Source organism: Gossypium raimondii, chromosome 7 (genome assembly GCF_025698545.1).
Source record: "Gossypium raimondii isolate GPD5lz chromosome 7, ASM2569854v1, whole genome shotgun sequence".
Taxonomy (NCBI): Eukaryota; Viridiplantae; Streptophyta; class Magnoliopsida; order Malvales; family Malvaceae; genus Gossypium; species Gossypium raimondii.
The window spans coordinates 48,276,002-48,336,949 of NC_068571.1; the positions used below are offsets into that span (position 1 = coordinate 48,276,002).

General features: G+C 31.2%; 5 protein-coding genes across 9 annotated transcripts; 4 read left to right on the forward strand and 1 right to left on the reverse strand.

The window, feature by feature from the left end:
- Nucleotides 1-18,568: 18,568 nt before the first annotated feature.
- LOC105785750 (uncharacterized) lies at nt 18,569-25,063 on the reverse strand. 3 transcript variants are annotated; one of them, XM_052633748.1, is made up of 14 exons: nt 24,929-25,063; nt 24,668-24,763; nt 24,457-24,523; nt 24,255-24,365; nt 23,747-23,942; nt 23,163-23,248; nt 22,767-22,962; nt 22,004-22,115; nt 21,169-21,296; nt 20,787-20,993; nt 20,580-20,689; nt 20,082-20,211; nt 19,744-19,917; nt 18,569-19,105 (listed from the first exon to the last, which is right to left on the reverse strand). In XM_052633748.1, the coding sequence occupies exons 2-14, from the start codon at nt 24,756-24,758 to the stop codon at nt 18,884-18,886; spliced, it is 1,830 nt and encodes a 609-aa protein (XP_052489708.1). In that variant the 5' UTR covers nt 24,759-24,763; nt 24,929-25,063; the 3' UTR covers nt 18,569-18,883. The 3 variants fall into 3 exon arrangements, with proteins under 3 accessions (XP_052489708.1, XP_052489707.1, XP_012467378.1); XM_052633747.1 differs by having other exon boundaries at nt 24,873-25,021; XM_012611924.2 differs by having other exon boundaries at nt 19,744-19,893; nt 24,873-25,020.
- Nucleotides 25,064-28,112: 3,049 nt separating this feature from the next.
- LOC105785744 (magnesium protoporphyrin IX methyltransferase, chloroplastic) lies at nt 28,113-29,755 on the forward strand. Its single transcript, XM_012611892.2, has 2 exons — nt 28,113-28,814; nt 29,139-29,755. Exons 1-2 carry the CDS (start codon nt 28,233-28,235, stop codon nt 29,538-29,540), a joined length of 984 nt encoding a protein of 327 aa, XP_012467346.1. The 5' UTR covers nt 28,113-28,232; the 3' UTR covers nt 29,541-29,755.
- A 2,337-nt stretch (nt 29,756-32,092) lies between these two features.
- Nucleotides 32,093-35,417, forward strand: LOC105785736 (protein MHF1 homolog). The gene is made up of 4 exons (XM_012611882.2): nt 32,093-32,347; nt 32,469-32,540; nt 33,147-33,227; nt 35,105-35,417. Exons 1-4 carry the CDS (start codon nt 32,224-32,226, stop codon nt 35,251-35,253), a joined length of 426 nt encoding a protein of 141 aa, XP_012467336.1. The 5' UTR covers nt 32,093-32,223; the 3' UTR covers nt 35,254-35,417.
- A 5,951-nt stretch (nt 35,418-41,368) lies between these two features.
- LOC105785668 (protein MEI2-like 1) lies at nt 41,369-49,690 on the forward strand. 3 transcript variants are annotated; one of them, XM_012611791.2, is made up of 15 exons: nt 41,369-41,919; nt 42,700-42,876; nt 43,094-43,139; nt 43,810-44,097; nt 44,593-45,017; nt 45,141-45,299; nt 45,459-45,575; nt 45,664-45,812; nt 46,088-46,170; nt 46,269-46,664; nt 46,913-47,561; nt 48,037-48,121; nt 48,251-48,319; nt 48,448-48,627; nt 48,986-49,690. In XM_012611791.2, exons 2-15 carry the CDS (start codon nt 42,787-42,789, stop codon nt 49,148-49,150), a joined length of 2,901 nt encoding a protein of 966 aa, XP_012467245.2. In that variant the 5' UTR covers nt 41,369-41,919; nt 42,700-42,786; the 3' UTR covers nt 49,151-49,690. The 3 variants fall into 3 exon arrangements, with proteins under 3 accessions (XP_012467245.2, XP_012467255.2, XP_012467248.2); XM_012611801.2 differs by having other exon boundaries at nt 41,370-41,919; nt 46,278-46,664; XM_012611794.2 differs by lacking the exon at nt 41,369-41,919 and adding an exon at nt 41,939-42,371.
- A 695-nt stretch (nt 49,691-50,385) lies between these two features.
- Nucleotides 50,386-56,645, forward strand: LOC105785686 (uncharacterized). The gene is made up of 7 exons (XM_012611811.2): nt 50,386-50,875; nt 52,201-52,585; nt 52,671-52,827; nt 53,006-53,050; nt 54,056-54,221; nt 54,770-55,137; nt 55,891-56,645. Exons 1-7 carry the CDS (start codon nt 50,711-50,713, stop codon nt 56,204-56,206), a joined length of 1,602 nt encoding a protein of 533 aa, XP_012467265.1. The 5' UTR covers nt 50,386-50,710; the 3' UTR covers nt 56,207-56,645.
- The last annotated feature ends 4,303 nt before the right edge of the window (nt 56,646-60,948 follow it).

Here is a 60,948-nt window from a genome sequence, read left to right on the forward strand (position 1 = left end):
CGTTTTGTATCCACTACAAATAGAAGCTTGACACGTATCATTCACATGGAAATGATATGGAATTGATGAGTGACGTGGACAATATCTCACATTATTAAAAATAATTAAAATTTATTTAAAATGTTAAAACTCCTCAAATTATATTTTAAAAACTAAAATGTATGTACTCAAAAAATTAATGCTTTTATGTACTTTGTTTAAAATTTGTACGCTTTTAAGAAAAAAAAGTCTACATGATTAAGCCATTAATGACAAAAAAATCAAACCTTTCTATTAAAAGAAACCATCATCGATTAATATAATTATTAACGGACGCTAATGTGATTTACATAAATATTGAGAAGTTGAAACATGGCGTGTTACATTAATATTTAAATTCGAAAAAAGTAATTAGAGCATCTAAAATACATGAATGTGCAACAATTTTATTTACGCATAAAGATAAAATTAGCCCCTAATGTTTATTCATTTTATTATTTTGGTCCTTATTTTTTGGGGGGATTATTTTGGCTCTCACCCTTTAAAATTTAGTCAAATAGTTTGGTTTTGACGGAAAAATTGGCTGAGCTGTTAAACTTTTAATAGCATTGACGTGGCAATTTATGTATACTTCATTGTTAATATGGATAAAATTTTTAAGAGTTTTTTATGATTTTCTTTTAATTTTGTTGATTTTTAAATATTTTTATTAATTTTTATGATTATACATTGTTTGTTATGCTAGTGATCTCGTCAATGCCAATACGCAAATTGACCATTTAGTAATTTACAAATTTTATAAAATATAAAATAGGCCAAAATGATATTTTTCTCTTTTTAGGGGGCTTAACTGTATTTGTACCTACAACTTTGCCCTCAACCGTGGGATTCAGCTCCCGTTGAACCGTTACGGACTTGAAACGATATTACATTTCAGTTTCGGTTTTTATTTTTTTATATTTATTTATTTATCAGCGGTCTTTTTTCTTTTTCTTTTTTTAATTTTTAAATTGCATATTTTTTTCATGGGTGGTGCCGGATTTGAGATGAGAATTGTATACAGCTTAAAGTTTATAAGAAATTGACAGTCAGCAATGGAATTATGCCACGTGGCAGTCATGACAGTTTCTGGGGTCACGTGGGTCTGTCCAATAATAAATCTACACTAGTAATTTTAAATATTAACCATTTATTAATATTTTTCCCAAAATCGTAGATAATTGATGATAGAAATATAAAAATGAACGATTGAGTTAAGCATATTTGGCCTTTATTACTTAGCCCACGTCATTTGTCATATACACACCTTATGATTCGAGTAATGTCACATTAACCACTACTTAATTAAAACTCTTAAGGAAATTAACTGGTCAATCAAGGGTTGCCATGTGTCTCGTGTAATCTATTCATAGACACAAGCAATAGCCCTTCTAACTCTCACCTTGCCCTTGCCATCTCACCACAGCCTTTAAGGGTGAATTGTCCGCCAATCTCCATCGCCATCTCTTCCACATCACATCGATTCTTTGTGTTATCACTTTTATTTTTCAATTTTCACAATATGTATTTACAATTCAAATGTCAATCATTTTTTTGGCTAAGATGTGCCATATTTTTTCTTAGGCATGCGGAAATATAATTAATATTTGTAGAATCAAACCAGTGAATTAATTAAACTAATCATCCGATTAAAAATCATTAAAACCCATTCAACTAGTCCGCACTGATTCGCAAGTCAAATGGTTTGGTCTCTTGTTCTATCCCGATCAGTTCTAGATTCAACTAGTTAAAAAAAGAAGGGGATGGTGCTTGGAAATTTCATACAATTTAACCCTTGTGCTTAAAAGAAATAGTTAATTTTCTTGATGAGGTGTGGGGCTTAAGCCAAAACTAGGTGTAGTATGAAGTAGGAAAGATCTGAATTTTCTATTTTGTTGGTATTTTAACAAAGGTGGATTGACATAAAGCGTTGGTCGGTAAAAGCATGCATTTTATTTATTATTAACATTAATATATAGTTTAATATTTGGAGTCAAAACGACAAAGCCCCGTTTACATGGACTTCTAATATTAAAGGTGAAACGGCATATTCTTGGACTTCCTATATGCTTTGTTATTATTATTTCCTAACCGACTAAGCTAACTTACATAATTAAAGGATGGTCAAATTATGATTTCCGTCCCTGTTTTATACTCAATTTGAGGATTTAGCCTTTTATAATTTAAATTGGCATCTTGTTTTAGACTAAGATAACATTAACAGTGGTAAGGTGACCATCCCAAAAAATAATAATATATCAAAATTATGAAGTGTAGAAACTAAATCTTCAAATTAAACACAAATACCAAAATTACAATTTAACCCAGTCATACAATAAAAAAATCTCACATTTTTCACGTGTTAATGGCTTTATGTGAAGTTTGTTAAGGATATTTCACCCATGAAAATTGACGATGTTTCAAAAAGAAAAAAAGGATGTCAAGAAAATAAAGAACACCACATAAAATAATTGGCCATGCTTCCATGTATTGTACACAATACGTAGGACCACAACTTTTACCAATTGTGCCCAATACACACCATTATTTATTTAGTTATTAGAAGATAAGTTTAAAAACTCTTCTCTTCTTTCTAATAAATAAATAAAACAGATATATATATATTAAAAAAATCCACCCGACCATGTCCACTGATTCTAATTACTAACTAAATTAGGAATAAGTTTTCGTTTTGATCACTTGACTAAAAAAATTATAATTTGGTCACTGAATTGTTCAAGAGTTTTCATTGAAGTCATTGAACTATTCGAAATTTTTTATTTAAGTCACTGTGCTGTTAAGTTTCTTTTTTTAATTTTGCCAGTGAGCTCGAAGCGATGATTTGACGATCATACGGTGGATTAGTACCATTCAACGAGTAGAATAACATATCTTGGATCCAAGTTGATTTAACGACCAATGATAGAGATCAGAGAAAAAAGTTGTTTGAATTTTTGCTCGCAGATTCATGACATCAAAAGTTGTTTCATGAAAAATTTTAAATTGCAAAAGAGAACGAGAAAGAGAGCTTTTGATTGGTGTAGACAGTGCGAACAGAGAAAGTCAGATAATATCGATTTTAACAATCTAGTAACTTGAATAAAAACTTTTGAATAGTTCAATAACCAAATTGTAACTTTTTTTAGTTAAGTAACCAAAGCAAAAACTTTCCCATAATTTAGTGGCTAATGGTGTAGTTTATCCTTCTAAATTTTATGATTAAAATTTTCATCCTCAAATATTATTCATCCTAAATTTCTAAAACTCTAATTTGTCAATAAAGGGATAAAAGAACACCCTTTTTCTTAAATATGCCATAGGTCACTATACTATTCACAAATTTAAAATTTAATCTGTCTAATTTTGAAAAATGTGTGTAAGAAAAAAAATAAAGAAAGCGAATTAAAATAAGACTTATATATATATATATATATATATATATATTTTGAACAAGTTTTCTATGCTTTCTAAATTTTTCAAAAAAAAAATATGTTGTTTAATATATTTATTTAGATGCATATTTTATAGAAAAATTACTAAAATAATGGTTATACTATTTATTTTTAATATTGCGAAAAATCCATTTACGTCATAGATGTGACACTTAACTTAATTATCTAAATTATAAACAATTTTTTATTTAAAATGTTATACTATGTACTTCTTAATCATCCTAATATTGCAAACAACCATAAACTCCGAAAGAATTAGTACATGAAATCCTAAAACTTTATGTTTTGTATAAATATTTTAGAAAATTGCTATCGAGGTTTGGCTTAATGCTAAAGTTGATGTTTTGGGAATTTTGTGATTACTTGTTCGAATTTTACCCTATGTAAATTATGTTCAATTCTCAATTTAAATTTTTGGTTTAAGTAGTATCATGTGTGGACTTTATCCACATCTATTATTCTAATTATCGTTATGATTGTGCTTTGTGTTGTTAATTATGATGGTGGTTATTTAGCTATGTTAATTGTAATATTTGTACTGAATTTTATAAGCATTCAATTTATATTGTAAAATTATTTGATATATTAGTAAAAATTAAACACGAAATATAATTATTTTGTTTGATAACAGTAATATCGATTTTTAATAAATAATTATTTTATAATTTTAATCTTATTAATATGATATTATTTAATTTATTTTGAATAGATTTGTATAAAAAAATTAAAGATAAAATTAGAATATTTTAATTTTTAATAAAGTGAGGATATGATTAATTTCAAAAATAGGTTTTGGAAAAAAAAAACTTGTTGGGGTAAGGTGTGCTCAATGACCTGAGTGGCACTCGGTAGTGTCCACTACAATCTACCACTGAGACGATGTAGCAACTTGTCATATTTGAGTTGGCAATTTAATGAAGCATAATATTTGGACTAGTTTTGTTGTGTTGATATTTTGAAGATATTGTAGTCCATCTATAGAAACCAATCTGTGGCCCTTGAAGAGTAGATTGGATTTAATTGAATCAAGACAACCTTTGTATTGTGGAGAATTGGTCGAGATTAAGATGTTGTTTACTAGAAAATCATATATTCATCAGATTATGCTTTTATTGGTATATTTCGTAATTGCTATTTTCAAGAAGTTGCTTTGTATTCATTCACTTGGTATGTTAGTAAATCGAAACTGATGTATGTATGTACGTATGTATGTATGCTTGTGAGGCTTGTCTAGGCTTAGCATAAGAGCTTATTGAGAGTACTTTTTGTTTTGTTTATCAAGGAACTGTATGAAAGAGTGCAATTAAATTATAAACCATTAGAGTTTACAGTCTAAATTCTCAAGGGGAGAATTTAGAGGTCAGTGTTATAGTTTTTAGGTACAAATGTTAGATCTCTATACTTAAGAAGTGATAGAGTGATTCATTTGTTATATTGGTGATTAAAGATAGTATAATTACTCGCTGAGCTAGGCTCCGCAAATGTAGGGAAATCGAACTGCGTAAACAAATTTTGGTGTTCTTTGTTATTTTGTTTGCTCAGTTTTCGTAGTGTCAAGCCGTAGTGGCCATTGCAGTCAAGCACTTCCACTCACTGTTGTTGAATTCAGTAATTAACAACCTTAGGTGTTAACAAAACCAACTTAATATTTTTCACATTAAGTGATAAATGACTATCTACTTATCATATTCAACGTTTTTATTGAAAATTTTATATTAAGTAAAAAAGTTATTATGGTTATCAAACACAATTAAAAATTATATGTTGAAAATTTTCATTTCATTAAAATGAAAATTTTCAATAGTTACTTGATATTATTTTAGAGATAAATACCAAAATTATACATGAATTTTGATACAATTTGTAATGTTATACATAAACTTTAATTTGGTATATTTGTATACATCTAACTTTAATTTTGGTTTAATTCTTATATTTCACTAATCTAGTTATCTATGTGGCACAATTTTCCATTAAGTTATGTGTAAATGGTTGGCACAATATTTTATTAGGTTAGAAAACAAACAAACAAACAAACAAATTTAAATTATTTTCACCTAGATTAAAGAAAACAAATTACCTAAGGGAAATAAGAAACCATTTCCCCAAGTGTGGGTATTGTTTTTAATCTAGGTGGAAATAATTTAAATTTGTTTGTTTGTTTGTTAACCTAACCAAATACAATATCGGCAATTTACAAATGAATTAATGAAAATCGTGTCACATAGATAGGGTTAGTGAAATGTGAAAATTGAACTAAAATTAAAGTTTGATTCATACCAATGCATCAAATTAAAACTGATGTATAACATTTCAAATTGTATCAAACTTCATATATAATTTTGGTATTTATCCTCTTATATTTTTATTTAACATATCTTAAGGGTATGCATTACTTTACTCTTTTTTTTTTTGAAAATAACCACTAATGTCCTCATCCATTTACAATGTTATCTTAGTCTTGTTCGGGACAGAGTAGTATTAATGTATAATCGATTTTAGTTACAAAGTAAGAGAACTCTAACATTAACTACAAGACTTTAAAGTTTCTTGCAATAAATTCATGATTTTTTTATAGAACACTTAGAAGCTCTCCCAACTCATTTTTTTATGTTATAATAAATGTTGATAATGACAATAGAATGGTCGCAAAGTAAAAAGAAAAAGAAAATTAAGAACACGCAAATTTTACGTAGAAACCTTTCTGAGAAAAAAACTATGAGTAGAGGAATAGAAATTCATTAATGTTAAAAAACGAATTATATAAGAGCAGTTTCGACTACATCCATTTAAAGATTAGAAAAAACCCTGTTCTAATCAAAGTCAAAAAGTAGAAGTATAGTTCCATACAGCCCTTGGCCTCTCGCCCCCACAGATCCCCATATTTTTCAGCTGTATTTTCTTTTTCAATAAGTGACGGGATTTGGGTCACACAAACCCTAACAATTTAATTAATGATGAATAAGTTAAAAATTAAATTTTTAGATTAACAATTTTATTTATTTTCATAATATTGGCAAGCACCCAAAGTAAGTTACTAGGTATGATAAATAGAGCCGAATAAGCCTATAAGAATATGCCTAACTTAATGCACAATATAGGATTATATTAATAGGCGTAAGAAGAAAGTACAAATTTTAGATATTGCTATTCGATATTGATATTTGTTGTAGGGTTTAAATACATTAGGTTTGCCTAATACTTATAGGTTTAAAATGCACACATATCATATATATAGCCTATAACAAGGTGCCTACTCTAAAATTATGACAAGTGGAGCAATTATATTTTTATATGTAATTTATATATTTTTTATAATTTTATTACCCATTAAATTCCAAAGGTTTATATTTAAAACAAATAGTTAATTAGATAAAATAAGTATTCATTTGATTTAACTTAAATAAATTTTTATTTAATTGTATATTGTCTATAATTAATTTTAATTTTAAATAGATAGACATAAAATTTAAAAATTTTGATAATTTTTTAACTAGACAAATGGAAATTTTAGAGAAGTTAATTTTCCATTTAATTTAAATTAAATATATTTTTATTTTATTAAATTATATACTATATTACATGTGTGTATAAAATTATTTTGAATATCATATATTCTGTGATAATTGGAATATAATTAAGCCCTTTGTGGACAGCTAATTCTTTTGGTCTTTTAAAAATAAAATATATTCTTTATAATGGAGGTCTAATTTAAGGCTAAATTATATATTAAAGATCATTTCATGGTAATTGGGATATAATTATGACTTGTGTTGAAATAAAATATAATTCCATGGAGGCCTACTTTTTGTCTTTAAAAAATAGATAATTTTAAAATTATAAATACATTCTTTGATAAATATAAAATATTCAAATTATAATACATTATGTTAAAGTTGAAATTATAAGGTTGGGTATGATGCATATAAAATTTAAAAAATAGAAGATAATTTTAATATTATAAATACATTCTTTGAGATAAATATAAAACATTTAAATTTATGAGGCTGGGGATAGATTTTTTCAACACAAGAGTCAAAGAGGTTTCATGGGTAGGTGCAACCATATGATGGTGGACATCGAGGAGGGAGCCTGGTTGGGATCGATAGACGATCTCATTGAGAGAGAGGAAAAAGAAAAGAAGAAAGGGCATTAAATATTCAAAGTTTGGTTCAAGTCCTTATTTATTTAGATAATTTCATTTTAGTATTTCTGTTTCGTCACATAGGTTATCCATCTTCAACAAATATATTATACTTTGATTAAAAAACAAATTAATCATAATGCACTTTCATGCCTTTTTGACCATGTAGTTTAGTCGATGGATGAAATCACTTCCACAGAGGTGTGTGGCTATAAATGCATGTGCATTGCATGGAAAGAAAGCTAGTATATAAATATAGAAAGGGTTTTTCTGGGTAAAAGTATCACGGAGGCTCTTGTACTGATAGTCATATTGTATTTTGCCTTTTCTATGCAAACTAGTCCATATACGTTAGATTAAATAGCAAATTGATCTTTTTTGCTAAAAACTTTATCCATTGTGCCGTGGTTGACAAAATAGCTAGATAATGACATATGATGCGCCATGTATACCTTATGTTGATGTGCATGGTCAAAATTTTAAGAGCAGAAATGGACGAAATTTTTAATAAAAATACTAGTTTACTATTTGATCTACTGTGACTAATTTGCTTTTTTTTTTTTAAGTAGAGAAGATAAAATGCAATTTAACTCCTAATACAAATCCCTCCACAATACTTTTACGGTTTTGTTAAATTCAAGATTTAAAGCTTTAAATAGTTATTAGATTTTAATTTTGGATTAAATATACTTGAATTGATTGGGGGGGTTTATATGTTAGGCTTCTTAGACAAATATAATATAAGAAAAATAATTTAAATATAATTTAAAAATTATTATCATTTGATGTATTGATATTGATTTTTTTTTTATTTTACAAGCGAGATTAAAAATTGATATATATGTCTCTCTCGGTAAAGCTCAAATAATTAACGCGACTAATGCGATTTGAACTCAGGTCACACCTAAGACAGTGAATACCCTCATTAAAAAATATGGTACAAAGATAAGGGGCTTGTAGGGGGCAAGCCAACCTCAAATCATTTTAAATTTTTTTATTAATCTATTAATACATGCATATTATTATTTGAATTTATGATAAAATTATGTTTTAGCCCTTTAATTTTTTTTTGTATGTTCTATCATTTGATGTGGTAAATTTAGAAATATTTTTAATTTAGATCTCATGCATTTTATTAACTTAATATATCTTTTGCCTTTAAATTAATTATTCATAAAATAAAATTCATTATAATATCTAACAAAACTTTGCATCTTACTTTTGTTAATGGATATAATATATATATTTTTGATAATATGAGATAATTTTATACCACTCTTGAAAAAAATTAGTTTTATATATTTTAATTAGAATAAAATTTCCAACATTAAAAAATTAACTAAAACTAAAATTTTACTTATGCAATAGTTATTTATTGTTAATTAAGTCAAGTTAGGATGGTACTTATCCAAAACTTTAAAGCTCAAACTAACACTTGGTTTTTTAATATTACCTAATTATTTTTATATTTATAAAATATTTTTGTAATAATTTTTTACCCTTTTTAGGAACAATTGTTTTACCTGAAATCTCCACATATTTTTAAATATATATAAATGAAATAATATAAATTGTTAGGGATAAATCTCAAACCTATATATGGACTTTGGTTTAATATATAAATTGTATACATGAACTTTGATTTTGTATAATCTTTTACATGAAATTTTAGTTTAATCGATTCTCACAAATTATTAACATAATTGTTCATATAGCATCATTTTATTATATATATTGCGTCTGAAATAATTATATTTATCCAATATAAAAATAAATTGATGTATTTATTTTTAAAATATGTATATTTGAACCATAATTGAAATTTTATATGTATAATTGCACATTGAATTAAAATTGACGTATAATTTTATTTATTCCAAATATGTTACAAATCAAAGTTAATTAATAGCTGCCCTGCCCAAGAGTGAAGCAATTAAAAATGGGAAAATAAAATTAACAACATTTTCTCTCGTGGGTTTCTCCGAAGAGATAAAAATAAATGAGTAGAGACAAGTCACCCTACACAAGCTATATAGGAATGGTAGATAGTAGCCTCTAATCTAATCTCCTCTATAGTTTTCAGCTTTTCATATCATACAATGGACACTTTCTAATTACTTTTAATGAAGGATAATTTCCCCATTACCTTTTTAGTGTGCCAATAGGCAATAATAGGGTTTTAAAGAGAATACATATCCCCTCAGGGATGTATTGAGATGGGGCAAACAGGGGCTTGTATATTTTATATCTTAAAATTTATAAATTTACAAATTAAGAATGGTAAAATTAGATTTTGATCCCTTGAAGTATTAAATAATGGTTTTGAAAGAGAAAGAAGAGAGGGTTTTGAAGTTATCCCCAATGGTTAAAACAAATAAGGAGGGGTCACCTCCGATACGAAGGGGACAAAATCTCATGGAACCTTGTCAGTGGAATCAAACTTTGGGAGATATTCCATGGCCAGTTTTCGGTCAAATATACAACTAATCTAGGATATCTTGCTTGGGAAAACTCCAATAATAGTAATTTATTTATTTGGTAGGGTAATGAATCAGCCATCAATCTCTTGACTAGGGTTCAACTGTTCACGCATTTATTTATCTCTCCTCATTTTAATTTTGGTACACTCACTTATTTTGCCCTCCAAATCTATAAAAAAATATTTTACCCCTTCATTTTCTTGGTATCTTTTGGACTCTTAAACTTGCGTTGTTTATCAAATCACCTAAAAATGAATGGAAAATGTAAAGTTTGTTAACTTTGCTGATATGGCATATACGTGAATTGTCACATCAATAATTAATTAATTTTTTTAAATTATTAAAAAGTATAAAACTATAAAAAAATATATTTTTTTTAAAAAGCTAATTAATAGCTAACGTAGCATACACATAAACTGCCACATAGATACTGCATCATCAAAGGTAGCAAACATTAATTTTTCAATCCATTATGGGGTGATTTGACAAACAATGTAAGTTCAAGGGCTTAAAGAGGCGAAAAATTGAATGGAGGGCTAAAATGATTTTTTGTAAAGTTGAAGGGCTAAATAAGTCATTATGCCTATTTTTCACTGAGTTTAGTATCACAAGCCAAATGTGCATTAATTTAGCCAGGTAATGACGGAAATACTCTTATTTTACAAAGTAAACTATACTATGTTCAGGGTATTTTTGTCATCTCAACTAATATTACACCTTTTACTAAATTTAGTGTCACGAGTCAATTATGCACCAATTCAGCTAAGTAATAACAAAAATACATTTATTTTACAAAGTAGATTTTATAATCTTGAGATTTTGTCATCTCCTTTGTTAATATTAAATCTTTTAGTGAATTTGGTGCCACGAGTCAACTATATGCACTAATTTAGTTAAATAATGATGAAAATACCCTTTACAAAGTAAACAATATTATGTTGAAGGTGTTTTTTTTCTCTCATTTTATAGTTTTAAAAAATATATATAAATATATAAAATATAATTTAAACCCAAAACTTGATAATTTTCAATATTCATACTTTATAATTCAACCAAAAACTCATTTAATATTTATTATCAATTTTTATAAACATATTTACAGGGACTAATTTAGAGGGAGACAAGGGCTTCCTCCATCCAAATGGAAAATTATTATGTGATAAAATTGTATTTTGTCTACCCAAAAATAAAGAGAATTTTTTAATTCTCTCAAAAACAATATAATCATAAGTTAATAAAAAACAAAATTACACTTTAATTTCACAAAAAAAATCATAATTCAATTCCGTCCTAAAAGATTTTCTATATTCGCTCTTATAAATTTATTACATAAATTTGTTTTTTTAATCCTACTACAATTTAATATATATATTTATTTGTATATAATAATATATTAGGTTAATTTATGTCAAAAAGAATTTTAATCCAACACGACATTAAAAATATAAAATAAAAAAATAAGAAAATGGAAGAAAAAGAAAAAGTGAAGCCCCCACCCCCACCAACGGCACCACTAATGAAGAAGTTGGCATAATGTTGACAATGGTGAATGGTCTGATATCCAAATAGTTTCCCCCACAATGGTAATTCATTAATGCCATTTCTCTAATTTATTTTGTCCTTTTCCTTTTTCTTATTTTTTAAAAAAATAGTTAAAATTATGATTTCTTTTCATTTCTATATCTTTCCATGAGATAGGATTCATGAAGTTACTTGACCAAATTTATACTTGGACAATATTTTTCATATACAATATGTAAATATAATTTTTAGAGTTGTGTGATCCGAATCCTTGTTAAAGAAAATACAATGATAAAATAAAGGGATCTGTGTAGGGTTTAAGGGTATAGAACTACACCTCTTCTATTTGACATTGATTAGAATAATATTTTTCAACCTTTAAATAGATATAGTTGAAACTCCTTTTGTATCATCCAGTTTTCAACATTAGTGAATTTCTATTCCTCTAACCGTGATTTTTTCCCGAAAAGGTTTCTACGTAAAAACTGTGTGTTTTATTTTTCTTTTCTTTTTGCTTTACAATTGTTCTATATTGCCATTATCGACGTTAGTTTAATAACATCTTATTTACTTCAAGTTTAGAAATGATGTTTTTATAAAAAAAAATTGATTTATAGCTGGATACATAAACAAAATCTTCAGGTTTGGCATTAGAGCTTTCATTATGTTTTAGGGTTTTTTTTATCATAATATAAATAGATGTTTGAGCAGTTATGATGTAGAATCCATCCATATAAAACAAAAGAAACGAACAAAAAAAATCTATCCATGATATATGCACATATTGAAATTGAAAATCCACACGTTACAATTACAAATGGTGGGACTTGAACTTGAGTCCAATCTGAATACTCAAGAATCCAAAGTTTCTGTCTTAACCAACAATACTAAAGCTTCATCGAGAAAGGATTTTTTTTTATTGAATCATAAAAAACAATATAGGGATATCGGTAATACGCTTTTCTCGTAACATATTATCAGTTTGTAATAAATAGTCTTGTTTATACATGGTTAAAATTTGCTATTAGTCCCTGTACTTTATGAAAGTTATGGGTTTAATTCATTTACTTTAATTTAGTCATTTCTAGTACCTATGCTTTTTAAATTTTAAAATTCTAGTTCTCACAAGACAATAACTATTAAATTCATTAAGTCTTGATATTTCCAAAACTCATCACAAGAAACATATTATCATATATGTAATGTCATATCAACTTGTTATTTCCATAAATTTTTTTACCTTTTTAGTTCTTGAGCTTTCGTTTTTTTTCTTCAAATTACCTCAAAATAGATGAAAAGATGAACGTTTTTTAACTTTAATGATGTGGCATACACGTGGATTGCCATGTGGATAGCATGTCAGCATTAAATTAATTTTTTAATTTTTAAAGAAATTGAGATTACTTTTTTAAAATTAGAAATCATTAAAATTATTAAAAATAAAAAATAGTAAAAAATAATTAAATGTTGACACGTCACCCATGTGGCAATCCACATGTATGCGCCATGTCAGCAAAGTTAACTTTTCCATCCATTTTGGGGTGATTTGACAAAAAATACAAGGTGAAGAGCTAAAAGAGGTGAAATTTTAAATAAAAGGCTAAAATAATATTTTTGTAAAGTTATAGGGTCAAAAAATCATTATGCCAAAAAGAAATTGGTTCAACCACCAATCTTAAATATGCTCGTTAGGACCTAAGCAATTCAGTTAATCATTGAAGTATAAAATTTACCAATTACTCATTTCACTTAGATTTTGACACCATAGTTATTCAGCTTAAATATAATAATTAGATTAATACTGATTTTAAGGTCAATATTTGATATGCTGACAATATATTTTTTAACTCCACAAACAGAGTTAAATGTCAATTCTTTTACATTATTATCTTTTTAATATATTATTGCACCCTATAGTCAAGGACCACGTCAAAGGGACAGACAAAATTAAAATACACTTTGATCTCTTAAAGATGAAAATTTTAAAATTCTAAGATAATAAGTTCATACAAAAATAAAATTATACTTTGATCACTTTAAAAATTTATAATTTAACTTTACCCCAAAAATAAAGTTTTGGTTTCGTTTCTGCCTATAAAATACTTTCATCGTCCCAACCCCAATTATGGAGATTAAAGACTTCACTGCCGGTATTCCAAGTATACTTGGATGAAGAAAAAATTGGGTGGTTTTGAATGCAATGCATGGATGCCACTTAGGTTTTTTACTAAAAGAAAGAGTTGATGAAGCATGCAATGCAAGCTTCATGTTATCAATAAAAGGAAAGGCAAATGTTTGGTAGAGAATAATGGAGAAAAAAAAAGGTTAGGCAATGGTAATTGTATTATTAGAACAACACACCAAATGGTCCTCCACATTTTCCTTTCTCTTAATCACACCTTTAAGAATCCACACCCAAATTCACTTACTTTCCCTCAGTTGGAGACTTTTTTCTTCCCTTACCCAACTTCACAATTTTACTTACCAAAGTCCCTAGTAAATTTTTTTTTTTTTAACTTCACAAGAAAAATTAAATGGACATGTATCCGTTTTGATTATTATTATTATTATTTTAAAATTATCTAAAAACATGTTTTAGTGTTTGTAGAGTTTTTTAACCTTAACGGATTTAGGGTTTGATTTAAGGTTTTTAAAAAAAAAAAATCAAGAAGATGGAACAAAATGAGAAAGAAATGAAGAGAAAAATTGAGTTCATAAATTGCATGAATCCTATTATTCTCCACCACCATTAAAAGCTTATAATGATCCATAAGCCCATTTCAGGCATGTTAGTCTAGAGGCCCAATTGCCCATCGCCTAAGGGAAGACCTTCTATAAAAATATTAATCATATAAAATGTGTAAAATAATATTTAAATTCACTAATACTATTATATATGAAATCTATCAACTTGAATTATAATAAAAATATAAAAAATAATTGATTGTAACTCATTATTCATGTTTTTATTTATTAAATATGAGATTTTAATATTTTTAAGTAATTAATATAAATTACTCATAAAATTTAATTTCAACATATAAATCATACTTTAAATATTACAATAACATTAAAAAACCATTCCAAATTTAAATATATAATAATATATAGTTGAAATAAATTTCAAAAGGAAAATAGTTAGAAAATTCAATATAAATAGTTAAGAAACCTTACCGTTTACCGGGTGTGAAAATTTTAATGTTAGATGATAAATAAGAACTAAAAACATAATCCACTAATGAGATTTTTACCAAAATATTACAAAAAAAATAATAATAAATACCAAAATAATATACAAAAAAGATTATTTACCAAAATAATACAAAAAAAAAACGGCTGAATGGAGGGCTTGCCACAGGCGGCACCAATGCACCCTGTGGCAGAGGCGACACCAACATGTTCGTATTTCAGCCCTTTGTTCGTAATTTTTTCCCCGGATTTTATTACTTTAAAAAATATACTATTTTCTAGTTTTATTATTTTATATTATTTTAGTACATTATGTTTGAAATGTATTCATTTAGTGTGTTTTTTATTTAAATTTAAAAAAAACCCTTATTTCGGCCCTTTGTTCGTATTTTTTTCCGGATTTTATTACTTTCAATAAAAATATATTATTTTTGTATTTTATTATTTTTCATTATTTTAGTACATTATGTTTGAAATGTATTAATTTACTATGTTTTTTAAATAAATTAAAAAAAACCCTTATTTCGGCCCTTTGTTCCTATTTTTTTCCCTGGATTTTATTACTTTAAAAAAATATATTGTCAAAACCATTTTTTTGAAAAACAAAAATTTTAGGTTGTCGACTTTAAAAAATGAAAATTGGGAGTCGCCACCAATCTTTTATTGAGGTGTGATTGGATCACCTAAAAAAACGGTTTTGGTCTACGAGTTTTAGAAAAACGGATCCGGGAGTCGGTTACGTACGAGGAAGGATTAGCACCCTCGTAATGCCCAAAATTGGTACCTAGTTAATTAATTAGCGTCTTAATGTCGAAAATTTGAAAAATATAATCCTTAGCAAAAACTTAAAAATGTTACTTATTAAGACCCTTATCATTTCGGAGAAAGAAAATGTCACACCTAATGCGTTAGGGCACAACATTCTAATTTCTTCAAAAATGAATTAGTCTAAAACTCGTGTAATAAAAATTTAAAAGAATATTCATTTGTTTAAGATTTAAGAAATCGCGGCCCAATACGTTAGGACACAATTCCTCAAAATCCCAAACTTGAAATATTTCCTTTATTATTTTTTTTTCAAAAAAATTTGGTCTCGAGAAATCAATACGTCACATCCAATACGTTAGGATACAACATATTTAACTCTCCAACAACAAGCTTTTTATTTCATATATTTTTTATTAATGAGCAACCCTCGATCGTTGGATTTAACGAAGAAAATCGGAACCCAATACGTTAGGGCTCAATTTCCTTGAAAATCTTAAATACGAGTGTTATCTCAATTTAGAAAATTTTAAAATCGAAAAAAAAATGATGTGATGCTACATTAAATATAAAATGTAATAATAAATACAACAATGGCATAGAAATAAACGAAATTAATGTACATAAACAACGACATGTAAAATATCAAATGAATATAAATGAAAACATAAATCAATAAGCAAATGAAGGAAATAAACAAAAAATATAAAGAGAAAAAGGTACAAAATATATATACATTTGAAACTATGAAGAATAAAAGGCATAAAGATAATTTACTCATAAAATTTTGGGTTAGAAAACTTATATATAAAATACATAATGCATTTATGAAAACAATGAAAATATAAATATATACATATAAAATATATTCATGCATTTACAAAAAATGAAATATATAAGTATAATATAAAACGTGGAAAATATTTATAATAAGCTTTGAATGGAGTATAAATATATGTGTATATATTACAAAATGTATAAACATATAAAAATCATAGAATATGGGCAAACGATAAATATTATGAAATATAAATGTATATATATATATGTATAAAAAATTATGAAAATAAAATAATAATAAAGTATGTATATAATATGTATATATATTAAAACGTTTAAAATATATATGTAAATATATTAACATGCATATGCTATATATATGTAGGTATAATAATAATATATAATATAATAATAAAAATAATAATAACAAAATTAATAAAATAGACTAAAAACCTAAAATGAAAGATTAAGGATTAAATTGAAAATCAACAGAATTAAAAAAAATGAAGGGCCCAATTAAAAAGCTCGAATAACTCATAGGGCTCGAATGAGAAAATATCTCCATCATTTGAAACGCGTCACTTTATTAGGGCTAAATAAAATAAATAAATAAAATTTGCAGTGGTATCACCTTCTCCCTTTTTTAAAATCGTAAATAAGTAAAAAATAATCGAAAAAGAAAAAAAAAACAGGCACTTTTAAAAAACTGCCAATCGTTCTTACCTTTTTATTGATTCTTTTCTCCTTTTACAATGAAGGGAGATACCTCTATTTATAACTGAGCCTCCCCAAATCCAACGGTACAGATCAATTACATCAACAGCGAAGATTAAAGGGTATCTACAAATTAAATCTCTAAGATTACAAAATCATATCTTCTAAGATTACATATCATATCTAAGATTGCATATCCTCGAAGATTATGTTTCCATATGTGAGTCCGGGCTAAAATTGGGTATTACATATACTATTTTCTAATTTTACATTATTTTAGTACATTATGTTTGAAATGTATTAATTTACTGTGTTTTTAAATAAATTAAAAACCCTTATTTAGGCCATTTGTTCGTATTTTTTCCGTATTTTATTACTTTAAAAATACACTATTTTCTAATTTTATTATTTTACATTATTTTAGTACATCATGTTTGAAATGTATTCATTTAGTGTGTTTTAAATAAATTTTAAAAAATCCTTATTTTGGCTTTTTATTCGTATTTTTTCGGATTTTATTACTTTCAATAAAATATATTATTTTTGTATTTTATTATTTTATATTATTTTAGTACATTATGTTTGAAATGTATTAATTTACTGTGTTTTTAAATAAATTTTAAAAAACCATTATTTGACCCTTTGTTCGTATTTTTTCCCAATTTTATTACTTTTTAAAATATAATATTTTCTAATTTTATTATTTTACATTATTTTAGTACATCATGTTTGAAATGTATTCATTTAGTGTGTGTTTTAAATAAATTAAAAAACCTTATTTCACCCTTTGTTAGTATTTTTTATCGGATTTTATTACTTTCAATAAAAACACACTAAATGAATACATTTCAAACATAATGTACTAAAATAATATAAAATAATAAAATTAGAAAATAATATATTTTTTTAAAGTAATAAAATCTGAGAAAAGAATACGAACAAAAAACTAAAATACAAACATGTTGGTGCCGCCTGTGGCAGGCCCTCCATTCAGCTTTTTTTTTGGTATTATTTTGATAAATAAATTTTTTTGTATATTATTTTGGTATTTTTTTAATTTTTTTTTGTAATATTTTAGTAAAAATCCCTCCACTAATGTATTTTAGAAAATTTTAATTTAAGGATAAAAACCAAATATATATAAATTTTAGTCAATTAATCCTAACTTGAATTGTAAGTACAAAAGAATTAATTTTAATTTAACTATATACATTTAAATTAATAAATACATTTATCTATTTTCATATTGAATTAATATAATTGTTTATGTACAATAATGTTGTTAGTTACTTATAAAAATTGAATCAAATACAAATCTCATTCATAAATGACATTATACATTAGATCAAAGTTAATGTATAATTGTGATATTTACATGGTAAAACATCTATTTAAATATTTCTATCCAAAACGGCATTTGAAGATAAAAATATTGGCTTAACAAAATAATAATTCAAAATTAAACAAAAATTAAATCTGTAAGATCAGTCCAAATCTATTATCCATACAAGCAAAACAAATTCAGATTTCTAAACTAAAATAAAACGGATTCAGATCTCAAATTTAAGGAAATTCCGATCAGATACAATAAAACTAATATCAGAATCTGAAAATCATCCAAATAAAAAAAAAAAAACGATTTTTTACCGTCCAAAATACCATCTCTCAAATATTTCACATCATCTCAGTATAAATACCAAAATTTTGCAGTTAACCAAATCATGAAGTCAAACGTCAAAAGTCAAAAGCATGTGAAAAGAAAGCAGTTTTTAATTTTTGGTTCTATTCCTTTCAAATCAAATCTTACCTTGAACTGTAACTCAACCCCAAAGCCTACTTATGAAACCCTTCTTGTCTTTCTTCATCCTGTTTTCTATAGATGGAAAATCAATGGCATTATAAGCCAAGTCTAAAACGATTGGATTACGGGGTATTGACTGGAAGGCCGGTGGGAAGGGTTCTATACGCGGAACAGCTTTCACATTTGACTCGCTAATTGCAGGCTCGTAGAGATCGAGTTTCTCGAGTAGGTATTTTTCCACCTGAACCACTCCAAAGCAGCATCATTACAACAATGTAGCAAAATGATAATGAACAAAGGAGTCTATGCAACAATGGAAATAAATGTTATCGTGATAATTTCTATAGGATTCAAAATTAGTTAAGGATGCCAGTGGGTCGGATTATGCAATTTCTACAATATGCAAATCTGCTTTAAAACATGAATCTGCTTAATATTTGCATTAAATCTATGAGTATTATTATTTGGAATCCAAATCGGAATTAATTCAATTATCTGTAGGATATAAAAATCCACTAAATATTTGAGTTTAGCAAGTCCAAAAGTTCCTCAAAAATAAAGTGTATAATGGATTTGGATATCTGAATCTGACTCCGTAACCCACAAAAGTAAAGCGGATTCAGATCGTTATCTCCAAAAGTAGAGCATATTTGGAATTCTGGATAATGAATATTGAAGGGTTAATATCCACATCCGCTCCAATCCACCATGGATGGTAAATAAACTATTCAAATCCGAATCCGCAATATTTGAATATGCAAAAAAGTAAGTCAAATATCCACAAATATCTGACTCTGCAATTTCCATTGCCATCCCTAACTGATTAACTAGTTGAGAACTCATCATGTAAATAGGAAACTTTTTAAATATAAATTATACCTTCTTGTCAGCTCCAGTCAGTGATATAGTAGATATTTTCTTTGAAAGATTCTCAGGAGCTTTCACCTCCTCGATAATTCCAGTTGCATGCTCTATGCAACTGTAAGATCGACATTCATCATATAAAGTCTTCAACTCTTTGATCATCACCTGTAAATAATATAAAGGTACCAACTAAATACAGATCAGATGTCTGAACCGAAAGTTAAGAGACAGTGCTAAAGAAAACGTTGCAAGTGTCAAGCACGTCATTTGCATATATACATGCATTCAGCAGTTTAACACAGAAAATATACCAAAAATAGTGGGGAAGGCAAACCCCTATTAAATATAGACACCTGATCGGTTTTACTATGAGCTTGAAACTTCTGTAGGGCATTCTCAGCGAGAGAGCGAGCACGGCAGTATAGCGCATATGCTTCGGATCTCTTTCCAGCTAAACTATATGATCTTGCCAAGTAGAAGCACCTGCAAAGAAATCCAGAGGTCCAAGCATCAGTTTCACAAGGCAACCTCTTGTAGTAATGCACCCGAAATTAATGTTAAAAAACAATGAATCACTTCTAAGTCGACTTAATTTCATCATTCGAAATGCAGGAAATTAACGATTCTATTTCATTACTCCTAACACCACCAGGAAGGAGAAAAATCCTTCAAATGAAGAAACTGGAGAAAACTGCAGAATGTCATCATCCAGAGGTCAAAAAGAATATTTTATTTTCTTGGAAAAGGAGAACAAGGATATTATTGTAGAATTGGTTGATGCAGATATTTAAGCAAAAATATGCTACCCAATAAAAAGGAAGACTTTATACAGTTATGTAAGAGAAATTAACCTTTCAGCTCGGAAGGCCAAACTTTTAAGTTCACACTCTTCAGCAAAGGTCACTTCTTCAGGTTTTCTATCTCTTCCAGAACTAACTAAATCAGATAGATCAGCTGTATTCTGCCAAATATAGCATCAATTAAGCAAACTAAGAATTAGTACAAGCTTCTTTTCCTGGAAAGGAACGCATGCCAAAAACAGATATCCCCTTCCTCACCTGTAATAAAAGATCATATAAGCGGACCAACTCCTCAGGCTTGGTGACTTTCTCGTTTTTGTCATCACGACGTCTTGTAAGTTTGCTCTTTGCAATGCTAACCAACAACTGATTGCGCTCAATTGTTCGTTGACCTAGAACAGCACTAACAGCCTTATCCAGACCATTTAAGTCATCTTTCACATTTTCAGCACTACCTGCACTGGCCTAGAGTGTATGCTAAATCATCAACATCAGCCTCAAAGAAGTGATTTGGAAATCAATAGTTTGAAAATAATTGCAACTTTTAAATTCTACTAAGAAATAGTACTAAGGAAAAAAGAAATACGAAGTACACAATTTCTACGGAAAGAAAGCAACACTACAAATTAACACTTCATACCAAGTCACTCCGGATACAGCTCCTAGCTTCATGATATGCTGTAAAAACTTTATCAAAAGTTACTAGTCTTTTCTCAGCTGAGACTGAATCGGCTGAAGGGCCATGTAAATCTTTTTCCAGTTCTTGGGCTGCAAATTTTGCACACAGGAAAAGTATAAATTTAGGCCATATTTGGACTCTAAACCAACTTGAAGGGTCACAAGGATAACCACAAAACAAGAATAAAAAAGTTTCAAGCACACAGGTGCTTTTTTCACATCTACAATTAATGAAAAAAACATGATTTGTGACACTGAATTCAACTGAAGCTAGAAATTTTTACTGCTAGAATTGGCTGCATCTTAAATCTAGCAGAGAAAGAAGAGAGAAGCAGAAAGGAGTGCAGCACAGAAATTTGAAAGCTAGCTTCAACTGCAATTTATGTCTGGTTTAGGTGCTAGGATGAGTCATTAAAGCAATGAGCTAAAAAATTGAAAAATAAAATGCAAAAAAAATAAAATTATAAAGAGCAAATACCGACTCTAAGTGCCAATAAAATGAAAGCTTAATATATTGACTATGTTCAAATTTGGCATTTAATGGATCTAGGGTGAAGAAGAGAAGACTGAGGAAGGTGAATATTTTTGTTTTCATCTGAAACAGAAGATAACTGACAATCAAAACCACACCCAGCATTCTTCAGTTGTCAGTAGTCTATGCATAATTTAAGAAAATATATAGGTCAATCACAAATTACCATAACAACTTCCAAGTGGTTTTCAGTCTTGATTCTTAATATGTGCCATAAACACGCTAACCTCATTACTGACATTCACAGGAAAAGCTAATGGCAAACCTTTCAAAATAGCAACCCGAGTTTTTGCATTAGTAATTGGGAATCTATTGCCAAGCCAATGAAACTCTGTCAGAGATGCAGCCTGTTGTGATCTTGCCTCCGCCATAACAGCCTGCAAATCAGGATAGTATAAGACATCAATGTAACCGACAAAACCATCTGCAGAATAAAGAGAAAGGACAAAAGTTATTATCCCTGTCCCTCTCCCTTCCCTGGACAGTTATCTGACGAGCACAACCAATTCCAACAGCTATAATACAAATGGGCATTCTTCTAAGAAAAGAAATTATCATTTATACAAACTTTGAGGAGTGCATAACTAATTTGTCGTAAAAAGCAGCCAAAGGTTTTCGACCATAGATGAAAATGTTTGCAGACAAAAGATCAGCTTGAAGGTTGAAAAGGATAGTTCAAACATCTTATCAAAATTTCTGAACAAATGATTAGTTTGTTCCAATTGAACTAATATCAAAAGAAATGATGTGTTATAATTCAGAAAGCAACTATCTATTCTCACCACTTCACCTTTGGTAAGGTGGTAAACGGTTGGAACAAGTTCTTGTTAACTTGGAAAGCAAATTTTTAGAAGAATTGATTCATTTTACACTATAACAGATTAATTCCTTAGCCAAGCAGGCAGGTAGCAAGTCAGGAGAAAAATAAGCAGTGACTCACTAAAACTTAATACAGGCAGCATTATTCATGGTAAAGAAAATGAAATTACCAATGCCTCATTAATTCCTATTCACAGAAAAGAACTTACCTCTAGCTTTGATTTGAAAAGGTCCGATGCAGGACCTTCCATTTCACCAATCTGTAAAAGTTCAGAAGCTTGCAAATTTGAACCTCCAATTTTGTGAAGGCAGTAGCGAATACTAGGTTCGAGTTCTTCAACTCGTTCACGACACAAGACTTGATTCTCTACATCTCCATATTTCCCTAGTTCTTCATAAACCGACCTGCAACATAATCAAAGATGTTAGCCTTTTGTGCTATAACCGACAAAACAACTATTGGGTAAAGTATTACGAAGGATATTGATTTTTTTTCCTTTTGACACAGGATAGGAGCATGAGATCAAGCAAAAATATTAGCCATCTACTTGAACATGTTACTTTATTATTTCTATGTCAGGATACTATTGGAGACGAGCACAAACCTGGCACTTTTGAAATTCCTCAATGCAGTGTCCCAATTCCGGTCTTGTTCAAACAACAAATTCCCTTTCATATAGGAAGCATAGGCCTAGAAAGAAAAAATCAAAAAAAGATGAACTGCAAAGAATTACAGTCATGCTTAATAAAGAAAACAATACAAAATAACGGCAAACACTGGAGTAATTTAAGGCTCATGGAAACAAAATTGTAAATTTGATTAAGATAAACATAGATTTACAGACATCCCTAGCTTCACTTGTCCACAACAAGTACACAGTCTATGCTCCAAGCATAGTTAACATCCAGATATAGCAAACTCAATCAGAAAGCAAAAATTCATTAAGCTCACTGCGATGCTATTGTAAGGCATAAACAATAATTTACATACTAATTAAAAGCATTTACACCTTTACACAACTCAAAAGACACACCATTTAACCAAAGATAACAAAAGAAAAAAGCAAGAGATTTAAAAGAAATAATGTACGCACATAACTATTTTATGCTTATTCATTTCTTCCTTAAGACCCAAAAAAGTGGGTTGAAGATTGTAGATGTACAAATAACAATAAAATTGCAAACCAACCTCAGCTTCTAAAGATGTTCTAGAATCTCCTTTGACAGAACACAAATGTGAAAAGAGATCAGCCCATTTGACTGCCTTGCGTAATCTACCAATCAAATAGATACGCTGGCGTGCATTTGGACCATCTGGAAGCTGTCGTTTCTCCATGGCATGGCTCCAAGCTCTCTCTGCCATATACAGAACCACATGAAGAAACCTATTTCACATCAAATCAAAGTAACACTGTAAGCTTCGAAAAGATATCGTAACTTGAGTACATACAGCATAGACCAACCAATCCCTTGCAATACAAAAAGCTTCTAAAGCAAACAATTTAAAACCAGACATGTTAATGCAAGAAACTCTAAAACATGTTCTAACTATTACTTCACAAGCAACACAACACCAATAATTACCCTCTAACCATGTCTGCACAAACACAAAGAAATAAGCACTTATAAAAGCGAAAATATAAGCAACTTTCAAATTGTAAAAAATTGTCAAATTACAGCAAATTAACAAGGCTGACCTCACTTCAGTGACTGTGGACTCCGAAATGGATTTTCGGGTGTATTTACCACGGCCATGTGTGAACTTCAATGATTTATACAGCCTCCTCAAACGAGCAGTGCAATACCTCCTGCAGTCCCAACATCATTCGTTTAAATATTAACAATGTCCAAATATAAAACATTTCAATAATTTTGTAATCATTTTCAAAGTGAATTTACCGGTAACGAGTGTAATCTCCATGTCGTAATCCATGTTGCATCTGAGCAGACTTAAGAAGTTGCAAAACTGAAAAGGAAGCCAATTTTTTTATATATAATTTCAAATAAACAAGAAACAAATCAAACAGAACATACAATCTCGCTAACAAATTAGTACAGTTGATGCAATTGTTTAAGTTAAAAATTCGATAAAGAACATCAAAAAACAAACCATTGATTGAGAATTTAGGGTTGATCTGGTCAGAAATGTTTGCATTTGGATCATCAATTTCCATCGCCGCTGCTTCGTTAACCTTCGCCATAACACCTTCGATAAAAAAAAAAAAAAAAAAGACGACAATAAGATTGCATTGACAGACATTTTTGGCAGATTTGCGACAGAAAATTTTCAACCAAAAAATATGTAGGCATTTTACCGGCGAACAAACCAAGTGTGGAGATCTAAAAATTTTGACAGTACCGACGGCGTTACCTTGGATTAATCTAATGGTAATGAAGAATGGCGTGCTACCGTAGACAGCCGTCTGAGCTTTGAAGCAACACCAATCTCGATTTCATAGGCCTATGCTGGGCCTCTTTGCAGGGGATTTGATTGGGTCGGGTAATCTTTGTTGAGATTGGGCCTGATTCGAACCATTTGCTTCGGTTTTAGTTTCTTTGCACAGATACGATAGTGCGCGTATGGCAGATAAATATGACGTGGGTTAAATTCATCAAAAGTCCTCAAACTATGACCCTCATTTTAAATTAATCCCCAAAACTTTAGAACATTTCAATTGCATCCTCAATTTATTGAGGTTATTCAATTAGGTTTTTTAATTACTAAAATTTTTAAATGACACATTAAATCCTTTGTATCGTAACTTAAAAAAAAAAGACTAAATAAAATGTAAAATGTTATTGCATAACTTTTAAAAATAAAAACAAAATAAAACTATAAGAGAGAGAATGAGGGAATGGTGAAGCTTTTGTAAAATGTTTGAAAGCTCAAAAACAAAATGTTTTTGCAAATATTCACAATGTTTCATGTTTCAAGTTCCAATTTTTTTTTTGGGTCGAGAAAAGGAACATCTATTAAACTTAAAATAAGATACAATATACAGAAAAAAGCAGAAAAGCCCTGCCCTCAGCCAACAAGAAAGGCTTATAATCAGAGAGAATTAAACATATGCATAGATTTTCAAAATAATTAAACACAAAAACATTTGTACTATTGTTTGAGCAAGAAACAGGATGTTCAATTCAAAAGGGTCTCTGAGATTACTTCCAAGACGAACAAGACCATCCGCACGTTTATTTCCTTACTCAAAAGTATGAATAATTGAGGTGTGCTCAAACTTAAAAAAGAAATTTCTACCATCATTATATCATACTATAATGTTTTACATATCAGAAAATCATTTAAAAAATATATCAAAGTTTGCACAATAGAATTTCATTTTTTTTCTAAAATGAACGTTTATCATTATATCTAAAGTAATAAATTTAATCAAATAAGTACATATGTTCCAAGGCATAAGAAGACTGGTGCAAAACTCAAAGCCCTTTGGAAAGGTGCTAGAATTTTTTTAATCAACTAAAACAAAAGTCTAAAAACTTAAAACATTTAACCAATTGTTTTTTGGGTAAACTATATGGATAGTCATTCAATTATAAAAAAAAATTATGGTTAAATACAAAATTGGTACTAAAATTTGTTCATTTCTTCCATATTAATACTTGTGAATTTTTTTATTTCGGATTGATATCCAAACTTTTTTTCAGTCCACTATATTGATACCTAACACTAATACCTTTTAACTTTTTGCTGGCGTGCCACGGCGTGGTGTCTTATTGTACCTAAATTTCTTTTTATTTTCCCTCATTTTCTTCCCTTTTTGCTTCTACACTTCTTCATCCATTCTTTCTACTGTAAAAACTCTTGCCACCAAAATTTTCCCTTTTCAAACTAACCCACAAAGACTGACTTTTCCGACACCCAAATTTCCATTTTAATTTCTTTTTCTAATTTTTATATGGTTCAAGCATTTGAATTATCAGACAAATAATAGGGCTTTAATAAGCCACATAAAGTTTGAAAAAAAGGAGGAAAAAAATTCATGATGGAGCTCAATCGCTCATCCGCCATAAGTTGTTCCTCCTTTTTATCTCAAAAAAAATTCGAAAATCAATATAAAATATTAACTTTATAAGTTCCATTTTATTTTTCAAAATTTCATTTTGTTTTTTGTTTTTACTTGTTTTACCAATCCATTTTCAAGAACGATAGAGAAGAGCATTCAATTCAAATCCCAAATCCTTCACTACGACACCAATATTTTCTTAAACCCATTCCTTGAATCCACCATTTCTCTTCAAACTTTCAATTGTTCATGGAAATCTCCCATTTTCACTATTTCTTCTGTTCTTTCACCCAAAACCCAGATCCAAAACCCAATTACTTGCGCAAAAATAAGCAAAAGAAGAAATGGGTCTCACGGATCAACTAAGCTCGCACTTGAGTTGGTCGCAATTTTGGCTTCGAATCTCAAGATCTTACTTCAACCATTGGATCTGATCATTCAAATTTTAGTTGTTGCATATGAATGAGGGCTTAAGTTTTTGAACGACTTCAATGAAGTAAGATTTAAATGATGGAAAAACCAACAACTCGAAGAAGAAACGAGGAGAAAATTTTAGGGTTCTTAGTAATTTTAAGGTTTGTATTCTTTGCCTGTTTAGGAAAGAGATAAGTAGTGATTTGCTTTTTGGGATGATAGGGTTCATCTTTTTGTGTTTGCACTGATTAAGGTGTGGAGAATGGGGGGTTTAGAGCTTGTGTTTTGGGGGTTTTGTTGCGATGGGGTTTTGTAGGTTTGGGATTAAGGAGGAATGAAACAATGAAATGGATTAGAGAAATTAGGGTTGCTTCATCTTCTTCGGTGATGAAGACTGTAAAGAGAGGCAAAAGAAGAAGCAAATGGGCAATTTAAGAAGCAAATGGGTTTTTGACAAAAGAAAGAAAATTAAGAAAAGAAAAGAAAAAAAAAAGGGAAAGAAGACGGAAATTAAAAAGAAAAGAACAAGAAAAATGAGGTATAAGAGGACCTCACGTGTTGGTATGTGATTGGCCAACACTGTCACGTCAAAAATTAACTTCCTAATTACTAAACTATAGATAAGTTATTAAACTATATAATTAATTATTAAATTATGGATAAATTTTCGTTTCGGTGACTTAATTAAAAAATTATAAATTAGTCATTAAACTATTTAAAAATTTTAATTTAAGTTAGAGATCGGAGAAAAAAAATTATTTAAATTTTTGTTCGTAGATTCATGACGATAAAAATTGTTTCATGGGAAAAACTAATTGTAGAAGATGGAAAAGAGAACTTTTAATTGGTACGAGTAATGTGAACAAAAAAAGCTATATAACATCGATTTTAATATCCCAATGACTTAAATAAAACTATTGAATTGTTTAATAACTAAATTATGATTTTTTTTTAGTTGAGTGGTCTAACGAAAATTTATTCATAATTTAGTAACTAATGATATCAAAGTGTGCGAAACCAAACACGGCATAACAGAGAGTGGACCCTACAAAATGGAATCGGAGATTAGCGCTATCCTTTCATGCTATCCACAAGATAGAATATATAACCAAAATAAAATCACAACTTACAGCAAACCACCTTCACAGTAGACACGTAGCCACCCCTCCGCCACCGGCTGGCGAAGGAATTCATCGGAGAAATTGGAGGAATTCATCGAAGTAATTCAGTTCAAACAAAATGTCGTACTCAGTCTCTCTGTCTTCTCCCATTCATTTCCACACTAACTCTAGATTCTTCTCTACATTCCCTCCAAAACTTCCTAACAAACTGAAAACAACCGTAACAACCACCACAGTCGCGGCCATTCCACCCTTATCCACCGCTACATCGGTTACCGACCTCTCCGTTTTGGATAGCACCACTGTTGCTCTCATAGGTGGAGGTTCAGTCGCTGCCTTAGCAGCGGTTCTCTCCTTCACTGACCCGGAACGCCGACGTCGTCTTCAAGCGGAAGAAGTCGGTGGGGGCGATAAGGAAGTCGTTAGGAATTACTTCAATAATTCCGGTTTCCAAAGGTGGAAGAAGATTTATGGAGAGACCGATGATGTGAATAAAGTCCAGCTTGATATTAGGTTAGGGCATTCCAAAACCGTTGAAAATGTGATGAAAATGTTGACCGATGATGGCTCACTGAATGGCGTCACTGTTTGCGATGCTGGTTGTGGCACCGGTTGTCTCTCCATTCCTTTAGCTAAAGAAGGTGCCGTTGTTTCCGCCAGCGATATTTCCGCCGCCATGGTGGCCGAGGCTGAGAAGCAGGTTAGTTAGTTATTCCTCTCTACCATTATTGTTGGGATAATTGAATTTTAAGTAATGAATGCTTAGTGAATGATCCGATTTAAGTGTTTTATTTCAACAAATGAATGAAAATTTTATACGTTTCTTAGATTCAATTGTAATGAACTGTGCTTTGTTGATTGGATAATTGAATCTTAAGTAATGAATGCTTATTGAATGATCCAATTTAAGTGTTTACTTCAACAAATGAATGAAATTTTATCCATTTCTCAGATTCAATTGCAATGAACTGTGCTTTGTTGATTGGGAATTAGAAGCTTGAATTATGTGATATTATGATTTCAGGCGAAAGAGCAGTTAACAGCTGGGAATGGTGATATTGCACCAGTTATGCCAAAATTCGAAGTGAAGGATTTGGAGAGTTTAGATGGGAAATATGATACTGTGGTGTGTTTAGATGTTTTAATACATTATCCGCAGAATAAAGCTGACGGAATGATCGCACACCTTGCTTCACTAGCTGAAAACCGATTAATTTTGAGCTTTGCACCGAAGACATTTTATTATGATCTGTTGAAGAGGATCGGTGAATTGTTTCCAGGGCCGTCTAAAGCAACGAGGGCATATCTTCATGCCGAGGCAGATGTAGAAAGGGCACTAAATAAGGTTGGATGGAAAATAAGAAAGAGAGGGCTAATCACTACACAGTTCTACTTTGCAAGACTTGTCGAGGCTGTCCCTGCATAGTTAGACCGGGAGGAGAGGTTAGATTTTATTTCCATTTTCTTTTACCTATTCCGCATAGAAATGTCCGGAATGTTTCTAAGCACTGAATTTTCTTGTGTGCTCCTTACTATATATATCTGCTTATGTGCTTAATTGTATATTAGATGTCCTTGTATCTAAATTCCCATACTTGTTAACAATTCTTTTTTATCAGATTTGTGACTAATCTTTGTTCATTTGATGTTGTCTGCATATATCGTGTCAGAATATTGCATAATTTTTCCGAATGTCATGGTAAAATGTTTTCCTTCTTTGTGCCCTTTTTCTTGAGCTCGATGTACAGTTCTGCGAGAACAAGATGTTAAACTTTTCTAATTTTTTCATTGTCAAATTGAAGAAGATATGTGAGAAAGTCTTAACAGGTTTCCAGGTTATGTGGCTATCTGTTCTGTTCGAAAGCTTTTTACTTTCCTCTTGGTCTCTTTACAATACTAGAACTTGGGATGGTTTTGATAATCATAAAGCTTAAGAAAATGTATATAGGCGATTTTAATCGGTTGTAATCCTGAACATTTCTCTAATTATTGTTTTCATTGCATTGCCTACACCATTGTATAAATAGTATTCTATGTATTTTTTTCATACAAGTTAGGATATCATCAATGTAGTATTTTAGGGTTTAGGGTTTAGGGTTTAGACTTGTCTCTCATGAATGTAGGTCAGCACGATTGAACCATGGGCTTTTTTGCGTTCCCCTGTTCTTGCCTTCCCTAATTCTTTCCCCTTTGCTTCACTGTGTTGTGTGAAGCTAAATCTCTTATCTTAGGTTTCACTTTTTGAGGGCAGCCACCAAGTTATCTGCTTGCTCCTTCCTTAGGTCCCTATCTAGTTGGTAGTTTATGTTTTGAGCTTCAAGCTGAGAACTTGGAATGTTACTCTTTGTTTCGATAACCTTTTTCTAGTTAATGCCCTCACTTGCATCAATTGACAACCGCCTCAGCTTCGGTCCGTCCTTAGCTTCACCTGTCTGGTCGAAGAGAGACAGTAGTTGATTCTTTGTTTGTTCCAAGCTCTTCCCAAGAATGAAAATTATGAAGTTGGTTTATGTTAAAGTTACCCTTAAAGGAATGTTAGGACATTTAAATACAAATCAGACCTAACCTACAACATTATAAATTTAACCACTGAAACTTTGGATTATGAAATTAGTTACACTGCATCTAGTATTTTCATGAAATCAGTAAGAAGATTACTCCATCTTTTCTGGTATCGAATCGAATCTGACTTGGCCAACACTGTGTTGGTTATAGTATGAAGAAACTGAATCCTACTGAAGTTCGTCTTGGTCTGATGCCGAGATTGACTATGGTTCACTCCATGCTCGTATTCTATTCTTTACTGCGAGCATTTTTGGTATTCAATTTGGTATTAGTGGCATGAAATGTTTGTTCCGTTGTTTCACCGAGTAAACAACTTTGCATTCTCATGCATGTTAATTGATTCAGGTTACGGCTGAGCAAGAAAAACCGATATGAAATGCAAGTTTAAGAATTGCGATTATTCAAAACCAAATTGTGTTCTATTTTTTTTACTTATATATAATTAATTTTAAATTTTTATGATATAAAATAAATATTTTATATTTAAAATGGCGAAAATATTTTAAAATTCTTGACAAATTATTTTTCTTTTAAAAACGTTTATGAAAAAGATTTTAAAATTTTGTAAAATAATATTCAAAAGCCATAAAGTAAAACATATTTTTATCAAAATAAGTCTGAAATTTTAAAATAAAAAATTAATATGAAAAAATTGAAAACTGAACAGAAAGAAGTCTAATTATGATAAACTACTAAAAAGTTTTAAAAACAATTTCAATCCAACTAATCCAATATCACTCTAATTTAGTGCTCATTGGCATCAGAGGTGGGTTTTCAAGAGTTGAAAATAGCAGCTATTTTGTGGGTGAAAATAAGCTTTGAATGGATGCTGTGGTAGGATCCAATCCAAATGTAACATTTTATGAATATACTTAATTAAAAAAAAAGATTATACCATGTCTATAAATGTTGAAAATCAAATACAAATGTAAAACACAAAAATATATCAAATAAAACTATATTGAGATGGATTTGAGGCTAATCTCAAACATCATCAGCGCTAATCTCAAAGTTCAATTCATGTACTCCTCTCCTAATTTGTAATATATCAACGAAAAAAAGCTAATATTTTACAAAATTTTAATAATCGTTATGAATTTTTACTGAGAGCTCTATAAAACAAGGCTGCCGTAACCAAATCGGACTAGTTGGGCTGGGGCTCGGGAATTAGTTGATATATCGATACAAATAAAGGGGTTGAACCAATTTTTGAGTGAATCATTTGGAATCAATTGGATCGGGATAATAACCAGTTGAATCAAAATTATAAATTTGAATATACATTTTTATAAAATTTTTATAATTTATTTAATTAAAATTAGGTAAAAAATTGAACCGAAAATTGATAGTCCAACCGGTTTGACAAACAATTCGGTTTTTAAAACCATACTATAAAAGCAGCCCATGATGGAGCCCAAGATATAGGAGTCTTCAAGGGCCCAAAACCGTACGCCTGGATCAAATTCCCGCGCATTTCTCCATCTTCTCATCAGATGGTGAACTGAAGAAGACCGGGAAATTTGAACCCTAGATTTGAAAGAAGTATGGAAGTCGACGAAGATAATAGGAGCGATTTCGAGAAAGAAGAAGAGGAAGAAGACGATTCAGTTTCCGATCTCTTGAGAGATCGCTTTCGTCTCTCCGCTATTTCCATTGCCGAATCCGAAGGTCCATTTTTTTTCGACCCAATTTCTATTCTTATTTTTGGCTTCTTAGCATTTTCTTTTTCTAGTTAAATAATTTTCATAATTGACTAAATTGAATTCAAATCTTCAACTAATTGTCGCAGCGAAGAGAAGCGGTATGGAAATTTCTCCACCGATAGTAGCTTGTATTGCCGATTTGGCCTTCAAATACATCGGTAAAATACCTCACTTTTCGTTACTATTTAAATTCTCTATTTTCGTGAATCGGTTTTCTTTTATGTTGTTTCTACTTCCTTCTTTGAATATGAAACATCTTAGTATTCCAATTCATATTCTATTGGGTTTAACGGTGAAGCTGAAAGAAGCAATTATTAAGATTTTGTGTCAATTTACAGTGAAGGCAACCATAGAGGATATTTATTGCTATTATATTAAGAACATTTATGAACTAGTTATTAACAATTTAGGAGTTATTTCTGCAAAATTCTGAATGCCTTAGTAGTACTTGGTGTTCGAGCACCATTTGCACCTGATGGCCTATGAAATTGGGTACCATCGGACACCGCTGAGACGTTGCGTTCGTTGGTGCTTGAGCACTAAGGCATTTGGTATAATTATCATATAATTTCAAGCTTTATTGAATGTGATTGTATATTTATATTCTCAGTATACCTGTGGTATTATAACTACAATCAGTAACCATTATCAATTGCAGAAGGTGAGAAATTTGCATTTGCTTATAGAACCCTTTGTGTTGTTTGATATTATTATGAAAAATGATTGCTTGATTTAATGAAACGTTTGGGCTGTTTGAGTTGCAGGTCAGTTGGCAAAGGACCTTGAACTATTTGCACACCATGCCGGTCGTAAATCTGTGACCATGACAGATGTCATAGTTTCTGGTGAGTGCATAATGTCAAACAATGCTTTTGGAAGTATTTCTTCTTTTGTGGTATTATTGTTAGTGACAATATTGTTCATCTTTAAAGAAGTGACTTATTTTGAGAGAAAGAGCATGCCTATTCTGTATCGACAGGTTAGAAGTAACAGATTCATATTCGTTTGGATTATAGAAACATAAGACCTATTTACTTCGATTTCAGCTCATAGAAATTAACATTTAGCTGCCTCATTGAGTTCCATTTTGTATGGGTAGGTTAGAGGTAGCCAATTCATATTAGTTCAGAGCTACAGAAACATAAACCCTATTCACTTTGATTTTCAGCTCACAGAAATGAACATTTAGCTGCCTCATTGAGGTCCATTTCGTATCAGTAGCTTAGAAGTAGCCAATTCATATTTGTCCAGAGCTGCAGAAACCTAAAAACCTATTCACTTTGATTTTTAGCTCATAGAAATGAACATTTAGCTGGCTCATTGAGGGCCGTTTTGTATTGGTAGGTTAGAAGTAGGAAATTCATATTTGTTGAGAGCTACAGAAACATAAAACCTATTCACTTCGATTTTCATCTCACAGAAATGAACATTTTGCTGCCTCATTTAGGTCTATTTCATATCGGTTGGTTAGAAGTAGCCAATTCATTATTAGTTCAGAGCTACAGAAAACATAAAAACCTATTCACATTTGATTTTCAGCTCACAGAAATGAACATTTAGCCGCTTCATTGAGGTACATTTCGTATCGGTAGGTCAGAAGTAGCCAATACATATTTGTTCAGGGTTACTGAAACATAAAATCTATTTTGGTTTTCAGCTCATGGAAGTGAACATTTAGCTGCCTCATTGAGGTCCATTTTGTATCGGGTTAGAAGTAGGCAATTCATATTTGTTCAGAGCTCCAGAAACATAAAAACCTATTCACTTTGATTTTCAGCTCACAGAAATGAACATTTAGCTGCCTCATTGAGGTACATTTCGTATCGATAGGTCAGAAGTAGCCAATTCATATTTGTTCAGGGTTACGGAAACATAAAATCTATTCACTTTGATTTTCAGCTCATGGAAATGAACATTTAGCTGACTCATTGAGGTCCATTTTGTATCGGTAGGTTAGAAGTAGGCAATTCATATTTGTTCAGAGCTACAGAAACATAAAACCTATTCACTTTGGTTTTCAGCTCACAGAAACGAACATTTAGCTGTCTCTTTGAGGTCCATTTTGTATTGGTAGGTTAGAACTAGCCAATTCATATTTGTTCAGAGCTACAGAAACATAAAACCTATTCACTTTGGTTTTCAGCTCACAGAAACGAACATTTAGCTGCCTCTTTGAGGTCCATTTCGTATTGGTAGGTTAGAACTAGCCAATTCATATTTGTTCAGAGCTACAGAAACATAAAAACCTATTCACTCTCGATTTTCAGCTCAAAGAAATGAACATTTAGCTGCCACATCAAGGTCAGTTTCGTAGCAGTAGGTTAAAAGTAGTCAACTCATATTTGTTTCAATTTTCAGCTCACAGAATTGAATATGTAGCTGCCTCATTGAGGTCCATTTCGTATTGGTAGCTTAGAAGTAGCCGACTCATATTTGCTTCCATTTTCAGCTCAAAGAAATGAACATTTAGCTGCGTCGTTGAGATTCATTTCGTATTGGTAGCTTAGAAGTAGCCGACTCATATTTGCTTCATCTTTTAGCTCAAAGAAATGAACATTTAGCTGACTCATTGAGATATATTTCGTAGCGGTAGGTTAGAAGTAGCCAACTCATATTTGTTTCAATTTTCAGCTCATAGAAATGAACATTTAGCTGTCTCATTCAGGTCCATTTCGTATCAGTAGGTTAGAAGTAGCCAACTCATATTTGTTTCAATTTTCAGCTCATAGAAATGAACATTTAGCTGCCTCGTTGAGGTCCTACAGCGATGAGCTTAAAGCAAAAGAACCCCAATCCGAAAGGAAGAGGAAGAAAGTACCTAGAAAAGAGGACAAGGGTATCGACGGTATGGTGAATATCCCCGATCTTTGATTCTAGGTTTCTCTTAATAGGAGATTTTATGCATAACCAACTCTTACCTGAAAGTACTGAACTATACTTATATGTCATTACACACTAAAAGCTTGTAAAAACTTATGTTTAATGGTAATTCAAGTTGTAATACAACCTATTTACTAGTTGCATGCTAGTGTCAATTTTGTATATGTTAAACTACTTTGAGAGTCTTTGTATCTCTCTACTATAAAATCGAATAATTTAGTTTTTTTTACATTTAATTTTGAAGCAAATAGGTAAAATTGTATCTAATAGAACGTCGTATTTCAAAGTGACTTGAAAAAAAATTGAGTAATTTAGTCATTGTTCGCGTTTTGAAATATGTTGAATTTTGATTTGGTTTTCTTTTCCAAGTCACTTTAAAACATTACAAGTAAATATTTTTTTAATGTTCAAGGTTGATGTGGTTTACAATTTTACTCAAGGTAATTAATATTGTACTAGTGGATGCATCATTTTTCTATTGGAACTGATGTGTATTGGTATTGGTCCGTTTCGGTTAGAGCTGTCCATGGGTCGGGCCGGGTTCGGGTCGGGCCTAGAAAATTTTTTGACCCGACTCTTAGGCCCGGGCCCGGCCCAAAATATGGGCTTGAAATTTTGCCCAGGCCCGGCCCGGCCCGATTTTTAATAAATACAAAAAAATATTTTAAAAATAAAAAAAATAAAAAAATATTTTAAAAGTATTTTAAAATTAAAAATTAAAAAATAAAAATAAAAATATATATTTATTATATTCGGGCCGGGCCCGGGCCAAAAAAGTTGAGCCCGAGCCCGGCCCATTTTTTAAACGGGCCTCGTTTTTTTGCCCATGCCCATATTTTGGGCCTATATTTTTACCCGAACCCTTCCATATTTCGGGCGGGCCGCCCGGCCCATGGACAGGTCTAGTTTCGGTGTATCATTTTGGATTTAGTCATATTTTTGGAAAAAAAAATTTTAATGTATGCATATAAAAATATTTAGAAATAACCAATAAATAGTATTAAATAAATTTTAAATATAAAATATTCATGCACAAGTCAATGTACAATGTTCTTTTTAAAATTTTATTATTTATTACCATTTTGGACAAGAGTTAGAAATTTTATTTTATTTTTACACCGATTTGTGCACAATATTTTGATCGATGCAACCAAAATTGGGTAGAACAAATTGGTGTGATGGTACAGGTTGAAAATTTAAGCGGTGCAAAAAAAAGATTTTTTTTATCAATTTATTACTAGAATAATATGCATAGGCCGAAATAGCCGTAACTGATGCGGAACCGAAAATTAGTTAATTAAGTATTAGTTGTATTAATCCTAAAGTTCAAAGCAAGTATACGTGTAAGGTTGTTTTTGTGAACGGATAGTTATGTTTATTTTTTAAGAATAAAAAAAAATCATTGAGATTTTATTAAATAATATTGAATACAAACATTCGAAAAGAAATTAATTATATGTTTATTATTTTCTTCATAATTGACGATTATACAAAATAAAAACTATCTCAAAGTGGTGCATCGGTTGTTAGTATGTTTTATAAAAATATTGTTATTTAAATAAAATTAAAAATATTTAATAATCACAACCACAAAAATAAAATGTTTTAAACTCTTTAAAATTATTTTTATTTAATTGTTTTGAAGTTTAAAACTTATAAAATTATTTTTAAAAATATTTGTTTATACAACCAATAAAAACTGTGAAATATATAAAATATTCCACCATGTTGTGATAAGATAAATTATTAATGAATATTGAAGAGGAAAGGAATAATATAAAATGGAAATCAAAAGGAATAAAGAACCGACAAAAGCATGTTGAATTAGAGGTACTTAAAAAGTGAACATGCCATGCTGTATTTTTCTAAGCATTTTTTGTTTGGATAATAGACAATGGATTAGGTTAATAACGATGGACATAAATTTGATCCATACATGGATCTTTATACTATTTCGTGCTTAATGTGTGGGGTCCATTTAAGTCTGCCTAATTTAGGTTTTCCGTTCACTTTGTGGTGCTGATTCAATTGGGGTTTTTTTTTTTATTTGCTTTTTCTTTTTAGGTTTAGGGTTATTAATTTTGTTTTTTTTATTTTATTTTATGGAAAATGGACTTCATTTAATATGCTTTTTTTTTATTTAGGTCTGGTATTTTTTTTAGTCAGGATTTTGGTTTTGAATAATATGTCGAATTGGTTAACTTGGGATTCAATTGAATTGGGTTAAAAAATCAGTTGAATAGGCGGTTGAGTTAGTTTTCTCTATTTTTTAAAATAATATATTTTTAAATTTTAAATTTTAATACTTTATTCAATCGAACCGGATAAACCGGTTGGATCAATCAAACCAGTCGAATCGAAAAATAATAATCTAGTTGGTTCGATCACCAATTTAATTATAAAACTCTTGATTTGGATTGAAATTTTGATTTTATTATAAATGAGATTTAAATAAAAAAATAAACTCGAAATTGCTAATCACCTTGTTCAAAATTATATTATTTGTTATAGTTTTTTACTAATAACTTCATAAAGATATATTGTTTTGTTCAATTACGATTGAAACTTAAATTATTGCTAAAGAAGGTGAAAATTCAATCAATGGTAATTGAATTGGGATGAGACATTTTAGATACGAAATATAAATTCTCTTAGGTTTCTTAGGGTTTAGGATGATTAAATTAATTTTGGATTTTATGGAAAATGAAATTAATTTAATATGCTTTTAAATTTTAGGTCTAATTAAAGTTTGGGATTTTAGACATCTTATTGATTTTGTGGTGGTAATTGAACTGGGATCAGACATGTTAGATACAAATAAAGAATTTTTTGAATTTAAATTCTCTTAGGTTTCTTAGGGTTTAGGATGATTAAATTAATTTTGAATTTTTATGGAAAATGAAATTAATTTAATATGCTTTAAATTTTAGGTCTAGTTAAAGTTTGTAAGATTGGATTGATAATTGGTTTGAGTTTTGATCCGAAATAAGATGTTGATTGATTGATTCGTGAATTAATTAAATTAGTTGAATCAATTAAAATTCGGTTAAACTGGCGGTTAAATCCAAATTCTCTAATTTCCTAATTGATTATATAGCTACGAAAATATTTATTTGAATTGAAATTTTATTTTTAATCAGATTTAATTTATATTTAGAAAAGAAAACCCTCAAATTTATTCTATCACCTCAATTCAATCAACATTATATTATTTACTGAAGGTGAGAATTTTAAATTTCAGAAACAGATTTAAATAAATTTATATGACCCAATTGATGGTTAAATAAAAGTGTAGCAAATATTACCCTAATTTTATTTAGTGTTTTAAGAAATCATATCCATGGTTTCATGGAGTTGTCTATATTCTTATATTGTTTTAGGATTAAAAGATTATTATGTTGAAGTCTCCCTTTTTCATGAAAGGTCCTTATATTTTCAAAGATTCTATAATTTCTTTGACTCCTTTTTTCTATAAAAATAATTTATAACATTCCCATTTCCATTACATCCTTGGAATGAATGTTTGTTGGATGATCTATATACACATCACTTTCCACTACATAAATTAAAATTAAAAAAGCCAACCAAGAGATAACCCCCAAATATTAAATTAACATTTAATTAAATTATTAAAATTTAATTTTTATCCGTCACGAGGTATTGGTTAAGTGATAAAATTAAAATCTTGTATTTAAGTTTCAATTTATATGGATAGTCCAAATTTATTCTTGGGTAAATTCAAAAATTTTTTAGGTGATCGAGATTTTTAAGTTATGTATTAATTTATAATCTCATCATTTTTGAAGAGACTAAACATATATATTTTGAATTTGGAAGTTAATGTGTGATTTTATTAATCATTTAAGAGAGGATTAAATTTATTTTAATTTAATTTTGAATATATTCCAATTGATAATATTAATTTTGATTGTGATTATTTAGATGCATCACATCAAATTGTAATAGAATCTCTTCATTTATTTTATTTTGCACTTAAACTCTTATTGTTTTTTTTTTTGATAGATAAAGACAATTTAAAGCGAAAACCAAATAATACACTAGTTTCTCAAAGAAGTAGCATAATTCGTCTCAATTAAGCTTCTAGTTGATTGCGGGGGGGTTTTCAAACCAATGAATTTATGTGAAACTTTGTCACTATACACTTGGCCACATAATCAACAACAGTATTTTTGAACACATTCAATTTTGAACCTTGGAATATGACGAACAATGACCTTCCAGTTTCGACTCAACAAGTGATGAACAAAACGTAATTCAGCCAAGTAACTATCCACGGGTCCGCCAACTAAGATCAACTAAGATCCACTTCCAATTGTCGATAACTCTTTCTCCATGATAAGAGTAGACCCTCGGGTAAGACTCTTACCTCAATCTTAAAAATTGAATCTTTTTCCAACTGCATCAAAAAATCACCTAACCACTTTACGTCGGCATCCCTAAACACTCCCCAACTATGCATCAATATTTCATTTAAAACATTTATTCTATTTATACAAAATACAAAATAAAAATAAAATTCAATAGTATTATTATTATTTTTATTGTAAAATTTGCTCTTATCAAAAAATCATGTTAGGCGTATTTGAAGTACTAATAGATGAATGACACGTGGAAAATTAAGACAATGACGTAAATCTTATACGCGGAGCTTTACAAAACTAGATGGCGCCGGCTTGAAACTAGCTGGCTGGCGCCTTCAAATACTTATGCCCGCCTTTGCTTGATTTCGTAAATCTGTTATTATTATTTTTATAAAAATTTATTAGAAAACAAAGTTAAATATGAGAAAGATTAATTATCAATTCTAATGTAAACGAAGCAGTTCATAATTACCTACAAAAATTCTCTTCATAATTATCACAATTTATTATTGTTTTCGGGATAATTGCATTACTCATCCTTGAATTATGATCCAATTCTAAATTACTATCTGTACAACAAAACAATCTAAGCGAGTCCTTAAAGTATTAGTATCGTTGAGGGGGGTTGACTCCTTCAAGAGAAGCCCTTGAAGTGTCATCCACTGGATAGCCAACCAAACCCTAATAACAGCATGTATTGTCCTCGTGTTGAGGTTTTGTCTCGCTCTTCTGTCGAGAACCTTAGAGGGTTCATGAAAAGGGGAGCATCTCGTTTAGTAGAGATACAACTTGTAAGGTGTAGCACGTAACCTTAATTATGTAAATCACCTGCGCTCAAGGCACTATTTTCAAAATTAGACTAGGAACCAATTGAGGTACTAGTATGGAATAAGGGGTTGGACCAGTTAAATAGATAGGTGAACTAGTTTTCTCTAATATTTATGATAATTTATTCAATTGAATTAGCTAAAATCGGTTTGACTACTAGCTTGATTCTACAAATCTTTTGGAGCGGGGATTCAAACCACCAACCTAATATAAGTTAAGTGGAACCATACTTGTAAGTATGTGACTTATGTCCCTTAGGTTGGTACCTAGGTTAATATTTAAAAAATTCAATTGCAATATTTTAAAGTTTGAAACCTCGTTTAGTGAAATTAATCATATTATTTATTTCTAAAAATATATTTAAAAAAAGCAGCTCAATTTATTATATCGGTAATATTTTTCAACAAAGAATAGAGCCGTAACGCGGTTACTACTAACCACCAAAATTTACGGTCGTGTTTTAAGGGACGAAATTTATTTATTTATTTGGTTAAAATGTGCAACAGGTCCCTGTACTCTTCACAAATTTGGAATTTAATTTATATACTTTTATTTCTAGAAAATTAGTCCCTTTATTTTTTCTAATTTAATTGTTAACATTATTATTATTTTGTTAAATTCGTTTGTATGATATTTTGAAATAAAAAACTCACTTAGTAGTAATATAGCTAAAAAATGACGTTAGAATAAACCTAAAATTAACAAAATAGGTTTAACAATGTTAACTGTTACACCTGAATTTTGAAATAATAAAATAGAAAGAGTAAATTCAGATTTATGAGAAGTTTTAACCTTATTTTTTAATTCAGGAATGTAAATAAATAAATAAAAACAAAATATAAAAAGCCGTTGCGCCAGCACGCCTATTTCTTTTTTATGTTCTTCTTCCCTTCAAAGCCAACTAACAAAGCAAAACACTTTTTTTTTTATCCCGTTTAATTAATTAATTATATATATTTCTCTCTAAAATCCAAAAATCTAAACTTGTTTCTCTCCCTGTTTTCTCTTTTTAAAAGAAAAACTCAGCGACCGGCGAGAATCCAAATCTCGCCGGAATTTCGCTTTTTCTGATCGTCAGAATTTTGTATTTGTTCCTTTTTTTTCAAAGCTGCCGAGAGAATTGAATTTCATTTTTTTTTTCAAATTGATGTTAAATGGTTATGTAATTATGGTTTTGTAGAAGAAAACAAAAAACCAACAAAAAAAAAGGGAAAAGTATTCTCTCTCTCTTGTGGTGAGTAATGGCTTGCAATGCAGGGAAAAAGATGATGAGATCCCTTGCTTTGTCTTCTTCCTCTATGCCTTGATTTTTTTTACCCTTTTATCTCTCTCGGAATTGGTCTTTTTTAAAAAAAAAAATATTTGAATGAGTGTTGCTTTCGACCGGGGTATCAATTCATGAAACGGCTTGCAGAAATTTGAACAAATTTTGTTTTGGCTTCAAAAGGTAAGGTTTGGTTTCTGTTTTATTGAGGTCAAACTTTGACAATTTTGGGTTTTTTAAGGATAATTTCAGAATTTAGGCATTTTTCGTGACTAAATTCCTCGATCTGGTCAAATTTAAGAAATGCAAGATTGGGTTTAAAGTTTAAACTGGTGCTGTAGCTAACAAATTTCTTTTCAGGGTTGAAGTTGCATAAATCATTTGTTTTGTTTTAGCTGCCTACAAAAAGGTCGTGGGAAAAAGGGAAAAGAAAAGGAAACTAGAATATAAATATTGGGAATTTAATGATTTTTTTATAAAAAAATTTGTAATTTTTTTTTGGTTCGCAAATGGAAAATTCACCTTAATCAGCATCATGTATATTTCTTTTATCACTTTTAAATTAAGTTCCCCATAATCAACATGTACCTGTTCTTGGAAACCCAACGGGGGTAATTTCATTTGGTCGTTGGTAGGTAAGTGGCTGTCCTTCTAATGTTACATGTTTCAATTTTTTTTTGAATTACCACAAAGTAAAAAAAAAAAACCCACTGCCGCCTATTCTTCCTTTAAAAATGCTTTTAAGTTGCCAAATTTTTAAGAAAGTAGGTAGCTTTTGTGTCTATCTTCTGTTCTTTCTAAGATTTTTGATATATTGAAACGAAAGAGTTTAGAATTTAAATTAGTAAATTCATGTTTCTTTCAAAATTTGAACTTCTTGCAATGTTGTGTTATCTTTATTTTATGAAAACTTACAAGTTTATTGACTAGGAATTGCTGGTTGTTGAATGTTTTTTGATATAGGGCCATCAAGTCAGGCGGAGTTGCAACCGGCAAATGTTGGACTTTTAGCTTTCAGTTTTTCAGATTGTCTGGTGTTAAAACTGAAAAATGCCATTCGAGGTCATGGATCAAAGTAATGCATCGGCATCGGCATCGGCATCATCCCGCTTTTTAGAAGACATTCTTCTCCCAGTTGAGGTATTGTAGGGAAAAATGATGCACCCAATTTTTTATTTTTCTTTATATTTTGAGTTTATTAGTGGGTCTTGGTGTCTTGTTTTGGACATATTGTAAGGTTCCTGTACGTGCTTCTTTTTGAATTGTGAACATTTTCTTCTCGTTGAAGCTTTCAAGTCACTGTATCAAAAAACAGTAATTCATTTCATGTTGTTTAACATTTACTTCTGTTGGGCAGAGACAAGTTGGATTTTGGAAGCCGAATACAATGTCTGATAATCAAGGTGAGAACAAAGATATGGACAAATGAATTGTTTGTTCTCTCTGCTTCTAATTGGTTTATTTTAAATGCATTGACTGTTTAAACTGGTTGTCAATTTCTTGCCTGTAGCTTAGATTAGAAAAACTTAACTTGTAGCTTTTGTCATTGTTAAACTTAATAGATGACCAGTTCAGTCTCTTGGTTACTACGATGACATATGCATCCTTGACCTAGGGATGACGTATGGGGTGTATTTAAGAATCACCATTAACCTTTATGGTTGAGTGAATACTGCAAATATATTAATTCCAAAAGTGTATGATATACTCGGTGAAATTGAGAGCCAACAATTGGTGTTGGTCTTAGTTTTTTTTTCCCCTTTTGCAAATGCTGTATTTATTGTCAGAATTCACCCCTTGTGAGATCTCTCTGGGAACATGAGGTTTATCCCTTGAGATAGCATACATGCATATTAACCTTGATTGGTTTAGTAAGTTCACTTATTTTTCTTATTCTTGTTAGCAATATGTTTCTTGTTTTATGGAATTTTTGCTGGTGTCACATGTAAAACTTTGGATGTCATTCCTAAATCTTGGATATTTTAAAATGAAAACTTAATGTACTTTTCTCTGCAAAAAACCTTTTGCATGGTTTGTTTCCTGTTTGTGTAAAAAAAATTCTGGTCTTTGCAGACAAGATTGTTGGTCCATCTCCGATGGAAAAACTGTCTACTGACTATATGGAACAACCCCCATCAAATTTGGCCAGAGATCAAGAAGAAAAGTTAAGCATTGGTTGGAAGGAAATTACCAATTTGTCTGAGCATTCATGGAATTCTGTGAATCACCATCCTAAATCAATGTCAAATCTGTATACAAAACCAGCAGAGAAATTGAATAGAAACAGGACCTATGGCAATGTGATCCAGCATGAAAGTAGCCTGTTTTCAAGTTCATTCTCTGAAGTATTTAATAGAAAGTGTAAGTGTTTTTACCACATGCATCAAGCTTCTGTGCATATCTATGGGTGTCTGGACTCATGCGTCAAGATACTTTTGCATTCCATGTTTGCACTGTTTCTCTCTTGATTTTCTGATATCAGATGCTTATATAGCTTTTTATGTGTTGAATCTTTTGATTGATGACTATTAATTTCCTACCATATCATGCTAAAATTTCTAAAAGAAAATATGAAATTGTTAATTAATCACTTCTTGGTTTGTCTATTTTATCAATCTGTTCAGACACACACACACACACACACATGTATTTCTCTATTTGCCTTTTTCTCCGCTAGAGGTTCATCCCAGTAGGACATTTTCCCATATGACTGAAAACCATGGCTGATATCGTTCTTCACTGCAATGATTCCTTTTCCCCCAATTTTTTCTGGTTACTCACTGTCTTTTTCTTTTCATTAGCATACAATTAATAATTTTTTTATCTGTGATTTGCTTTGCTTTTGTCTTTATGCAGTGAGATTATTAGGGAATGATCTATCTTGTCAACATGCTAGTTCAGCTGCTCCACACGTTGAGGAAGAACCTTTCAAATCTATGGAAGAAGTTGAGGCACAGACTATCGGAAATCTCCTTCCTGATGAAGATGATCTATTATCTGGGGTGATTGATGACTTGGGACTTAATACTCTAGACAGTAAAGGAGATGAATTAGAAGACTTTGACCTATTCAGCAGTGGTGGAGGAATGGAACTAGAAGGGGATGATCGTGTATCCATGGTTCCGAGGAATTCTGATCTTGTTAGAGTATTCAACATTCAAGGGGGTTCAAATGGCTTAATTGTTGGTGAACATCCATATGGTGAACATCCTTCTAGGACACTTTTTGTTAGGAACATTAATAGCAATGTCGAAGACTCAGAGTTAAAGACTCTCTTTGAGGTTCGTGTTCCTTTGAATCTGATACATTGTTTATTGAGACTTTCTGCAAGCAAATCCATCAAATCTCGTTTTAAAGGTACATGTTCTAGTAAGTTAATTGACCAACCTGTTTTCTTCTGTCAGCAATATGGAGATATTCGAACTCTCTATACTGCCTGCAAGCATCGTGGGTTTGTTATGATTTCTTATTATGATATAAGAGCAGCCCAAAATGCAATGAGGGCTCTGCAGAATAAATCATTGAGGCGTAGGAAACTTGATATACATTATTCAATTCCAAAGGTTTGGCTTCAACCAATTTGTTCTGGATGGTTATGTCTTCTTTTATTGTTGTTACTCTCTGTTGTTTCAACTTACAACCTTGTTTTGTCCAATTTGTTTCATCTTCATGTGACATGTTGCTGCTTTATTAATTTATTTTCCAAAATCTTGCGACCTCAGGAAAACCAATCTGAAAAAGATGTGAACCATGGGGCGCTGGTGGTTTTCAACCTTGATTCTTCTGTTTCATCCGATAAACTTCAACAAATATTTGGTGCTTTTGGAGAAATTAAAGAAGTAAAGGGTTCACTCAATTTCCTTCAGCTTCACAATTCCCTTATGTTTGGGATGATAATGTATCTCATGTAGTTAAATTTTGTGGCAGATCCATGAAACTCCGCAGAAGCATAATCCCAAATTCATTGAGTTTTATGATGTTAGAGCTGCAGAAGCTGCTTTTCAAGCACTGAATAGCAGTGACATTGCTGGGAAGCAGATCAAAATTGAACCAAGCCATCTATGGGGCATTGGATGGTAATATCATAAACTTGTTCTCTCCCTTTCCATGATCTTGGCTCCTGAAAGTGGGAATTTGTTTTTATTTTTAACATGATGATGCTGTGCTACTTGTCTACTTCAATATGAATATGGAGTTGGTAAATCATGTTTGGTAACTTTTGGGATAGCTTATTTGCATTTTGTGCTTCTAAGTTGTATTCCGTTCCTTATTCTTTTTTCTTTTAGTAAAAAAAAAGTTCTTGTTTTCTGTGGCCTCTACAAGTAATAGTACATCAGAATTCCTTTTGCAGCTTTACGCAACAGTCTGAGTCAGAGCAAGATGAACCTAACCTATGCAAAAGCCCTTTTGATGAGTTATCATCGGGAAAATGTGGTATGATTTCCCTTTAAATTTCTGCCATCTGATCAATTCATTATAAACTGTTGTTTCAGAGCAAATGTTTCTGTTGCTTCATATACTCATTCTGACAGTTTCTCCAGGATTGACTGCATCTGGCTGCATGGATAATGGGTCTACTCAGGTTGTTGCACCTGTGAGTACATTTGCTGAAACTCATCGAAGTTCTAGTGTTCCGATTAACTTAGCCTCTCCAGCAAGAGTGTCACCGATAGGAAAACCCTTAAGCTTTCGGGAGCCCGACCACTCTCTAGATGAAATGAAGTTTGCTAACCAAGGTGTACCAAGTTTCCATCCCCATTCTTTACCTGAGTATCATGATAGCTTAGCCAATGGTATTCCATTCAACTCCTCTAGTACCATAATAGACATGGCTAGCAGCAGCAGTCCCATGATGGCTGAAGGACTTGATAATAGGCATATTCGAGGAGCAAGGTCAAATGGGCACCTAATGCAACCTAATGCAGGGGGTAAGCTCAGCTGATTATGGTATCTAATATTAATTAAAATTGTTTTCCAGCATCTTTGTTGCACCTCTTTGTGAATTTATAGGAACTTCATAATTCAGTATGTTAATATTTTTTGTAAAGCTCACAATTTATTATGTTAAAAGTTCTGACTAATGTAATTCTTCTTTATTCTTGAATTCAATTATGATACTTATGCTTTGGATTTTACTTTCCTAAAACTAACTTTGTGTTACTAATAAATTCTCTAGTGTTCGGGTCATCTGGAAATGGAAGCTTGTCACGTAATGGAAACCATTACATGTGGAACAACTCCAACTCGCACCAGCAAGATCTGCCAACTGCCATGGTTTGGCCAAATTCACCATCGTTTGTTAATGGCATTCATGCTAATCGCCTTCCACATATCCCTGCATTTCCTAGGGCTCCTTCTGTAATGTTGAATGTAGGATCACCTGTACACCACCACATTGGCTCAGCACCACCAGTTAATTCTGCATTCTGGGACAAGCGGCATCCTTATATCGGGGAGTCTCCTGAAACTTCAGGTTTTCCCCTTGGATCTCTTGGAAGCGTGGGCTTTCCTAGTAGCTCGCTATCACATCCGGTGGAATATGCTTCCCACAACATTTTTTCTCATGTTGGTGGAAATTGCATGGATTTGACAAAAACTGGTGGGGTACACTCTCCTCAGCAGATGTGCCACCTTTTCCCTTGCAGGAACCCTATGATGCCCGCATCTCTTGATTCTCCTAATGATCGTGTCAGAAACTTTTCATACCGCAGAAATGAATCAAATTCTAGTAATGCTGATAAAAAACAATATGAACTTGATATTGACCGAATCATACGCGGGGAAGACAGCAGAACAACGCTTATGATTAAAAATATACCCAACAAGTAAGTGAACTGCTCCTCAGTCATTTTACTCTTTATATATAATGTCTTGAATTTTTATTTTTATTTACTATTCAATAATTTATTTCTTAGAATATTTTTTCTGTTTGAACTTTCTCATGCTTGAAGAAAACTGTGCGATAAATTATCTTAAAGTTGCAGATAGCCTGTGATGATTAGCAGCACTTTGCCTTTATATCTCATTGTTGCTACAAGATGGACTAATTGTTGATGCATCACTAATTTTGCAATGTAGTTTCTATTTGACTACTTGATATATTGGTTCTGATTCATTCAAATTCACCATTTATAGTAATATGTTGAAGTGAGTTAGCGAAGGTGGTGAATGCTTAATGAATTTGACGTGATGTTATGCTAATGTTCATCCTTTGGATTTTTTATTGCGTGTCCTTTCCCTATGTTTCTTTTTTCAAAATGATTATCAACTTAAGAAAAACTTAAATGTTTATTTTCGCAGGTATACCTCAAAGATGCTTCTGGCAGCCATTGATGAGCACTGTCGAGGAACTTATGATTTTATTTATTTGCCAATTGACTTCAAGGCAAGTAACTCAATTGGTCCTTTAAGCATTTTCCATCCTCGACATTCTGATACATGCTTGGTTGTGCTACATTTACTTGTAGTTCAATGTTACTAACCTAAACTTTTACAAATAATTATTTTTTGTCAGAATAAATGCAATGTAGGCTATGCTTTCATCAACATGATTGACCCGCAACATATTGTTCCCTTCTATAAGGTTTGATAAATGGATGATATCTCACACTAATATCTCTTAGCTCTGTAAAATATTGTCATTTGCATGTGTGTTGTGTGGTTATATTTTGATAAATCAAACCTTCGGGTTAAACCAATATATCTTTTCAGGCATTCAATGGCAACAAATGGGAGAAGTTCAACAGTGAAAAGGTTGCGTCTATTGCATTTGCTAGGATCCAGGGAAAGGCTGCTCTTATTACTCATTTCCAGAATTCGAGCTTGATGAATGAAGATAAACGATGTCGCCCTATTCTTTTTCACACTAATGGCCCAAATGCTGGTGATCAGGTAAGCTAGCTTGACACCATAAACAAGCGGTAAAACTACAGTGGAAGCCCTCGTCCTAGGAGTCAATTTGCATTTTGCCCAATTTTCTCAAAAAATGGGCAAATTAATCCTTGTATGTTTGATCAAAGAGCTAATTGGTTCTTTCTGTTAAAAATTTCATCCATTTTTGTTAACAGAGGACTAGTTTACTCTTTGATTTAATGCATAGGGACTAATTTACTCTTTTTTTTGAGTAAAGTGGGCAAAATTCAATTTGACTCCTAGTATGAGGGTTTCCATGGCATTTTTACCTAAACAAACTCGTTTCTGTAATGGAGATGGATGTTTTGAGTATTTAATTCCTACTTTGCTTTTGTAGGAGCCATTTCCTATGGGTACCAATATTCGACCAAGACCAAGGAGACCTCGAACAACTAGCAATGAAGAGAGCCACCGCCAAGGTAGTTCTTCAACTTTAGCTAACACAGAGGAATTTCCCAATGGGGTCGACTCATTGTTGGTTTCTTCCAAAGATTCTGATTGAGCACTCCACTTATCCATCTCTAACTGCAGAGTACTAGAACTTTTGTAGACAATACTCTGTATTTGATGGTGGACTGATGACTCTTTTTTGGCTATAGAGAATCAGTTTCAGAAAGCAAGATGCATAACCAAAACTAAACTTGAAAATTTTTGTTTTTTTATCAAAGCCCATAGGCCATTATGAGTATAAAGCTGGCGTAATGAGGGCTTCAAATTTTGGATAGTCTTATGACCGAAGGGTATCATGTTGTATAGAAGTACCAGGGCTTATGCACCAACTTTAGGGAATCCTTTGTTGTTTCAGTTTTGTACCTGAATTATGTGAATCTCATTTTTTTAACCCCGGGGGTTCTCAAATCCGTATAATACCTGGTTTTGGTCTATTTGGGGTGTAATTGCTTACAGAGAAAGAGAGAGAGAGAGAGAGAGAGAGAGAGAGAGAGAGAGAGCAAGAAACAGCATATCTAAGTTTTCTAGTTGTGGAATTTTGAAGCTATTTGTTTACCTTTAATGGAAATGTATTCTTGTTCTGTTTTTGGTCTCTTGTATGTCCTCTCTTATTTCTATGTTCTGTAACATACAACTTGGATGACTACTTTATGGTGAACTGCTTTCTTTCCTCGAGCTAAGACCCAAAAATAACAACTTGGTTCGAAAAATGTTGTATAAGAGAAGCATTAGATCTTCGTGTAATTCTTGTTTCAATATTTGCCAGATTATGTTAGTAACAGCAACAGGAATTTTAAGGAGGTTTTTGTCTGAAAATGAGGCAAAGGTGAAGCTGATAATTGCAGATGTTTCATACTTTCATTAGCCGTGGAAATTAGTTGAGTTCTTGCTAGATCTGTCAATTAGACAAATTGGGTTGCTTTTTCAAAGGTTTTGAAATTTGTTGGTTATTTCAGTTTTGAATTATTTTGTGTTAGTTGAGTTTTCGAGTCAGATCATCTCAGTTCAATTCCGGTATTTTGTATCATTTGATCAAATTGGTTTGAACAGGTTCGGATTTGAATTAATTGGATCAAATACTTTGAGTTTTGATAAATCTAGTGTTAAATTGGTTTCTCATAATTATGAGGATTTTATATTGATTAGTATATCAAATTATTATTATTTTAAATTAGTCTTTTGATCACCAACTCCTTGAGTGAAATTAATGATTGGTTAATTATTTATATATTTATAAAAGAATAAAATGAGATAATTAGAATTAAAAATATTAAAAAGTAATATAGAAATAACTAAAATAATTGCTTAAAGTTGCTTCAAATAACATTGTGTTATTTAAACAAATAAAAAAGTAGTTGTGTTACTTAGACAAATAAAAACGAGAATTGAACCATCGGAATAAACCAATAGCTTAGCCGATTCCACTATCGATCTAATTTAACCACTTAATTAAATTTTTTATTTTAAAATATTATCAATTATCACATTTAAAAATTAGACCAAGAACGCGCCCTAATATGTGAACTTGAAAGAAAAGGAAAACCAAAGCGGTTTTGGGGTTGAGGAAGCCGAGAAGGTGTGGCACTGTGAGGTGAAGAAGAAGTGAAAAGAAATGAGCGACGGTTCAATGATTTCAAAGAGAGTTAAGCAAGAAGAAGCGTACGAAGAAGACAAAAACGACTTAGTAGAGCAAGAAGAAGCATTAGTGGCTTTAGTGGAACATCGCGCCAAAGAAGTTGAACTTCTTCGCCAACGTGTCTCCTATTACAAATCTCAGGTTCTTCCTTCATTTTTTCTTTTTTTTTTTTGGTGGAAAATAATTTTTGAGTGTATTCTGTGGAAAAATAATTTTTTTTGTGTGAAAATGAATAAATCTTAAATTGGAATAATAAAAGGAGAAAAATGACAGATGTAAGTTAAATATTTTAATTTTTTTTTCTTCTCATTTTTCAATTTTACTAAACAATAGATGAAAAAAAGTAGTTTTTTCTCTTTCGAATTTTCATATTTTTAATTATTTTTTCCATTTTACTATGTACGCTTTAATGCCTTCTCTTTTGAGAAACAAAAGTTTAAATAAGTGATATTGAAGTGAACGGACCAATCTGATAAAATTTACCACTTTTCATGAGCTGTTATCAGTAGTAGAATACAAAGAAACTATCTTTTCATTGTTTGTTAAATATTTTATTATGGGGTTTATGAGATTATCATGTTGTTTAGAGGCATACTGTTAGTGAACCAAATTGCTTGCTAATAAAGTTGTTTCTTTTATCTTGTTGGCAAGTGTGTTGTAATGAGATAAAAGTACTGTGGAGGCCCTCGGATTGTATTTTGCCTCTTCTACTAAAAGAAGGGCAAATTAGTCCCTGTGATCATGGAGTAAATTGGTCCTCCTAATAAAAATTTTTAACACTAGAAATGGATGAAATCTTTAACAAAAAGGACTAATTTGCTCTTTGATCTAACTTACAAGGATTAATTTGCCTATTTTTTGAGTAAAGGGGGTAAAATGCAATCTGACTCCTAGTAAAGATGCCTCCATAGTACTTTTACTGTGCATTTATATCAGATTGCTTTGTTTTATTGTTTTATTCTTCTTGCTTGTTTGAAACATAGCTTATCATGTTGTTTAGAGGCATACTGTTAGTGAACCAAATTGCTTGCTAATAAAGTTGTTTCTTTTATCTTGTTGGCAAGTGTGTTGTAATGAGATAAAAGTACTATGGAGGCCCTCGGATTGTATTTTGCCTCTTCTACTAAAAGAAGGGAAAATTAGTCCCTGTACTTAGATCATGGAGTAAATTGGTCCTTCTAATAAAAATTTCATCTATTTTTTCTGTTAAAAATTGGTTTGTAACTGTCTGGTTATTCTGTTAGCCATGCCAATTTTTAACACTAGAAATGGATGAAATCTTTAACAAAAAGGACTAATTTGCTCTTTGATCTAACTTACTAGGATTAATTTGCCTATTTTTTGAGTAAAGGGGGCAAAATGCAATCTGACTCCTAGTAAAGAGGCCTCCATAGTACTTTTACTGTGCATTTATATCAGATTGCTTTGTTTTATTGTTTTATTCTTCTTGCTTGTTTGAAACATAGCTTGTTGAAGCTGAGGAGAGGTTTCAAGATTCACAATCTAAATTGGCTCGCCTTCGAGGTCGACGTTTCTTGGCATCATCTAATGCTTCGTTGTTGGCTACTAAAAGGGTGAGGGTAGAGCAGAGAATAGTCAGTCCTGAACATATAAATATAGGTTCTGAAAACCTATTGCAACCAAAAACGGAACTCATAATACCTAACGTAAGTCCCAAGATTTCACAACCTATAAAACCGGAAGGGTTAGTTGCGAAAACTATCATTGATCTCGAAGAAACTGCTGCCTCTAATAGGGCTGTAAGAAAAAGAGCTAAGAAATCTAATACAAGTTCTACTACAGATGTGGAAGTTGTTGAAATTAAAGATGGAGGAACTAAAAGGAAGTTTGGTAAGGCAATCACCTTGAACTAGATTTTGATTACTTATTTCGATGTTGGATTTTACTTGAACATTACAAACTTTCTTCTCTATAGAAAAAAAGGAACACAAGGACTTGATTCCCTTGGTTGAAAGTAGCTCTTCACCAACATTAATCAGATCCTATTCAAGCAATTTGATCCCAAGTCAGCACAAAAGAAAGTTGAGAAGTCTTGCTGTGTGTCCGGTGAATGATCAGCTTTTTGTAACCAGGTATGTTTTTTTAATAATTGAGACGGAAGGTATGCCTTTCATTATGAGAAAACTTTTGTTTTAGGAGCATGATCGAAGGCCCCATGCACTTCATTGTTTGAACTATTAAGCATGCAAAATTTATAGTTTCTTTATATTCTAGGATCTTATTTTTTCTAGTGTCTTGGATCATGTGCAGTGCTTTGGATGGATTAGTCAACTTGTGGCAAATTCAAGGTAGAGGGTGAGTTAAGGCAAAATTTTCATATAATTGATCTTCAAATTATATCATGGTATGCATTTGATACATGTGTTTATCTTTATATCCATGGTGGACTATGAATATGATACATTCGATAGACGTAGTGAAGCATTCATTTTGCCGAAAGGTGTTAACTGTGACATTTCTTCTGCCCTTGGGTAAAAGGGGAGGGTTGTCTTTTAAGTACCTTAGCTAGCATGATAAGGTTAGTGTGGTTAGAGCATGTGAAATGGAGGAAAAGGATAATTGTGGTTAAGGCCTAAATTGTATGCACCATTTTTGAAATGAGTGGTTTATCTTCAGACTCTCGATGGAAAAATACAATATCAGGTTGATTTTAGGCTGAGCTCTTCTGAAGTTTATCGGTATGATTCATTGATCCTTTTTCCTCCCCTTCATGTTATGATTTAGGCAGGTAAAAGTACCATGGAGGCCCTTGTACTAGGAGTCAGATTGCATTTTGCCCCCTTTACTCAAAAAATGGGCAAATTAGTCCCTGTACGTTAGATCAAATAGCAAGTTTGTCATATTGTTAATAATTCTATTCTTTTTTATTGTTAAAAACTAGTCCTGTATGTTAGCATTAGGTACTTGTGACACACCACGTGTAATTGTTTGGTTATTTCATCAGTCAGGCTGGTTTTTAACAGTTGGAATGGACAGAAATTTTATTAGAAGGGACCAGTTTACTCTTTGATTTAATGTATAGGGACTAATTTGTCCATTTTTTTGGGTAAAGGGGAGCAGAAGGCAATCTGACTCTCAATACAAGGGCTTCTATGGTACTTTTATTGATTTAGGCTGTGAGTGGCATGTTCATTAATTTTTCATACTTTTTGCTTTGATGGCATTTATGAGTACATTGCAGAACTGACATGTTTAGATCAGGCTGTGATTTGTTGCTTATTGCAAATATGTTTATCAATTGTATCAATTGAGACCTAAGGTTTTCTTGTTCTTTTTTTGTTTATTTGCGTTGAACTTCAGATCATCCGCTTCTTTGCTTAGTACCACAAGTTGTGTATCATCGGGAGAGAGAAGATGGCCAGAAGATATGGCGTGGCATCCACATCGAAACAGCCTTTTTTCTGTATACACTGCAGATGCAGGTGATTCTCAGATATCGGTACTAAATCTTAAGAAAACAGAAGGGGTAAGTGTTATATATATATGAATTTATTTAGAAATAATATATTCTTGGATGTATTGAGACTATGGAAGATGGTAAAAGTATCATGAAGGCCCTTGTACTAGAAGCTGGATTGTATTTTGCCCCTTCTACTAAAAACTTGGCAAATTAGTCCTTGTATATTAGATAAAAAAGTAAATTGGTCCTCCTGTTAAAAGTTTTATCTATTTCTATTGTTAGAAACTGACCCTTGTACGTCAGCATAAGGTACATGTGGCACATCACATTTCTCTGTTTGGTTATTCTATCATCCTTGCTAGTTTTTAACAATAGAAATGGATGGAATTCTTAACAGAAAAGATCAGGTTGCTCTTTATCTAATGGACAGGGACTAATTTACTCAATTTTTGAGTGAAGAAAGCAAAATGCAAAATACAAGAGCCTCCATGGTATTTTTACCTAAGAACAATATAACCTGTAATTCTTTTAGTAAAATCAGTTGTTTTCCATTTTAGTAGGGGCCCATCTTTATTTAAAGTCAACTATCGTTTTTCTTGCATGTGCAATGACAGAGATCCAATGTAACGTACTTAGAGGATAAGCCTCATGTTAAAGGTGTCATCAACAACATAACATTCATGCCCTGGGAAGATACCTGTTTTGTTACTGGTGGCAGTGATCATGCGGTGGTGCTTTGGGGCGAGCAAGATGAGAACGTATGGAAGCCAAAGACCTTACATAGAACTCTACATTCTTCTGCTGTCATGGGAGTTGCAGGGATGCAGCAAAAGCAGATTGTACTGTCTGCCGGGGCTGATAAAAGAATTGTTGGGTTCGATGTGCTTGCTGGATGTGTAGACTTCAAGTATCTAATAGAAAGTAAATGCATGAGTGTTCTACCAAATCCTTGTGACTTCAATCTATTCATGATTCAAACTGGGTAAGAAACATCTGTTCTGTGACCAGAAAAGCTTCTTTATGTTTATTGACCATTAACCTTTCGTGCTTTTTGAATATTGGTAATGAAATAAACCCGTAACACTTCAAACCATATTCCTAGAACCTTCATTTTGGATACATTGAGTTAGGCACTAGGGCTGTTGTGCATAATTGTGGTATTGTAATCAGTTTTGCAGTTCGTAATTTTAAAATATCTAAATTGTTAAAAGTACCATGAAAGCCCTTGTACTGGAAGCTAGATTGTGTTTTGCTCTCTTTACTCAAAAAATGAGTAAAATAGTCCCTATATGTTAGATCGAAGAGCAATTTCTATTGTTAAAAATTGGTCCTTGTACGTTAGAATGTGGTATGCACGGCACACCATGTGTAACAGTTTGGTTATTCTGTTAACCATACTAGTTTTTAAACGTAGAAATGTATGAAATTTTTAACAGAAGGACTGATTTACTCTTTAATACTAATGTATAATGACTAATTTGTTCAATTTTTTGAGTAAAGGGGGCAAAATGCAATCTGACTCTTAGTACAAGAACTTCTATAGTATTTATACCTATCTAAATCTTGGATATCTTTGGCCCGTTGTTGCTCATGGAAGTGCTTGTAGCCTATGCATATTTGGATATAGGTATAGTAATATGACCCTTCGAATACATATTGCGAGGCATATATTGTTAAAAGAGTTCTATAACTTTACCTTCCAAAGTTTTAAACAATGTGATGTATCTTTTTGCAGGGTCCATGAAAGGCAGCTCCGGCTTTATGATATTAGATCGATGTATGCCGAACTGCATTCATTTGGGTGGAAGCAAGAAAGCAGTGAATCTCATTCGGCTCTTATCAATCAAGCTTGGTCTCCTGATGGTTTATACCTCTCGTCGGGTTCAGCTGACCCTGATATTCACATTTTCGATATTAGGTACAATGCTTGCAAGCCATCCCAATCAATCCGAGCTCATCACAGACGAGTCTTCAAAGCTGTATGGGATCACTCTTTACCGCTTCTCATTTCCATATCTTCTGATCTTCAAATCGGACTGCACAAAATGTAGAAGTACCTTTCTGTAGCTGACAGCATGTTCGTTCCCATGAGAGAGCAACTTCCGCATTTGCTCTCGTTTTGCTCTGTTGCTGCTTGATCCTCGTTTTTGCTTTTGAACTGAAGTCTTGCAACTCATCCGAGAAGAGGAGTTGGTCAATGAACATGTTTTTGATTCTGAAGCTAAACTTATACAGAATCTACAAACCAGTATGGAATCTGGATTTTATTGAATCAGGAGAGAACATATAGCTCAAGAATGCTCAAAATTTTTAATGTTTTCCCATTTTTTGGACGTCACAAGTATTGGTTGAAGCTCTACTGTTATATATATTTACTGTTATAATTGTAACATCTATATCCGACCCAATCGTCGGATCCGAACTATGAGGTGCTATGCTCAAGATCTGAAATTTCTAACACATTCTTGATTAGTAACATATTTATATGTATTTTTTTTCCGCCTTTTGAACTTAATGCAATCTATAATAGAACACGATTGTCTAATCGTTCCTGCCACATGCAATTGAGTTTTATAATCACGTAGTATGAGTATTATAGAATCTCAATTATTTAATGAACCTTGCAATGTACGTGAATTTACTTCCAATTATGCTAGAACCTCTGATATTTTACAAGTAATCTTCAACATACTGACCATTTGACTAAGTTGGAAAGAGACCTTCTAGATGCAGCTAGTTAAAATTACATCTAAGACCTGAGGCGTTGCCTCAAGGCTGTCCCATCGTATGCACACTACGATTAAGAGACAATCTGTCTTAGCTCGGCGGATTTTGGCTTGATACCTTCTTAAACTCTCAAATTCCTCTTTTTACTTGCAATTCATAGCAACATAATGGTATGTTCGATTGACATAACATTTATTGAATTAGCAGTTTGTTATTGGAAAACCACATGGCTGTGCTGGTGTAAGAGCATGTCCGTCAAAACTTGCTTGCGTAGCCTTAACTGAATAGGTTCCAGTAGTGATATTTCGTTGAGGCATAATCAAGAATGCCAAGGTAGAGACGTTGGTATGTTGGCGGGTAATTTCCGCCAATCCTTTCTTCCATAATTTCCCTTGCGGACCCTTTCGCTGTTCTTTACAAAATACTTTTTGCGAATTCTCACTTGCATACTTAAGAAAGATACTCGTGCATCTATCTTGTGTCATACCTATGGTGAAGGGTAGATCATAGAGAATACCCTCCACCATGAACCATTATTAGTGCTTGATTTAATGGTCTCCAGTAGGTGGATCCTTACTTTCAACCGCATAGTCAGATACGGTACTTAATTAAATAAACAGTTCTTTCATCTCAGAAGTATAGGAGAATACCCTTGCATTGTCCTCAAAAGAACCTAGCAGACTGTCATATACAGTGGGATCCATCGTAGGATGTGCTACTAGCATGCGGGCTTATAAATTTAGATTTGAATCTCTGACCGAACTTGGAACTTTCACCAAAATGAATTCCACAATTACGGTAGCTGCAAAACTGTAAGAATAAGCCGACGGATCGTCATAATTTATATTCGCCTCAATTTATTTGCTAGCACATGCACAATGGCCTACCCAAAATAATAAATCACCTTTTTGCGGACTCATACAAACGAACATAAGGTGAAATTATGTTTTTCTGGTGAACTTTCCTCACAATATTAGTCTTGGCGAACTTTTCACATATTAGATAGTCTTGACGGACTTCCATAAAAGATAGTCTTGATGAGCTTCCCACATTTTAGATAGTCCTCACGGACTTCCACATATACGGTATTGCCATGTCCATGAATATCCATTCGTCCCACTAAGTACTCTTATACGTCCCACACAAGGGGCTCTCATATAATGGTGCGCACCGTTCTTTGTACAATTTTGAATCTCTATTTTTGGCTCAATCCAACTGAACCTCCCTCAAAGCCACATAAATATAATGCATAACATACTCAAACACTCAGCCTAGAAATATTGTCTATCATGTGACATATAATGCGCTAATCATACCATTCAAGCAACATAGTCATAATTACTCTCAGCCAGACTACCCCGTATCCTTTCACAGCATGCGTTATGCCAACATTTCATTCATTCATCCTGGATAACTTACTACCAAATGAGTATTTATCTATCTTACCACACGCAGCCACACAATACATCAATTTTTCAACATAACACACTCAACGATTGTATATCTTTAAACATACCGCACATAACACGTTACCTCCACTTCAGCCTTGAGTTGATTCATCACTTTTAGAATACTAACTACAATAGAAACATTCATTTAAAAGCTAAGTTTAACTCACCTGCAGGTACGCAACATCCGTCTACTAAGCCTTTTTCCCTTATAACACAAGTCTCCTTAGATAATCCAACATAACAACCATTTCAGAATCCAACTGTCATAAAAATCATAATCTCTTTGCATACAAGGGCGATATAAATGGTTATCCGCCGCTTTACTCAAAATAGACAGAATCAATAATCAACTGAAATTTTTAACTACATTCTTTTACTTAATTCCGATAATACAATGATATTAGAAAGCTTACCAGCTTACAAGATTTCCAATTTCTAAGACTATATTAGACCTCAGTTTCTCCCTTCATGCACGAACATTCTCGAGAAAAGAAAAAAATTAATGATTTAATTGTAAGTTAAACTACTATTCTTTAATTAAACCCATTGACTATAATTTTATATATTTACTTCTTTTAAAATTAAAATAAATTACTAAAGGTTACATAGATATAAAATTTTTAATTACTTTTAATTTTAAATTGGTTAATAAAATATATATTTAAATTTTACTAATTTTAATTAGAATAATATAATGTGAATTCTGAATAAAAGTACATATTTAAATAGGATAACTTCATTAGTTTAAAATTTTAAAGAATATTTACATAATTGATTTTTAGTTTCAAGTTCACAAATGATAAATATCAAATTTACATATATACTTTTTCAAAATATGCAATGTGATAAATGATCTATGATTTGGTGTAATTATAGGCATGAAACTTTGATTATGATTTAATTGTATTATGAAACTTTGATTTTAATTCAGTTGTACACATCTCATAAATTAATACATTTATTTTTCAAATTGAATAAATATAATAATTTTGTTATGAAATATGTAAACATAAAATGGTGCAACATTGTGATTTGTGAAAATTGAATCAAATTAAAATTCATATATGTAATCTAGGCCTGATCATGAGCCGGGCTGCTCGACGCGACGCGAAAGTCTACTCGAAAAGTGGGAGGGTTTGAGAAAAATATAAGCTCAAAAAATGAGTTTGTACAAAAAATAATGCCCGTTTAGAAAATGGGTCAGATCTTGGGCAAATTTTTTTTTGGCTTGGGCCCAACCCAACCCGAATTTGCCAAAAAAAATGATATGGTTTTTTCACTATTTTGCTATCATTTCACTATTATGTTGCTATTATATTGTTGTTATTGTTTGGATATTGTATAACTCTTGTTTTATTATTAATTTTGTTATTATTTTAGAGGCATTTGCTTGTTAAGTTGTGTCTATTTTAGTGTTATAAAGACTTTTTTAAAATTTATTTTCAATTTGTTTGGAAACCTTTATTTTAATGTTTTTAGTATATTTAATGTATTATATTTTTTAAATTTATTTTTATATAAAAAATTAATATGGTCGGGTCGGACTCGAGTTTTAATTTTTTTATCCGAGCTAGACTTGGGGGTAAAATTTTATACTCATTTTTAGACCGATCCCGAGGCCTAACAAACGAGCTTAAAATTTGTTAAGTCTGACCCGCCCCATGATCACCTCTAATTTAATCCCACAAGATTAAAGCTCATGTAGTGCACATTGGTCCAAAGTTAATATATAGTTATGATATTTATCTCAAGTTCACACTTAAAATTTGTAGTTTTAAATCGCACAAGATTAAAATTCATGTAGCGCACATTGGTCCAAAGTTAACGTATAATAATGATATCTATCTCAAGTTCACACTTAAAATTTTTAATTTTATCGGTAATTATAAATTTAATTTATAATAAACTAATTTATTATGTTTTATATAAATATAACCAAAGTGTCCATCGTCGATAACAACAACTAATCCTCTTACTGTGAGTGCTATTCAAAGAAGTAATGATTAGTCATGAAATGTGCTTCATTCTTATAGACAGACCGAATCCCAAATCTCACGATTAAAGAGTGGGATGAACAACTATCACACCATATTTCATGATTAATAATTTACTTCTTTAACAACAAATAAAATAATTGAGTTTTTGCTACTTAAAACGATAGCTTAAGGGATAAATGATAAGCTTCTAAGTCAAAACTGTTAATTTATCCATATGATGCATAAATTGCGTACAACACATGAGTTGTGATGTGTCTACATGTTGAACCATAATGTGAACCACAACTTTTTGTACATTAACAATTTTTCGATTTGACATTTTTCAAAAAAACTTGTAGTAAAAGAAAGACCTTCAGAAAAACATGAAACATGAACAAAAAATCCACAGATTCATCCTCCCTCAACCCCACCCCCCAAGAAAAAGAAAAAAAAAAGAAAAAAAAAGAAAAATCAGAAAATTAGAATCCACATTCTTCTCTCCCCCTATCATCACTTCTCCCCCTTTTTATCACAAACGTCAAAATAAAAGCACCACAATACTATGCATATAAGTAGTCTATCAAAAAGAACAGTAAAAAAGAAAAGAAAAAGTCATAACCATTGTGCAATACACTCCCC

Excerpts from the sequence above, each read along its gene's own strand:
- LOC105785750 (XM_052633748.1), bottom strand. The coding sequence starts at position 24,758 with ATGGCGAAGGTTAACGAAGCAGCGGCGATGGAAATTGATGATCCAAAT. Across the intron at positions 24,524-24,667 it reads CCCTAAATTCTCAATCAATG|TTTTGCAACTTCTTAAGTCT; the intron begins GTTTGTTTTTTG and ends CTTCCTTTTCAG. Across the intron at positions 20,994-21,168 it reads GCTGTATCCGGAGTGACTTG|GCCAGTGCAGGTAGTGCTGA; the intron begins GTATGAAGTGTT and ends CATACACTCTAG.
- LOC105785686 (XM_012611811.2), top strand. The coding sequence starts at position 50,711 with ATGAGCGACGGTTCAATGATTTCAAAGAGAGTTAAGCAAGAAGAAGCG. Across the intron at positions 53,051-54,055 it reads TGGCAAATTCAAGGTAGAGG|ATCATCCGCTTCTTTGCTTA; the intron begins GTGAGTTAAGGC and ends GTTGAACTTCAG. Across the intron at positions 55,138-55,890 it reads CTATTCATGATTCAAACTGG|GGTCCATGAAAGGCAGCTCC; the intron begins GTAAGAAACATC and ends ATCTTTTTGCAG.
- LOC105785736 (XM_012611882.2), top strand. The coding sequence starts at position 32,224 with ATGGAAGTCGACGAAGATAATAGGAGCGATTTCGAGAAAGAAGAAGAG. Across the intron at positions 32,348-32,468 it reads TTCCATTGCCGAATCCGAAG|CGAAGAGAAGCGGTATGGAA; the intron begins GTCCATTTTTTT and ends TAATTGTCGCAG. Across the intron at positions 32,541-33,146 it reads TTTGGCCTTCAAATACATCG|GTCAGTTGGCAAAGGACCTT; the intron begins GTAAAATACCTC and ends TTTGAGTTGCAG.
- LOC105785744 (XM_012611892.2), top strand. The coding sequence starts at position 28,233 with ATGTCGTACTCAGTCTCTCTGTCTTCTCCCATTCATTTCCACACTAAC. Across the intron at positions 28,815-29,138 it reads TGGCCGAGGCTGAGAAGCAG|GCGAAAGAGCAGTTAACAGC; the intron begins GTTAGTTAGTTA and ends TTATGATTTCAG.
- LOC105785668 (XM_012611791.2), top strand. The coding sequence starts at position 42,787 with ATGCCATTCGAGGTCATGGATCAAAGTAATGCATCGGCATCGGCATCG. Across the intron at positions 45,300-45,458 it reads TACATTATTCAATTCCAAAG|GAAAACCAATCTGAAAAAGA; the intron begins GTTTGGCTTCAA and ends TTGCGACCTCAG. Across the intron at positions 48,122-48,250 it reads ATTTGCCAATTGACTTCAAG|AATAAATGCAATGTAGGCTA; the intron begins GCAAGTAACTCA and ends ATTTTTTGTCAG.